Source organism: Triticum aestivum, chromosome 2B (assembly GCF_018294505.1).
Source record: "Triticum aestivum cultivar Chinese Spring chromosome 2B, IWGSC CS RefSeq v2.1, whole genome shotgun sequence".
Classification (NCBI taxonomy): domain Eukaryota; kingdom Viridiplantae; phylum Streptophyta; class Magnoliopsida; order Poales; family Poaceae; genus Triticum; species Triticum aestivum.
The window spans coordinates 628,257,726-628,328,636 of NC_057798.1; the positions used below are offsets into that span (position 1 = coordinate 628,257,726).

Sequence of the window (70,911 nt, forward strand, 5' to 3'; positions counted from 1 at the left end):
ATTTGTCGTTTCATGAAGTACCCTTCTTGCCCTTGCCCTTCTTGAAACTAGTGGTTTTACTAACCATCAACAATTGATGCTCCTACTTGATTTCTAATTTCACAGTGTCAAACACCGCGAATAGCTCAAGGATCATCATATCTATCCTTGATATGTTATAGTTCATCACAAAGCTCTAGTAACTTGGTGACAGTGACTTTGGAGAACCATCACTATCTCATCTAGAAGATTAACTCCCACTCGATTCAAGCGATTGTAGTACTCGGACAATCTGAGCACATGCTCAACGACTGAGCTTTTCTCCCTTAGTTTGCAGGCTAAGAAACTTGTCGGAGGTCTCACACCTCTTGACGTGGTCATGAGCCTGAAATCCCAATTTCAGCTCTTGGAACATCTCATATGTTCCGCGACGTTTCAAAAATGTCTTCGGCGCCTCAATTCTAAACCGTTTAACATTACGCACTGAACTATCACGTAGTCATCAAAACGTGTATGTCAGATGTTCGCAACATCCACAAACGACACTTGAGGTTCAGCACACCGAGCGGTGCATTAAGGACATAATCTTTCTGCGCAGCAATGAGGACAATCCTTAGTTTATGGACCCAGTCCGCATAATTGCTACTGTCAACTTTCAACTAAATTTTTCTCTAGGAACATATCTAAAACAGTAGAACTAAAGCGTAAGCTACGACATAATTTGCAAAGACCTTTTGACTATGTTCATGATAATTAAGTTCATCTAATCAAATTATTTAATGAACTCCCACTCAGATAGACATCCCTCTAGTCATCTAAGTGATACATGATCCGAATCGACTAGGCCGTGTCCGATCATCACGTGAGACGGACTAGTCATAAATGGTAACATCTCCATGTTGATCATATCTACCATACGACTCATGTTCGACCTTTCATTCTCTCGTGTTCCAAGGCCATGTTTGTACATGCTAGGCTCGTCAGGTCAACCTAAGTGTTTTGGATGTGTAAATCTGGCTTACACCCGTTGTATGCGAACGTTAGAATCTATCACACCCGATCATCACGTGGTGCTTTGAAACAACGAACCTTCGCAATGGTGCAGAGTTAGGGGGAACACTTTCTTAAAATTTTAGTGAGGGATCATCTTATTTATGCTACCATCGTTTAAGCAAATAAGATGTAAACATGACAAACATCACATGCAAATCATAAAGTGACATGATATGGCCAATATCATCTTGCGCCTTTGATCTTCATCTTCGAGGCGCAGCATGATCACCATCATCACCGGCATGACACCATGATCTCCATCATCGTGTCTTCATGAAGTTGTCTTGCCAACTATTACTTCTACTACTATGGCTAGCGGCTAGCAATAAAGTAAAGTAATTACATGGCGTTTTCATTGAAATGCAGGCCATACAATAAATTAAGACAACTCCTATGGATCCTGTCGGTTGTCATACTCATCGAGATGCAAGTCGTGATTCCTATTACTAGAACATGATCAATCTCATACATCACATACATCATTCATCACATCCTTTTGGCCATATCACATCACATAGCATACCCTGCAAAAACAAGTTAGACGTCCTCTAATTGTTGTTGCATGTTTTACGTGGCTGCTATGGGTTTTTAGCAAGAACGTTTCTTACCTACACAAAATCCACAAAGGTGATATGACAATTTCTATTTACCCTTCATAAGGACCCTTTTCATTGAATCCAATTAGACTAAAGTGGGAGAGATAGACACCCTCTAGCCATCTTATGCATCAAGTGCATGTCAGTCGGTGGAACCTGTCTCACGTAAGCGTACGTGTAAGGTCGGTCCGGGCCGTTTCATCCCACAATGCCGCCGAATCAAGATAAGACTAGTAACGGTAAGCAAATTGAACAAATCATCGCCCACAACTACTTGTGTTCTAGTCGTGCATAGAATCTACACATAGACCTAGCTCATGATGCCACTGTTGGGGAACATAGTAATAATTCAAAATTTTCCTATGTGTCACCAAGATCAATCTACGAGGTGCTAGCAATGAGAGAGAGTGAGGGAGTGCATCTTCATACCCTTGAAGATCGCTAAGCGGAAGCATTACAAGAACGCAGTTGATGGAGTCGTACTTGCGACGATTCAAATCGCGGAAGATCCGATCTAGCACCGAACGGACGGTGCCTCCGTGTTCAACACACGTACGGCCCGAGGACGTCTCCTCCTTCTTGATCCAGCAAGGGGAGAGGATAAGTTGAGGGAGAGCTCCGACAACACAACGGCCTGGTGGTGGAGCTAATTGTGGTTCTCCTGCAGGGCTTCGCCAAGCACTACGGAGGAGGAGGAGGTGTTGGAGGAGGGAGGGGCTGCGCCAGGGGAAGGGTGTGGCTGCCCTCCCACCCCCTCACTATATATAGGGGGAAGGGTAGAGGGGGTCGGCCCCTCTAGTTGGATCTAGAGGAGGGGGTGGCGGCCAGGGGAAACCCTAGATGGGTTTTGGCGCCCCCACCCCTAGGAAACTTGCCCCCAAGCCGGGAGGGGCGGCTGCCCTAGGGGTGGCGCCCCCGCCTCTTCAGGTTACGTGAGATGGGGTGGAAGGGGCGCACAACCCCTTAGTGGGCTGGTGTGCCCCCTCCCTTGGCCCATAAGGCCCCCCAACACTTGTCGGGGCCTCCGAAACTCCTTTCGGTCACACTAGTTGTCACCCCGTACCCCCGGAACAATTCCAGACTCCAATACCCTTCATCCAATATGTCGATCTTCACCTCCGTACTATTCCGGAGTTTCTCATCACGTCCGGGATCTCATCTGGGACTCCGAACAACCTTTGGTAACCACATACTATTCCCATTACAACTCTAGCATCACTGAACCTTAAGTGTGTAGACCCTACGAGTTCGGGAACCATGCAGACATGACTGAGACATCTCTCCGGCCAATAACCAACAATGGGATCTGGATACCCATGTTGGCTCCCACATGTTCCATGATGATCTCATCGGATGAACCACGATATCGGGGATTCAATCAATCCCGTCTACAATTCTGTTTGTCCATCGGTATGTAACTTGCCCGAGATTTGATCGTTGGTATCCCCATACCTCGTTCAATCTCGTTACCAGCAAGTCTCCTTACTCGTTTCGTAAAGCATGATCCCGTGACTAACTCCTTAGTCACACTGAGCTCATTATGATGATGCATTACCGAGTGGGCCCAGAGATACCTCTCCGTCATGCGGAGTGACAAATCCGAGTCTCGATTCGTGCCAACCCAATAGACACTTTCGGAAATACCTATAGTGCACCTTTATAGCCACCCAGTTATGTTGTGACGTTTGGTACACCCAAAGCATTCCTACGATATCCGGGAGTTGCACAATCTCATGGTCTAAGGAAAGATACTTGACATTAGAAAAGCTCTACCAAACGAACTACACGATCTTATGCTATGCTTAGGATTGGGTCTTGTCCATCACATCATTCTCCTAATGATGTGATCCCGTTATCAATGACATCCAATGTCCATGGTCAGGAAATCATAACCATCTATTGATCAACGAGCTAGTTAACTAGAGGCTCACTAGGGACATGTTGTGGTCTATGTATTCACACATGTATTACGGTTTCAAGTTAATATAATTATAGCATGAACAATAGACAATTATCATGAACAAGGAAATATAATAATAACCATTTTATTATTGCCTCTAGGGCATATTTCCAACACTGATAAGGTCGGATATTGCGTCGAACATTTGGTCAGACATTGGGTTGGACATTCCAACTAAATATCGGACCAATGCCAAGGAATCTTGTGCAAGTTAGACATTTGGTCGGAACATCCGAACTGATTTCTATAGCTTCTGTTTCTGACTTTTCTTTGGCTTCATAGGTTGCATACTACTTTGCATTGAGATGACCCAAAAAGTAAAAATTCTCATCTCGACAGAAGAAAATTTGTGGCACGTAGGTCTGGGGGGACACTGGTTTGCGGTCGTCCGACTGCCTCATGATTCGAAAACTGGTTTGGTCTTTGCATGAGCTTTAGCCTTTAATTATCTTAGATGGGGTCCATGCGTGCAACTTTTGGCACTTCCACCCATCCTACATTCCATTCTATTTATTTTGACATTCAAACTTGAATCTATTATATCCTTTAAATCAAATATCCAATTTATATTTCATTTGCCTATTCGTGTTTCTTGCGATGAGGGCTTTCAATTAAGATTCATTTTGGATAACTGATACTTTTGAAAAAAATGTTAAGTTTTAACTTCTAAAACTTAGTACGAGAGGCTGACAAATCACAACTTTAGTACCTACGCTGACGAAAAATTGCTTAAAGTTTTAGCTCCAAAACTTGATTCAAGTAACTAATGTCTGCTAGAATTATGTTGGTATTTCCCCGAAGAGGAAGGGGTGATGCAGCACAACGACGTAGGTATTTCCCTCAGTGATGAGACCAAGGTTATTGAACCAGTAGGAGAACCAGGCAAGACAATGTAAACAGCCCCTGCACACAAGTAACAAATACTCGCAACCTGACGTGTTGAAGTGGTTGTCAATCACTTTCGGGTAACGGTGCTAGAAATTGGCACGGAGACGGGATAAAGTTCTAATAGATTGGATAAATAGATCGCAAATAAAATAAAGTGCAGCAAGGTATTTTTGTATTTTTGGTTCAGTAAAACTGAAAATAAAATCAAATAAAAATAGATCACAAAGGCAAATATGATAAGAAGAGACCCGGGTGGCGTAGGTTTCACTAGTGGCTTCTCTCGAGAAAAATAGCAAATGGTGGGAAAAAATTACTGTTGGGCAATTGATAGAACTTCAAATAATCATGACGATATCTAGGAAATGATCATTATATAGGCATCATGTCCAAGATTAGTAGACCGACTCCTGCCTGCATCTACTACTATTACTCCACACATCGATCGCTATCCAGCATGCATCTAGTGTATTAAGTTCATGGAAAATTGAGTAATGCAATAAGAACGATGACATGATGTAGGCAAGATCTATTTATGTATAAATAGAACCCATCTTGTTATCCTTAATAGAAACAATACATACGTGTCGTTTCCCCTTCTGTCACTTTGATCAAGCACCGTAAGATCGAACCCATCACAAAGCACATCTTCCCATTGCAAGATAAATAGATCAACTTGGCCAAACAAAACCCAAATATCAGAGAAGAAGTACGAGGCTATAATCAATCATGCATATAAGAGATCAAAGAAGACTCAAATAACTTTCATGGATTAAAACATAGATCTGATCATAAACTGAAAGTTCATCGGATCCCAACAAACACACCGCAGAAAGACTTACATCATATGGATCTCTAAGAGACCATTGTATTGAGAATCAAGAGAGAGAGAGAGAGAGAGAGAGAGAGAGAGGAAGTCATCTAGATACTAACTATGGACCCGTAGGTCTACAAATAACTACTCACGCATCATCGGAGAGGCACCAATGGACATGATGAACCCCTCCGCGATGGTGTCTAGATTGGATCTGGTGTTTCTGGAACTTGCGGCGGCTGGAATTGATTTTCGTCGACTCCCCTAGGGTTTTTGGAATATTGGGGCATTTATAGAGCAAAGAGGCGGTGCAGGAGGCCACCGAGGTGGGCACAACCCACCTGGGCGCGCCTGGGGGGCCAGGCGCACCCTGGTGTCTTGTGCCCCCTCGGGCTCCCTCTCCGGTACTTCTTCGGCCCACTGGATGCCTTCTGGTCCAAAATCCACAAAATGTTTTGCTGCATTTGGACTCTGTTTGGTATTGATTTCCTGCGATGTAAAAAACTAGCAGAAAACAACAACTGACAATGGGCACTATGTCAGTAGGTTTGTACCAAAAAATGATGAACATCCAAGAATGATAATATAGCAGCATGGAACGATAAAAAACTATAGATTTGTTGGAGACGTATCAGCATACCCAAGCTTAATTCCTGCTTGTCCTCGAGTGGGTAAATGGTAAAAACAGAATATTTGATGTGGAATGTAGCCTAACATGTTCATCACATATTCTTTTTCTTTATAGCATGGACATTTGGACTTTTATATGGTTCAAAGCAATAGTCTAGTTTTGACATGAATACTTTAATACTCAAGCATACCAACAAGCAACCATGTCTTTCAAAATATCAACGTTAAAGCAAGTTATCCCTAGCCCATTATGGTCAACCACTGATCCATTCATGAAACACGCTCGAATATTAGCTACACCCAATGCTCAAATATGATCATAGTGCCCCTTAGTTGTTGCTTTATAAGAGAAGATGGAGACTCAAGTTCGAAAACAAAAATTGCATAAAGTAAAAGAAAGGCCCTTCGCAGAGGGAAGTGGGATTTGTAGAGGTGCTAGAGCTCAAAGCAAAAATTGAGAGATAAAAACATTTTGGGAGGCATACTTTTCCCACCAACGAAAAGGACTTAGAGCTCCCAACACTTTCCATGCTAGATATATCATAGGCGGTTCCCAAACAAAAAATAAAGTTTATTCCTTTTTCCACCATACTTTCACTTTCCATAGCTAACCGTATCCACGGGTGCCCTCCATACCAACACTTTCCAAGGAATTTATCATTTGACAACATAAAGCAAATTCATTTTTCATTTCGGGACAGGGTATCCCTAATACGTACCTTAGCCATACTCTCATGCAATGACAAGTGAATAAACACTCATCGTGAGAATAACACATCTAGCATGGAAAATATCGGCCACCCCTCACCGCCTCGCGAGCGGTACGAGCACACAAAAGATAAATTTATTTTGGAAATTAGAGATGGCACATACTAATTTGCATAGAACGGCACGGAAATACCGCATATAGGTAGGTATAGTGGAATCATATGGCAAAACTGGTTTAAAGGGTTTTGGATGCACAAGTAGTGATCATACTTAGTGCAAAATGAATGCTAGCAAAAAGATTGACAAGCATCCAACCAAGAAACAAAAAATCTCGCACCCAAGCATTAAGAATAAGTAACACTGAATAATGCACCATAAGTAGGATGTAATTTCATTGCATAACTATTGACTTTCATGCTTGCATAGGGAATCACAAACCTTAACACCAATATTCTTACTAAAGCATAATTACTCATCAACATGACTCACATATCATATAGTCATATCTCAAAGCCATTACTAAGAACCAAGTTTATTTTGTCCAATGATCTTCATGAAAGTTTTTATTATATCCTCCTTGGATATCTATCACTTTGGGACTAATTTCATATGTTGCTTTTAATAAGCTCAAACAAATATAAGTGAAGAACATGAGCATAATATTTCTTTCTCTCAAAATAATTTAAGTGAAGCAAGAGAGAATTTCTTAAAAAAATTACTAACTCCCAAATAAATCTAAGTGAAGCAAGAGAGAATTTCTTCAAAAATAACAAAGCACACCGTGCTCAAAAATATATAAGTGAAGCACTAGAGCAATTCCATGGCTCTAAAAGTTTAAGTGAAGCATAGGAGCAAGCATAGCATAAATTTTGGATCTCTCAAAAAGGTGTGTCCAGCAAGGATTCAAGACTTAAAACACAAAGCAAAACAAGCAAAGACTCATATCATACAAGACGCTCCAAGCAAAACTCATAATATGTGACGAATAAAAATATAGCTCCAAGTAAAATACCGATGGTTGTTAGAAGAAAGAGGGGATGCCATTCAGGGGCATCCCCAAGCTTAGTTGCTTGCTACTTCTTGAATATTATCTTGGGGTGCCTCGGGCATCCCTAATCTTAGCATTTTGCTAATCCTTATTCCTTCATCCATCATAATCGCACCCAAAACTTCAAAACTTCAATCACACAAAACTCAACAAAACCTTCGTGAGATCCATTAGTATAAGAAAGCAAACCACTACTATAAGTACTGTTGAAAACCCATTCGTATTTTTTTTTGCATTATATCTACTGTATTCCAACTTTTCTATGGCAAAAACTCTTCAAAGAAAACCATAGAATCATCAAAACAAGCACACAACGCAAAGAAAACAGAATCTGTCAAAAACAGAACAGCCTGTAACAATCTAACTACTTTGAATATTTCCGTAACTCCAAAAATTCTAAAAAATATGAAGATGTGAATAATTTGTTTATTAATATTCTGCAAAAATAATCAACTCAAAAGCACTCTTCTGTTAAAAACTAAAAATATTTTTGTGAGCGCAAAAGTTTCTATTTTTCAGCAACATCAAATCAACTCTCACCCAAATCATCCAAAGGCCTTGCTTGGCACAAACACTAAGTTAAACCACAAAAACACATATAATCAGAGGCATAATTGTTTATTTTATTGAAAACAGCAAAAAAACAAAAGGAAAAAGATACAAGTTGGGTTGCCTCCCAACGAGCGCTATCTTTTACGCCCCTAGCTAGGCATAACGCGAAGGATCTATGTGTTGTCATCTTTAGCTCTATATCCATACAATGCCCTCATGATTGATTCATATGGTGGCCTAATTCTTGTTCTAGGGAAGTGTTCCATACCCTTCCTTAGTGGAAATTGAAATTTAATATTGCCTTGTTTCATATCAATCACGGCACCAATAGTGCGTAAAAATGGTCTACCAAGAATAATTGGGCAAGACGGATTGCAATCAATATGAAGAACAAAAAAATCTATGGGCACATAATTCCTATTTGCAAGAATAAGAACATCATTAATTCTTTCCATAGGCTTTTTAATAGTAGAATCCGCCAAGTGCAAATTTAAAGAGCATTCTTCAATATCGGTAAGACCAAGCACATCACATAAAGATTTCAGAATTGTAGAAACACTAGCACCCAAGTCACATAAAGCAAATCACTCATAATTTTTAATATTGAATTTGATGGTAGGTTCCCATTCATCATGTAATTTTCTAAAAAATTAAACTTCTACTTCCAACTTTTCTTCAAAAGCTTTCATCATAGCATCAACAATATGTTCTGTAAAAGCTTTATTTTGTTCATAAGCATGGGGTGAATTTATCATGGATTACAACAAAGAAACACAATCAACCAAAGAGAAATTACCATTGTTAAAGTATTTTTAATCCAAAATAGTGGGCACATCATTAGTTAAAGTTTTGACCTCTTCAAACCCACTTTTATCAATTTTCTCAACAAGATTTTCACCATCCGAATTATTGGGACGCCTTCTAGCTAAAGTTGACTCTTCTCCAGTCCCTTTTTAATCAATCTTAATTTTACTAAACAAAGAATCAATAGAGGAAACAGCAATCATTTTAAGATCTTCATCACTTTTATGAAAGCAATCACTCGAATACGCCCTTTCTAAAAATTCTCTTTTACCTCTAAGCATAGCGGTTCTTTTCTTACTTTCATCCATAGAAACATAAAGAGCTTTAATTGATTCTTGAACTTTAGGCACAAAAATTTTCATCTTGAGAGTTTCTACATCATGAGAAATTCTATCAATACTTCTAGACATATCATCAACTTTATTCAGCTTTTCTTCTATCGTAGCATTGAAAAAAATTTGGGTATTGATAAATTATTTAATATTATTCTCAAGATGAAAGGTGTTCCTATTATTATTATAAGAAGGATTACCATAGGGATTACCATAATTATTAGAGGAATTACTAGGAAAAGGCCTAGGATTAAAAGTACCTCTATATGCATTGTTATTGAAATTGTTTCGCGAGATAAAATCACATCTATGGCATCACTATTTTTCTCAATCAAAGTGGACAAAGGCACATTATTAAAATCAATAGGAGCACTTTTATTAGCAACCAACTTCATAAGAGCATCAACTTTTTCACTGAAAGAATTATTGTTGGGGAACGTAGCAAAAATTCAAAATTTTCCTACGTGTCACCAAGATCAATCTATGGAGAAACCAGCAACGAGGGGAAGGAGAGTGCATCTACATACCCTTGTAGATGGCTAAGCGGAAGCGTTCAAGAGAACGGGGTTGAAGGAGTCGTACTCGTCGTGATCCAAATCATCGGAGATCCTAATGCCGAACGGACGGCACCTCCGCGTTCAACACACGTGCAGCCCGGTGACGTCTCCCATGCCTTGATCCAGCAAGGAGAGAGGGAGAGGTTCAGGAAGACTCCGTCCAGCAGCAGCACAACAGCGTGGTGGTGGTGGAGGAGCGTGGCAATCCTGTAGGGCTTCGCCAAGCACCGCGAGATATGAGGAGAAAGAGAGGTAGGGCTGCGCCAGGAAGAGGTGAAAACTCATGTGTTTGCAGCCCCAAATACCTCAAGTATATATAGGGGAGAGGGAGGGGGCTGTGCCTCCCCTAGGGTTCCCACCCCAAGGGGTGCGGCTGCCCCCAAAACCCATCTAGGGTGCGGCCAAAGGGGGGGAGGGGGGAAACTTGCCCCCCAAGTAAGGTGGAAGCACCCCCTCCCCAAACCCTAGGCGCCTTGGGCCCTTGTGGGGGGTCGCACCAGCCCACCTGGGGCTGGTCCCCTCCCGCACTTGGCCCATGCTGCCCTCTGGGGCCGGTGGCCCCACTTGGTGGACCCCTGGGACCCTCCCGGTGGTCCCGGTACGTTACCGATAACACCCGAAACTTTTCCGGTGACCAAAACAGGACTTCCCATATATAAATCTTTACATCCGGACAACTCCGGAACTTCTCATGACGTCCGGGATCTCATCCGGGACTCCTAACAACATTCGGTAACCACATACAAACTTCCTTTATAACCCTAGTGTCATCGAACCTTAAGTGTGTAGACCCTACGGGTTCGGGAACCATGCAGACATGACCGAGACGTTCTCCGGTCAATAGCCAACAGCGGGATCTGGATACCCATGTTGGATCCCACATGTTCCACGATGATCTCATCGGATGAACCACGATGTCGAGGATTTGATCAATCCCGTATACAATTCCCTTTGTCTAGTTGTATTGTACTTGCCTGAGATTCGATCATCGGTATGCCGATACCTTGTTCAATCTCCTTACCGGCAAGTCTCCTTACTCGTTCCGTAACACATCATCCCGTGATCAACCCCTTGGTCACATTGTGCACATTATGATGATGTCCTACCGAGTGGGCCTAGAGATACCTCTCCGTTCACATGGAGTGACAAATCCCAGTCTCGATTCGTGCCAACCCAACAGACACTTTCGGAGATACCCGTAGTGCACCTTTATAGCCACCCAATTACGTTGTGAAGTTTGGTACACCCAAAGCATTCCTACAGTATCCAGGAGTTGCACAATCTCATGGTCTAAGGAAAAGATACTTGACATTATAAAAGCTTTAGCATACGAACTACATGATCTTTGTGCTAGGCTTAGGGTTGGGTCTTGTCCAATGTCCATGGTCAGGAAACCGTAACCATCTATTGATCAACGAGCTAGTCAACTAGAGGCTTACTAGGGACATGGTGTTGTCTATGTACCCACACATGTATCTCAGTTTCCTATCAATACAATTATAGCATGGATAATAAACGATTATCATGAACAAGGAAATATAATAATAATAACCAATTTATTATTGCCTCTAGGGCATATTTCGAACAGTCTCCCACTTGCACTAGAGTCAATAATCTAGTTCACATCGCCATGTGATTAACACTGATAGGTCACATCGCCATGTGACCAACATCCAAAGAGTTTACTAGTGTCACTAAACTAGTTCACATCATCATGTGATTAAGACTCAATGAGTTCTGGGGTTTGATCATGTTTTGCTTGTGAGAGAGATTTTAGTCAATGGGTCTGCAACATTGAGATCCGTATGTACTTCGCAAATCTCTAGGTCATATTGTAAATGCTACTACCACGCTCCACTTGGAGCTATTCCAAATGGTTGCTCCACTATACGTATCCGGTTTGCTACTCAGAGTCATTCGGATAGGTGTTAAAGCTTGCATTGACGTAACCCTTTACGCCGAACTCTTTATCACCTCCATAATTGAGAAACATGTCCTTATTTACTCCAAGGACAACTTTGACCGCTGTCCAATGATCCCCATTCCTGGATCATTCTTGTACCCCCTTGCCAGACTCATGGCAAGGCACACTTCTGGTGTGGTACACAGCATAGCATATTATAGAGCCTACGTCCGAAGCATAGGGGACGACCTTCGTCCTTTCTCTCTCTTCTTCCGTGGTCGAGCTTTAACTCTTAACTTCATACCTTTACAACTCAGGCAAGAACTCCTTCTTTGACTGATCCATCTTGAACACCTTCAAGATCATGTCAAGGTATGTGCTCATTTGAAAGTACCATTTAGCGTTTTTGATCTATCCTCAGAGTTATTGATGCTCAATGTTCAAGCAGCTTAATTCAGGTTTTCTATTGAAAAACATTTTTCAAATAACCCTATATGCTTTCCAGAAATTCTACATTATTTCTGATCAACAATATGTCAACAACATATACTCATCAGAAATTCTATAGTGCTCCCACTCACTTCTTTGGAAATACAAGTTTCTCTTAAACTTTGCATAAACCCAAAAAAAATTATCATCTCATCAAAGCGTACATTCCAACTCCGAGATGCTTACTCCAGTCCTTAGAAGGATTGCTGGAGCTTTGCATACTTGTTAGTGTCTTTCAGGAATGACAAAACCTTCTGGTTGTATCACATACAACCTTTCCTCAAGGATATCGTCGAGGAAACAATGTTTTGACATCCTATCTGCAATATTTCATAAATCACGCATTAATTGCTAACATAATTCCAACAGACCCTTAGCATTGCTACGAGTGGGAAAGTCTCATCGTAGTCAACTCCTTGAACTTGTCGGAAAACATCTTAACGACAAGTCGAGCTTTCTTAATGGTAATACTTACCATCATTGTCTGTCTTTCTTTTAAAATCCATCTGTACCCAACAGCCTTACGACCATCAAGTAGTTCTTCCAAAGTCTACACTTTGTTTTCTTACATGGATCCTCTTCTCGTATTTTATGGCCTCAAGCCATTTGTCAGAATCCGGGCCCACCATCGCTTCTCCATAGCTCATAGGTTCATTGTTGTCTAGCAACATGACCTTCAAGACAGGGTCACCGTACTACTCTGAAGCAGTACCTATCCTTGTCGTCCTACGAGGTTTGGTAGTGACTTGATCTGAAGCATTATGATCACTATCATCAGCTTCCACTTCAATTGGTGTAGGTGCCACAGGAACAACTTCCTGTGCCCTGCTACACACTAGTTGAAGTGATGGTTCAACAACCTCATCAAGTCTCCACCATCCTCCCACTCAATTCTTTCGAGAGAAACTTTTCCTCGAGAAAGGACCCGTTTCTAGGAACAATCCTTTTGCTTCCGGATCTGAAATAGGAGGTATACCCAACTGTTGTTGGGTGTCCTATGAAGATGCATTTATCCACTTTGGGTTCGAGCTCATCAGGATGAAACTTTTTCATATAAGCATCGCTGCCCCAAACTTTCAAGAAATGACAGCTTAGGTTTCTCTAAACCATAGTTCATACGGTGTCATCTCAACGGAATTACGTGGTGCCCTATTAAAGTGAGTGTGGTTGTCTCTAATTCCTAACCCATGAACGATAGTGGTAATTCGATAAGAGACATCATGGTACGCACCATATCCAATAGGGTGCAACTATGATGTTCGGACACACCATCACACTATGGTGTTCCAGGCGGTATTAATTGTGAAACCATTTCCACAATGTCTTAATTGCGTGCCAAAGCTCGTAACTCAGATACTCATCTCTATGATCATATCATAGACATTTTATCCTCTTGTCACAATGATCTTTCAACTTCACTCTGAAATTACTTGAACCATTCAATAATTCAGATTTGTGTTTCATCAAGTAAATATACTCAACATCTACTCTAATCATCTGTGAAGTAAGAACATAATGATATTCACTGCATGCCTCGGCACTCATTGGACTGCACACATCAAAATGTGTTACTTCCAACAAGTTGCTATCTTGTTCCATCTTACTGAAAACGAGGCTTTTCAGTCATCTTGCCCATGTGGTATGATTTGCATATCTCAAGTGATTCAAAATCAAGTGAGTCCAAACGATCCATCTGCATGGAGTTTCTTCATGCGTATACACCAATAGACATGGTTCGCATGTCTCAAACTTTTCAAAAACGAGTGAGTCCAAAGATCCATCAACATGGAGCTTCTTCATGCGTTTTATACCAATATGACTTACATGGCAGTGCCACAAGTAAGTGGTACTATCATTACTATCTTATATCTTTTGGCATGAAAATGTGTATCACTACGATCGAGATTCAATAAACCATTCCTTTAGGTGCAAGACCATTGAAGGTATTATTCAAATAAATAGAGTAACCATTATTCTCCTTAAATGAATAACTGTATTGCGATAGACATAATCCAATCATGTCTATGCTCAACGCAAACACCAAATGACAATTATTCAGGTTTAATACTAATCTTGATGGTAGAGGGAGCGTGCGATGTTTGATCACATCAACCTTGGAAACACTTCCAACACACATCGTTATCTCACTTTTAGCTAGTCTACGTTTATTCCGTAGCCTTTTACTTTGAGTTACTAACACTTAGCAATCGAACCGGTATCTCAATACCCTGGTGCTACTAGGAGTACTAGTAAAGTACACATTTGATTCAATGTATATCCAATATACTTCTGTCGACCTTGCCTGCCTTCTTATCTAGTAAGTATCTAGGGTGGTTCTGCTTCAGTGTTTGTTCCTCTCATTACAGAAGCACTTAGTCTCGGGTTTGGGTTCAACCTTGGGTTTCTTCACTGGAGTAGCAACTGATTTGCCGTTTCATGAAGTACCCCTGCTTTCCCTCGCCTTTCTTGAAACTAGTGGTTTCACTAACCATCAACAATTGATGCTCCTTCTTGATTTCTACATTCGTGGTGTCAAACATCGCGAATAGCTCAAGGATCATCACATCTATCCCTGCTATGTTATAGTTCATCATGAAGCTCTAGTAGCTTGGTGGCAATGTCTTTGGAGAAACATCACTATCTTATCTGGAAAATTAACTCCCACTTGATTCAAGTGATTGTTGTACCCAGACAATCTGAGTACAAGCTCAACGATTGAGATCTTCTCCCTTAGTTTGTAGGCTAGAAAACTCGTCGGAGGTCTCATACCTCTTGATGTGGGAACGAGCCTGAAATCCCAATTTCATCTCTTGGAACATCTCATATGTTCTGCGACATTTCAAAAATGTCTTTGGTGCCTCAATTCTAAACCATTTAACATTACCGAACTATCATGTAGTCATCAAAACGTGTATGTCAGATGTTCGCAACATCCATAGACCACGTTCGAGGTCCAGCACACCGAGCGGTGCATTAAGGACATAAGCTTTCTACTGTCCGCATAATTACTACTGTCAACTTTTAACTATATTTTCTCTAGGAGCATATCTAAAACAGTAGAACTAAAGCGCGAGCTATGACATAATTTGCAAAGATCTTTTGACTATGTTCAGGATAATTAAGTTCATCTAATGAACTCCCACTGAGATAGACATCCCTCTTGTCATCTAAGTGATTACATGATCCAAGTCAACTAGGCCGTGTCCGATCATCACGTGAGACGGACTAGTCATCATCGATGAACATCTTCATGTTGATCGTATCCACCATACGACTCATGCTCGACCTTTCGGTCTCTTGTGTTCCGAGGCCATGTCTGTACATGCTAGGCTCGTCAAGTTAACCTAAGTGTTTCGCGTGTGTAAATCTGGCTTACACCCGTTGTATGTGAACGTTAGAATCTATCACACCCGATCATCACGTGGTGCTTCGAAACGACGAACTTTCGCAATGGTGCACAGTTAGGGGAACACTTTCTTGAAATTTTAATGAGGGATCGTCTTATTTACTACCATCGTTCTAAGAAAATAAGATGCATAAACATGATAAACATCACATGCAATCAAAAAGTGACATGATATGGCCAATATCATTTTGCTCCTTTTGATCTCCATCTTCGGGGCTCCATGATCATCATCGTCACCGGCATGACACCATGATCTCCATCATCGTGTCTCCATGAAGTTGTCTCGCCAACTTATTACTTCTACTACTATGGCTACCGGTTAGCAATAAAGTAAAGTAATTACATGGCGTTGTTCAATGACACGCAGGTCATACAATAAATAAAGACAACTCCTATGGCTCCTGCTGGTTGTCATACTCATCGACGTGCAACTCGTGATTCCTATTACAAGAACATGATCAATCTCATACATCACATATCATTCATCACATTCTTCTTGGCCATATCACATCACATAGCATACCCTGCAAAAACAAGTTAGACGTCCTCTAATTGTTGTTTGCATGTTTTACGTGGCTGCTATGGGTTTCTAGCAAGAACGTTCTTACCTACGCAAAAGCCACAACGTGATATGCCAATTGCTATTTACCCTTCATAAGGACCCTTTTCATCGAATCCGATCCGACTAAAGTCGGAGAGACTGGCACCCGCTAGCCACCTTATGCAACAAGTGCATGTCAGTCGGTGGAACCTGTCTCACGTAAGTGTACATGTAAGGTCGGCCCGGGCCGCTTCATCCCACAATACCGTCGAAACAAGATTGGACTAGTAATGGTAAGCATATTGAACAAAATCAACGCCCACAACTACTTTGTGTTCTACTCGTGCAAAGAATCTACGCAATAGACCTAGCTCATGATGCCACTGTTGGGGAACGTAGCAGAAATTCAAAATTTTCCTACGTGTCACCAAGATCTATCTATGGAGAAACCAACAACAAGGGGAAGGAGAGTGCATCTACATACCCTTGTAGATCGCTAAGCGGAAGCGTTCAAGAGAACGGGGTTGAAGGAGTCGTACTCGTCGTGATCCAAATCACCGGAGATCCTAGTGCCGAACGGACGGCACCTCCGCGTTCAACACACGTGCAGCCCGGTGACGTCTCCCATGCCTTGATCCATCAAGGAGAGAGGGAGAGGTTGAGGAAGACTCCGTCCAGCAGCAGCACAATGGCGTGGTGGTGGTGGAGGAGCGTGGCAATCCTGCAGGGCTTCGCCAAGCACCGCGAGATATGAGGAGAAAGAGAGGTAGGGCTGCGCCAGGGAGAGGTGAAAACTCATGTGTTTGCAGCCCCAAATACCTCAAGTATATATATGTCACGCCCAATATGCGATACTATCCTAAAGAGACTCGAAGGTCCCACCAAGGATAGAACCGCATATTGAAATGCTTTTGCAAGGTGGATATCATTACATCAACATTACATAATAGATGGGGATACATACAAGAGGCATACAATGCCATACGAGTACAACATCATCATACATAAGAGCATCATCCGACTACGGATGAAACACAAAAAGAAACTCAAATGACATCCACCCTGCTAGCCCAGGCTGCCGACCTGGAACCTATCCCCTGATCGAAGAAGAAGCAGAAGAAGAACTCCAAAACAAGCAACATCGCTCTCGCGTCAAGATCATCGCATAACCTGTACCTGCAACTGTTGTTGTAGTAATCAGTGAGCCATGAGGACTCAGCAATCCCATTACCATGGGTATCAAGACTAGAAAAGCTTAAAGGGAATGGAAGGGGTAAAGTGGTGAGGTTGCAGCAGCGACTAAGCATGATATGGTGGCTAACATACGCAAATAAGAGCGAGAATAGAGCAAACGGAACGGTCGTGAAGCTAGCAATGATCAAGAAGTGATCCTGAACTCCTACTTACGTCAAACATAACCCAAAAACCGTGTTCACTTCCCGGACTCCGCCGAGAAGAGACCATCACGGCTACACACGCGGTTGATGCGTTTTAATTCGTATCTGGTGTCAAGTTATCTACAACCGGACATTAACAAATTCCCATCTGCCACATAACCGCGGGCACGGCTTTCGAAAGTTTATACCCTGCAGGGGTGTCCCAACTTAGCCCATGATAAGCTCTGGCGATCAACGAAGGATATACCTTCTCCCAGGAAGACCCGATTAGACTCGGAATCCCGGTTTACAAGACATTTCGACAATGGTAAAACAAGACCAGTAAGACCGCCCGATGCGCCGACAATCCTGATAGGAGCTGCACATATCTCGTTCTCAGGGCAACACCGGATGAACACTACGTACAACTAAAACCATCCCTCAAGTTTCCCCGAGGTGGCGCTGCAAGTGGCTCTGGTACGGACCAACACTTAGAAAAGCATTGGCCCGGGGGGGCTATAATAAAGATGACCCTTGGGTTAATTACTCCCAAGGGAAATGTAGGTGGTGGTGAGGCAAATGGTAAAACCAAGGTTGGGCCTTGCTGGAGGAGTTTTATTCAAAGCGAACTGTCAAGGGGGTCCCATAAATCACCCAACCGCGTAAGGAACGCAAAATCCGGGAACATAACACCGGTATGACGGAAACTAGGGCGGCAAGAGTGGAACAAAACACCAGGCATAAGGCCGAGCCTTCCACCCTTTACCAAGTATATAGATGCATTAATTAAATAAGAGATATTGTGATATCCCAACATAAACCTGTCCACCATGGAGCAATCTTCAACTTCACCTGCAACTAGCAACGCTATAAGAGGGGCTGAGCAAAGCGGTAACATAGCCAAGCAATGGTTTGCTAGGAAGGGTGTCAAAGGTTAGAGGTTCATGGCAATTTGGGAGGCTTGATGAGCAAAATATAGGTAACGCAGCATAGCGATAGAACGAAGCAACTAGCATAGCAATGATAGTAGTGAGATCCAGGGTAGCGGTCATCTTGCCTGAAATCCCGCTAGGAAGAAGAACGAGTCCATGAGGGAGATGAAGCCACGAAGACGAACCAAGCGTAGACGAACGAATCCTCACGATCGCAACGAAATGGGAACTATCGAGAAGAAACACACAACATGGTAAACGCACCACACATAGACAAGACATGATGCACAACAAGCATGATGCATGACAAAGCTACATGAAGCTACTCATGGCAAGAGATGATGCAAACAAGAACAACACATCAAGGCAAGTTTAAATGAGGCCGGGAACAACATATAACAATTCCGGTAAGTCCTCATATGCAAATTTCGAAATTGGTCCAGATCTGAATAAACATTATGTTCAAGTTGTTAAATAGCAAGTTAAAATGCACCAAGATGATCTACGCGAGATTCTAGTCAAGTTACATATAAAGTTTATTTAATTCGGAGCTACGGCCTAGAAGATATGAGCAAAACAAGATAAACATGGCATTGATGCAAATTGCATACAAATATCAAGAAAACACCTCAAAACAAGGATGCAACATGATAATATGAAGCTACATGCAATTCTAAGCAAGTTTCATATAGAGCACACTCAAAACGGAGCAACGGTGCAACACATACACTCCAAACAAGACATAACAACAATCTGCCCAAAACAGCAACTAGGCATATTGCAAGCATCAAAACAATATGCTACAGCAGCTCAACATAATAACAAAAGACATGGACATGATGTACAGGTAATGCATAACAAAACATGAACACTGAGCTATCTCCAGAAATCACTAGAACATGCTCAAACACACATGGCAAGATTGCAAATGATAACAGTTTCAGACTTTACAGAAATAACATCAGGTTGCAATGTTTAGAGCTATCAAACAACATGCTACAGGAACTTATCATGGCAAACAAAGGCATGGCATGAATCTACTAAACTCATAGAACAAAAGTCCTTTACTGACCATGAGCCAAAAAGGATCAGAAGATATGATGGGACTCATGTAAACATGGCAAGTTATATGACAGATTCATACATGGCAGGAACAACAATAAGTAGGCATGTTGGTGAGCTTGTACCACTCACCACAGAGCAAAACATGGCATGGCAAGGCACCCAACAGTAAGAATACATATCTGTGAAGCTAAGCATGGCAAGAGCAAGTTCATAGGGTGCATGGATCACTAGCAAAGCTCATGGCAAAACTGAACTTAATGTTAAGAGGCTGACAGCAACATTATTTAGCAACTTTAGAGAAAGATAACAACATGCTACAGCAGGCTATAAATGTAACCAGGGGCACGGATGGATAGAGCATAACATGTATAACAAAATACCCTTAGTGAACATCTCCAGATTATGCATAGAATGACTTGTAGCAGCAGGTTTACATAGCATCACGAAATAACAGATTCAGCGTAGCAAAACAGTAACAGCAAGTACACTACTTAACAAGCTTGATTCACTCACCACAAATCATTGCATGACAATATAAGCATAGCATCAGCAAGAAGACATGTTTATGAAACAAACCAAGGCAAGAACAAGTTCATAGCATGCAAGGATCAACTACAACAACCTTGGCAAAATTGAATAACATGTAAACAATCTGCCAGGAAACATTTTATAGCAAAAGTAGAGCAAGAAACTGACATGCTAGACTACTCCATAATTGCAAACAGGGGCATTAATGGATATATTATAACCATATGTTCAAAACATCCTTACTGAAGTATCTCAAAATATGCATGGATCTCTCTGTAGCAACATGTTTACATGGCATCAAAATAACAGCAGAACAGGGACTAAAATCAGCAACATCACGAAGCCTAGTTTGCATGCTTGTTCTAGTCACCACATTGATCACAAAAATACATGGCATACACCCCTGTAAATATTTCATGATGTAGCACAAAACACGTGTAGACATCAACCTCATAGGATGCACACATCAAACATGGCAAAAATGACAAATAAACATGTTCTGTTAACAGACAGCAGACAACATCTTAAAGCACTCTTGCAACAATGATTCAGACATCAAAATGGACTCAAATGAACACGGTGCAATGGAATGAAATGAAGAGCATCTCGCAGCGAACATTTTGATATATTACACGCACGAATCGGAGCAGTATGCAACAAGTTATGGCACAATGAACAGGGCATGAAAAATGTCTAAATATTCAGGGACTTAGCCGTTTTTCTGAAGAAAAAAACAGTCGGGCGCCAGAAAGCTATATGACGCATAGGGCGCGGGATAGGGTCGGTGCTCACATTGGGCTCGGCCCAGGACAGCGAGGAAGAGGCCTGGCAGGCCGGGCCATGTAGGTGGGCCTTGGGGAGGCCAGCCCACGAGGCAGGGGAGGGGCCGGTCGTCGCCTTGCTCTCGTGCTCGCGCACGGGCAGGGTGCAGGGACAGTGGCGGCGAGCTTCAACGGGGACGGCAGGGGGGTCCGGCGAGGCCCCCGAGGTCGGGAACGGGCAGATCCGGCCTCGGGGATCCCGGATCCGGCATCGGCGGCGGTCGGAGGGTCGCGGGTCGGGGCGCAGAGGAGCTCGGCTCCCATGGCGGCGGCGAGATCCTGCGGGCAGAGGGAGGTTAGAGGAGGACGAAAGGAGAGGAAGGGAGAGTGGGGCGAGGCGGCACTAGCCTGGGTCGAGAGCGCGGCGGCTCCGGGGAGGGATCTCCGGCGAAGCTCCTCGCCGGTGACTACCGGAGACGGACGTGGCGTGGGGTTCCAGCGGGAGGAGGGGGACGAGTGCGCTCGGGCGCACGGCTGCTGGTTCGGCCCGGTTCGGCCTACGGCGGGCCGGATCTGGGCTCGGGCGGGCCTGGCGGCGGTTGCGCGGTGCGGGGAGAGAGGTGGGGCGACGTGGAGGCCTGCGACTGGCTGCGGGAGGCGGGGTAGGTGACGTGGCGGCGCCCGGTTGGCCGGGGCGACGCCTCAGGTGGCGGCGCGGCCTCTGGGCCGGCGACAAGTGGCAGCGGTGGAGCGGCTGCGCACGGATTCTGAGGAGGGAGGTGGGAGGCTAGAGGTAGGGGAAGCTAGGCTTCCAAATCTGGCAAGGGGAGGTGTTTAAATAGGAAAGGGGGGCTAGGGTTAGGGGATTAGCTCCGTTTCGGAGCCGTTCGATCTCGATCGGATGGTCCGGAGTGGAGGGGGGTTAGATAGGTGGGCTAGTGGGCTGTGTGAGAGAGAGGCTTGGGCTGAGAGGACAGAGAGGAGAAATGCAGCCCGGCACGGTTTCGGAGACCGAAACGTCCGACGAATAAACCGGCAACGGTGCCGCTATATATTTAACGGTTGGGCTATCAAACGAGTTCCGAATGCGACGAAACTTGACAGGCGCTCTATCTACACTATAATAAGACCACATGTCAAGGTTCAACCCATTCTGAGAACATTTTTATGCCACATAAAAATAATATTTCGGAGGTGCCGCGGGCGCGTGTGAGTGTCTGGCTCAGAACGGACAACAGAGAGAACCGGCAGAACCCGAACGGATGCACGTATTGAAAAACATGCAGATGAAATGCAGATGATGACATGGCAAAATGCAACATGCAAGCAAATGACATGGCAACGACGGCGAATAACTGACAGACACCTGGCGCATCGAATCCGGGGCGTTACAATATAGGGGAGAGGGAGGGGGCTGCGCCTCCCCTAGGGTTCCCACCCCAAGGGGTGCGGCTGCCCCCAAAACCCATCTAGAGTGCGGCCAAAGGGGGGGAGGGGGGAAACTTGCCCCCCAAGTAAGGTGGAAGCACCCCCTCCCCAAACCCTAGGCTCCTTGGGCCCTTGTGGGGGGCGCACCAGCCCACCTGGGGCTGGTCCCCTCCCACACTTGGCCCATCCTGCCCTCTGGGGACGGTGGCCCCACTTGGTGGACCCCCGGGACCCTCCCAGTGGTCCCGGTACGTTAGATACCGATGGTTGTTAGAAGAAAGAGGGGATGCCATTCGGGGGCATCCCCAAGCTTAGTTGCTTGCTACTTCTTGAATATTATCTTGGGGTGCCTCGGGCATCCCTAAGCTTAGCCTTTTGCTAATCCTTATTCCTTCATCCATCATAATCGCACCCAAAACTTCAAAACTTCAATCACATAAAACTCAACAAAACCTTCGTGAGATCAATTAGTATAAGAAAGCAAACCACTACTATAAGTATTGTTGAAAACCCATTCGTATTTTTTTTTGCATTATATCTACTGTATTCCAACTTTTCTATGGAAAAAACTCTTCAAAGAAAACCATAGAATCATCAAAACAAGCACACAACGCAAAGAAAACAGAATCTGTCAAAAACAGAACAGTCTGTAACAATCTAACTACTTTGAATACTTCCGTAACTCCAAAAATTCTAAAAAATAGGAAGATGTGAATAATTTGTTTATTAATATTCTGCAAAAATAATCAACTCAAAAGTACTCTTCTGTTAAAAACTAAAAATATTTTTGTGAGCGCAAAAGTTTCTATTTTTCAGCAACATCAAATCAACTCTCACCCAAATCATCCAAAGGCCTTGCTTGGCACAAACACTAAGTTAAACCACAAAAACACATATAATCAGAGGCATAATTGTTTATTTTATTGAAAACAGCAAAAAACAAAAGGAAAAAAGATACAAGTTGGGTTGCCTCCCAACGAGCGCTATCTTTTATGCCCCTAGCTAGGCATAACGCGAAGGATCTATGTGTTGTCATCTTTAGCTCTAGATCCATACAATGCCCTCATGATTGATTCATATGGTGGCCTAATTCTTGTTCTAGGGAAGTGTTCCATACCCTTCCTTAGTGGAAATTGAAATTTAATATTGCCTTCTTTCATATCAATCACGGCACCAATAGTGCGTAAAAATGGTCTACCAAGAATAATTGGGCAAGACGGATTGCAATCAATATCAAGAACAAAAAAATCTATGGGCACATAATTCCTATTTGCAAGAATAAGAGCATCATTAATTCTTTCCATAGGCTTTTTAATAGTAGAATCCGCCAAGTGCAAATTTAAAGAGCATTCTTCAACATTGGTAAGACCAAGCACATCACATAAAGATTTCAGAATTGTAGAAACACTAGCACCCAAGTCACATAAAGCAAAACACTCATAATTTTTAATCTTGACTTTGATGGTAGGTTCCCATTCATCATGTAATTTTCTAAAAAATTAAACTTCTACTTCCAACTTTTCTTCAAAAGCTTTCATCATAGCATCAACAATATGTTCTGTAAAAGCTTTATTTTGTTCATAAGCATGGGGTGAATTTATCATGGATTACAACAAAGAAACACAATCAACCAAAGAGAAATTACCATTGTTAAAGTCTTTTTAATCCAAAATAGTGGGCAAATCATTAGTTAAAGTTTTGACCTCTTCAAACCCACTTTTATCAATTTTCTCAACAAGATTTTCACCATCCGAATTATCGGGACGCCTTCTAGCTAAAGTTTACTCTTCTCCAGTCCCTTTTTAATCAATCTTATGTTTACTAAACAAAGAATCAATAGAGGAAACTGCAATCATTTTAAGATCTTCATCACTTTTATGAAAGCAATCACTAGAATACGCCCTTTCTAAAAATTCTATTTTACCTCTAAGCATAGCGGTTCTTTTCTTACTTTCATCCATAGAAACATAAAGAGCTTTAATTGATTCTTGAACTTTAGGCACAAAAATTTTCATCTTGAGAGTTTCTACATCATGAGAAATTCTATCAATACTTCTAGACATATCATCAACTTTATTCAGCTTTTCTTTTATCGTAGCATTGAAAACTTTTTGGGTACTGATAAATTCTTTAATATTATTATCAAGATGAAAGGTGTTCCTATTATTATTATAAGAAGGATTGCCATAGGGATTACCATAATTATTAGAGGAATTACTAGGAAAAGGCCTAGGATTAAAAGTACCTCTATATGCATTGTTATTGAAATTGTTTCGCGAGATAAAATTCACATCTATGGCATCACTATTTTTCTCAATCAAAGTGGACAAAGGCACATTATTAAAATCAATAGGAGCACTTTTATTAGCAACCAACTTCATAAGAGCATCAACTTTTTCACTCAAAGAATTATTGTTGGGGAACGTAGCAGAAATTCAAAATTTTCCTACGTGTCACCAAGATCTATCTATGGAGAAACCAGTAACGAGGGGAAGGAGAGTGCATCTATATACCCTTGTAGATCTCTAAGCGGAAGCTTCAAGAGAACGGGGTTGAAGGAGTCGTACTCGTCGTGATCCAAATCATCGGAGATCCTAGTGCCAAACGGACGGCACCTCCGTGTTCAACACACGTGCAGCCCGGTGACGTCTCCCATGCCTTGATCCAGCAAGGAGAGAGGGAGAGGTTGAGGAAGACTCCTTCCAGCAGCAGCACAACAGCGTGGTGGTGGTGGAGGAGCGTGGCAATCCTGCAGGGCTTCGCCAAGCACCGCGAGATATGAGGAGAAAGAGAGGTAGGCCTGCGCCAGGGAGAGGTGAAAACTCATGTGTTTGCAGCCCCAAATACCTCAAGTATATATAGGGGAGAGGGAGGGGGCTGCGCCTCCCCTAGGGTTCCCACCCCAAGGGGTGCGGCTGCCCCCAAAACCCATCTAGGGTGCGGTCAAATGGGGGGAGGGGGGAAACTTGCCCCCCAAGTAAGGTGGAAGCACACCCTCCCCAAACCCTAGGCGCCTTGGGCCCTTGTGGGGGGCGCACCAGCCCACCTGGGGCTGGTCCCCTCCCACACTTGGCCCATGCTGCTCTCTGGGGCCGGTGGCCCCACTTGGTGGACCCCCGGGACCCTCCCGGTGGTCCCGGTACGTTACCGATAACACCCAGAACTTTTCCGGTGACCAAAACAGGACTTCCCATATATAAATCTTTACCTTCGGACCACTCCGGAACTCCTTGTGACGTCCGGGATCTCATCCGGGACTCCAAACAACATTCGGTAACCACATACAAACTTCCTTTATAACCCTAGCGTCATCGAACCTTAAGTGTGTAGACCCTACGGGTTCGGGAACCATGCAGACATGACCGAGACGTTCTCCGGTCAATAGCCAACAGAGGGATCTGGATACCCATGTTGGCTCCCACATGTTCCACGATGATCTCATCGGATGAACCACGATATCGAGGATTCGATCAAATCCGTATACAATTCCGTTTGTCTAGCGGTATTGTACTTGCCCGAGATTCGATCGTCGGTATGCCGATACCTTGTTCAATCTCGTTACCGGCAAGTCTCTTTAATCGTTCCGTAACACATCATCCCGTGATCAACCCCTTGGTCACATTGTGCACATTATGATGATGTCCTACCGAGTGGGCCCAGAGATACCTCTCCATTCACACGAAGTGACAAATCCCAGTCTCGATTCGTGCCAACCCAACAGACATTTTCGGAGATACCCGTAGTGCACCTTTATAGCCACCCAGTTACGTTGTGACGTTTGGTACACCCAAAGCATTCGTACGGTATCTGGGAGTTGCACAATCTCATGGTCTAAGGAAAAGATACTTGACATTAGAAAAGCTTTAGCATACGAACTACATGATCTTTGTGCTAGGCTTAGGATTGGGTCTTGTCCATCACATCATTCTCCTAATGATGTGATCCCGTTATCAACAACATCCAATGTCCATGGTCAGGAAACTGTAACCATCTATTGATCAACGAGCTAGTCAACTAGAGGCTTACTAGGGACATGGTGTTGTCTATGTACCCACACATGTATCTGAGTTTCCTATGAATACAATTATAGCATGGATAATAAACATTATCATGAACAAGGAAATATAATAATAATAACCAATTTATTATTGCCTCTAGGGCATATTTCCAACAATTATTTCTTCTATTGAATTAACTTTTTTACTAGTAGGAGCTCTTTCGGTATGCCATTGTGAGTAATTTGCCATAATATTTTCTAGCAATTTAGTAGCTTCACCCAAAGTAATTTCCATAAAAGTACCCCCTACAGCTGAATCTAAAAGACGAGAAACAAAATTCAACCCCGCATAAAAAAATTGTACGATCATCCAAAGATTTAACCCATGAGTTGGGCAATTCCTTAGCATCAGTTTCATCCTTTCCCAAGATTGTGCAACATGCTCATGTTCAAGTTGCTTGAAATTCATAATCTGGCTTCTAAGGGAAATGATATTTGCGGGCGGAAAATACTTAGTAATAAAAGCATCCTTGCATTTGTTTCAAGAATCGATACTATTGCGAGACAAAGAAGAAAAGCAAATTTTTGCGCGATCTCGCAAAGAAAACTGAAATAATTTCAACTTCACAACATCATTGTCCACATTTTTTTTCTTTTGCATATCGCATAATTCCACGAATGTGTTAAGATGGGACGCGGCATCCTCATTAGGAGTACCGGAAAATTGATCTTTCATATCAAGATTCAGCAAAGCAGTATTAATATCACAAGACTCCGCTAGTGGCTGGAGGAGCAATTGGAGTGCTAATAGAATCATCGTTGGTATTTGAGAAATCACACAGCTTGGTGTTCTCTTGAGTAATGGTGACTTCGCAACAAGATTGCACTCAAAAACAGATTTGACGAGAAAACGGCGAACGAAAAAGAGGACGAATAAAATGAAAAAATTTGTGAAGCGGGGGAGTGGAAAACGAGAGGCAAATGGCAAATAATGTAAATTGCAAGGAGATGAGATTTATGATTAGGAACCTGGTTGATGTTGATGATCCTCCCCGTCAACGGGGCCAGAAATTCTTTTTGATGTCTGCAAGAACTACATCGTCATTTCCCCAAAGAGGAAGAAATGATGCAGCACAACGATGGTAGGTATTTCCCTTAGTGATGAGAACAAGGTTATCGAACCAGTAGGAGAACCACACAACACAACGTAAACAACCCCTGCACACAAATAACAAATACTCGCAACCCGGCGTGTTAAAGGGGTTGTCAATCCCTTTCGGGTAACGGCGGCAGAAATTAGCATGGAGATGGGATAAAGTTCTAATAGATTGGATAAATAGATCGTAAATAAAATAAAGTGCGGCAAGGTATTTTTGTATTTTTGCTTTAGTAAAACTGAAAATAAAAGCAAATAAAAATAGATCACAAAGCCAAATATGATAAGAAGAGACCCGGGGCCGTAGGTTTCACTAGTGGCTTCTTTCAAGAAAAATAGCAAACGGCGGGAAAACAATTACTATTGGGCAATTGATAGAACTTCAAATAATCATGGCGATATCCAAGCAATGATCATTATATAGGCATCACGTCCAAGATTAGTAGATTGAATTCTGCCTGCATCTACTACTATTACTCCACACATCGACCGCTATCCAGCATGCATCTAGTGTATTAAGTTCATGAAAAAACGGAGTAATGCAATAAAAACGATGACATGATGTAGACAAGATCTATTTATGTAGAAACAGACCCCGTCTTGTTATCCTTAATAGCAACGATACATACGTGTCGTTCCCCCTTCTGTCACTAGGATCAAGCACCGTAAGATCGAACCCATCACAAAGCACCTCTTCCCATTGCCAGATAAATAGATCAAGTTGGCCAAACAAAACCCAAATATCGAAGAAGAAATATGAGGCTATAATCAATCATGCATATAAGAAATCAAAGAAGACTCAAATAACTTTCATGGATAAAAACGTAGATCTGATCATAAACTCAAAGTTCATCGGATCCCAACAAATACACCGCAAAAAGACTTACATCATATGGATCTCCAAGAGACCATTGCATTGAGAATCAAGAGAGAGAGAGAGAGAGAGAGAGAAAGCCATCTAGCTACTAACTACGGACCAGTAGGTCTACAAAAAACTACTCACGCATCATCGGAGAGGCGCTAATGGACATGATGAACCCCTCCGCGATGGTGTCTAGATTGGATCTGGTATTTCTAGAACTTGCGGCGGCTGGAATTGACTTTCGTCGACTCCCCTATGATTTCTGGAATAATGAGGTATTTATAGATTAAAGAGGCGGTGGAGGAGGCCACCGAGGTGGGTACAACCCACCTGGGCGCGCCTAGGGCCCAGGCGCGCCCTGGTGTCTTGTGCCCCCCTCGGGCCCCTTCTCTGCTACTTCTTCGGCCCACTGGATGTCTTCTGGTCCAAAAAAATCCATAAAAAATTTCGCTGTGTTTGGACTTCGTTTGGTATTGATTTCCTGTGGTGTAGAAAACAAGCAGAAAACAACAACTGGCACTGGGCACTATGTCAATAGGTTAGTACCAAAAAATGATATAAAATGACTATAAAATGATTGTAAAACATACAAAAATGATAATATAACAGCATGGAACAATCAAAAATTATAGATAGAGACATATCTGTGACCCAGAAATTTGCAACTTTCAGATGCAAAAGTGTAAGCTTCAGTGATTAACTTAAAACTGAATCAAAAATTTATAGATAGAGACATATCTGTGACCCTGCACCTTGGTGCCCCTATGAATTTTTGCCATCTTGATGAGACCAAGAAGCTTCATGTTGAGCACTTTTTCATTTAAAGTCATCTTGAGGACGACTATGAGCAATCTAATACATGTTGTCAAATACATATTCCTTTGAATTTTTTGTAAGCTTCGCTTCCAGGCATTGTTTTGGACCATATTTATATCCATTTTGACCATCTCGGAGAGAGTTATCAAATGGCAAACATCAATCTTCAAATCGACATCATCTTGAGCTCAAGCCAATCTTCACGATCGTGCTGCTTTTGACCGTCAACAGTTCTTTCAAACTAAGTTGAAATATGGCAATGGACCTACAGAGTGCGGGTGCGACGCCCATTACATACCCGCGCGGTCACGGAGTCACTCGAAGCATCGACCACGCGTACGTATGTGCACTCAATTCGCCTGCGCCAGGGTTGATTAAAGCAAAATATGCTTTTCTACGGTGGTGGGCTCAACGGAAAAGTGGAACCGGACGCCGTGCCCCGCCCTCCTTACGAATTTGTCTGTTTCAGAGAGAGATGGAGCTCCGATGTGCTCCCCGTGACCTGTCAATTCATTCTCGCCGAGCTAGCATCCATGCCGCCCGACACCTTCAAACGTTTCAAAACCGTCACCTTTCCTCCCGGGGCTACACATTACACAAGTGGCCTCTCCACTACTGTACAAAAACGCGGGCAAGCGCGCGCGTCACAGGCCGCGTGTGACTCGCGGCGGTAGGCCACACACATGCCCGCTCCATCCCTGTCTCGCCTCGACCGCATGCATGCGCGCGACGACATCGCACGTCGCGTCGCCGCCATGCCGCCTCGAGCGCGCGCAAAAGTGACCGTTGCGCCTGGCCCGCCGCATTGCGCTGGCATGGTGGTGCACGGCGAAGGCGGGGCCACCCCAGCAAGTACGGCACAGGGAAATGGAGCGGCCTGGATGGTGCGTTCTCACTGTCTTCCAGACTTGCCTGCTCGGCATTGCTCTGTCAATCTGTCTGCTGCGTAGCATTCCTTTCTGAGATCAACCGGCCGGAGGATGCACGCATGAACGCACTGTGTAGTACATGCATCGGTATGGGTTTGCCGATCCAAGGCTACAGCTTTCAGTCACGTCTCTGAATTGCACTGTCACTGTGCAAAGGTAAAAGTGATCGATCGAGACGCATGGATCCCAACCCAAAAGTTTATTCTCAATAGCAAGGCGCGCGCGGTCCTGCTTTTTGACAGCACCATGCCATGTGGGCCTCGGTACCCAGCAGGCATAGGCAGTCCTCCCGTCGTACTCCTATAGAACTAGCACAGTATTGTAGTAATGACCAAGGAGGTTCTCATAGCCCAGAAGAGAACAAATGCCAACGATGAAAAGGTTTCAGTACACGATCTCTCATCGGCTGCTAATCACTCGACTCGAGACTCAAAGAGGATGGACGGATCGTGCAAAAGGGGCTCAGCTTTGCGGCTCGCGGCGGGGCACGCTCGGCCTGCCCTGCCGCGCGCGCGCGTCTCTCAAAGCGGGGAATTTGAGGATTTGCCCCACCTTTCCTTGCACTTTGAGGATTTGCCCTCATTTCTTTTGTAACTTAGGATTTGCCACTACTTTCCCAAAAACTTGATGATTTGCCCTTTATGTCCGGTTTGAGATTACACTACAAAACAGATGACCAATATACCCTCTCTCCAGAACCTACTCAAAGTTCATCTCGCAGCCCACTCGTCGTCCTGTTGTGCTGCTTTCCTCTCTCTTTATGCTCTGGTGCCGTCGTTGAAGCCATCCCTCCTCTCTCCACATGCTTTGCTGCCCACGGGAAGATGCTTCTGCTCCTCTCATCACCACCACCTCCATCCTCTACAACGGCATGTGCTCGAGGGGCAGCTCCGGCGTTCGTCCATGGCGAGATGCTCGGGCGAGGCGCACCACTTGTAGTTGTAGAGCCGTAAGCTCTCCGAGGAAGGTATCTCACATCCCTGCGTTAGTCTCCCATGACAGCGCGCACCCCATTGTCCTTCATGAGCGCCAACAACCGTGCGTGCATCTCCACAGCCGTGGTCACCGTGGCGCGGACACGACGTCTAAGTCGCCATTAGTGAGCAAGCGCAGAGCGGCGCTCAGGGGCCGTGGCGCGAACGCTATGCCGTGCAGCCTCCTTCTATTCATGTGCGCCGCGGTTGCTCGTGGTCGTGGCACCAGCCCTCGCAGCGACGTCCGACACGTACCCCATGTCAGCCATGCTGCTCGTCGTGGTTGTGTGCGTGGGCACCGCCAGCCTCGTGCGGGGTCGTCCAACGCGGTGGTACATGAGGGCCTGCCCGGCGCCTTAACAAGCGCCAGCCAGACAGGTTGTTGTAGGTCGAGCCCGGCCGCTATGGCCGCCATGCGGCCCATGCCGCCTCGCCGACCGTGGCCGATTGGCTGTAGGTCGATCTCGGCCACTGTGGTTGCCGCGCGCGTAGCACCGTCTGCAGACCGCGGTCGCTGACGCTGGCACTCGCCGCGTCGTCCGCCACAAAGCCTCCACATTGACGGCTGCAGGTCAAGCCGTTGTGGCCGCTGAGAGCGCAAACGCTGTCAGCCGGGCATCCGTCGCGCTGTCCTTGGCGGGGCTGGGCTAAGGTCATCTCAGTTGCAAGGGTATTTTAGACATTTTATAGTGGGCTCCCCTCATCAGGGGCATATCATCAAACTGCAGGCAAAGGTGTGGCAAATCGTAAGTTACAACGAAAACGAGGGCAAATCCTCAAAATGCAAGTAAAGGTGGGGCAAATCCTTAAATTCCCCCTCCCAAAGCGAGGCTTCCTTTAGCTCGGCGTGCGCGTGCATGGCGGCATGGGCGCGCCGGCGGCATGCATGCGCGTCGTACGCTCGTCCTCCGATCGTTCCTGCAGTTTTCCCGTTGAGTCATGCTGCCCGTAGCCCCGTACGACACCTCACGTCCGAATTTCGTAGTGGGACGCATCAAACGAATCGTTGGATCACATCAGTTTTCTTAGAAAAATGCTAGACTTACGTATAGATTTTTACGTACCGAGCTTACGTGCTGACTTGTCCTATTCTTACAGGTCTAATTAACCACCCACTCCTAATTAACCGCCCCCCCTGATTTCTGCAGTGTGCCCCGGCTGCAATTACGTAAAAGTTTTTGTACCTTCCCTCGTTTTCTTATCTATGCGGTTAATAATGGCATCGTTCTTCGTTCTTTAAATTTCTTGCATTTTTACAGCATTGGCACCCGCTTGCTAGGCAGCGGGATCGCGAACAGCTTGGATTGATGTTGGATGCGGGCGGTTAGGCCGGCAGTGACTGGGCGGATTGAAGGAAGAAGAAGACGACCGGAAGTTGAAGATGTGCATCTGGCCATCTATTCTTCATTGGACGGCTGAAAACCAATCAACTGACCCAAATTCAATTTTCAGTCGACTAGTTTCTAGCCAGTCCCAGCCTTGGCTGTAAGCCTGTAACGGATACTAGGAAGGAAGGAAGAAGATGTTTGTGTGCACTGTTCTATCCCGTGAGTTTGCGGTGGCATTTCCTGAGCCTCTACAGCGAGAAAATGGGCAGTAATCGGTGCATGCATGTTGCTGTTGGTGCTCCTGTCAATGCACGCTCTTGTCTACATCCAATCTACCGTTTCAGGGAGGCCCACGGCACATCAGAGTTCAGGACCATCCCTTCCCTTCCCTCCCGTCTTAGGGATCCGGAAAAGCTGATGTGCCACGCACGTCATAAACATACATGGGTTTTCTGTTTGGTGTACCATATACTGCTCGATCGATGTGAAAACTATAGCTAATGAGCAGTTTAGTGAGACGTACTGATGTGTGTGTAAAGAGGTCTACGTACTGATGTTGGATCAATTGTTCAGTGCAAAATATGCGTTGCAAACAGAAAGAGACATTACAAGGTTCACTAGAGAGTGTGACCTTATTACTTATAGCTGTGAAATGAACTGATGGGCAGTGGGACATGCTCCAACCCTGTTAGATTGCCGGCCGCTCATCAGGTCTGTAAAAACCTCCCTCCTCTTGAGCTTAAATATTAGTAGTAGTTACGTCCTAATACGCGTTGCTCATAGCTGAGGTAGCATGCGAATTAAGCAGGCGAGACCTTCGGCGGAAGCATGACCGTTGGGTGGCGTCCGACCAAAACACAACTTCCAAAACTACAGGCCGCTCCATGCAAGCTATAGCATTTGGACTTTGGTGCGCTCCAGAGTCCAGACTCTCTCCTCCATTATTCGCTCCTCGCCTCGTTCGTAGTCCAATCTCACGTCTATATATTTCAAGCCTCTCTGCCGTGGGAAAGAGCCTACTACCTAGCTAGCTTTGCTCTCAGGGTCTCACCATATACACTGCATATATGCATGTGAAGAAGGTGAGAGTTAGAGAGCACTGCGAGTGAAAGCTAGAGTGACAAGCTAGCTAGCTAGGAACACAGATAGAGAGTGCTCAAGAGCACTGTCACACAAACACGCACACGCACGAGATCGACGCTGAACCAGATGGCTCGCCCGCTCTTGGCGGCGCTGGTGCTGGCGGCGACGCTGGCGAGCCTCGTGCCGCCGTTGGCGAGCGAGGCGACGACATGCGAGAGCGCGAGGCGCGGGCACCACCAGTACAGGCAGCCGGTGGGCGTGCGGAGGATGGTGGTGGACGCGACGGGCGCCGGCGACTTCCTCTCCATCCAGCAGGCCGTGGACTCGGTGCCGGTGAACAACAGCGTGCGCGTCATCATGCAGATCAACGCCGGCACCTACATGTAAGCTCCTCTAGCTTTCGAGTAGCTACCTGGCTTTCTCATCATTCTTCGTGTGTGCGGGTGCCGAGCTTTTTTCTTCCTGAAACTAGACTGGTTTATGCATGCATGCGCAGAGAGAAGGTGGTGGTGCCGGCGTCGAAGCCGTACATCACGCTGGAGGGCGCCGGGCGCGACGTGACGGTGGTGGAGTGGCACGACAAGGCGAGCGACCGCGGCCCCGACGGGCAGCAGCTCCGCACCTACAACACCGCATCCGTAACCGTTCTCTCTAACTATTTCACCGCCAAAAACATCAGCTTCAAGGTGAGTCACCAGTGGTCCATGAACGTACGAAGCGTGACACGGGTCACAAGGCACAAGCAGATGCGGTTACGCGCCCCCTGTCCCTGTGCTGCATGCATCAATGCGTACCGTCTCGGCAGCGCACTGTGCTGTGCAGGGGGTGCAGACAAAGTGACAAAAGCTTCAGGGTCACAAGTCACACATCACACATCTCGCAAACGCGCGCCGCTGTCTCTGTGTATCCCTCCCTGTTCGTTTTGACATTTTGAAATTCGTAGTACATGCATGATGTGTTTTGAGTTTTGCTTGGAGCAGGCAAATCAGAAATCACCCGGGTTCGTCTGGCTACGGCCGGCGAGATGGACGATAGCTGGCTGGAGCCTGGGCCGAGCAAACACGAGGCCACCCTGCTCGTGACTCGTGAGGTTGGCATAACACCCGCAACTTGACTGACGTTGGGTTTCCTGTGTGGTTTCACTTTGACAGAACACGGCTCCAGCACCAATGCCAGGCATGCAAGGGGGTCAGGCGGTGGCGTTCCGCATCTCCGGCGACAAGGCCTTCTTCTTCGGGTGCGGGTTCTACGGCGCGCAGGACACGCTGTGCGACGACGCCGGCCGGCACTACTTCCGCGACTGCTACATCGAGGGCTCCATCGACTTCATCTTCGGCAACGGACGCTCCCTCTACAAGGTACGTACTGCACGCTGCGTGCACCACATATGCCGCCCACCGTGGCACACACATACATTACATATGTGTGTTGCGTTGAATATATGTATACGTGCTTAGCTCATGCTGAAAACACGTTTGAGCAGGACTGCGAGCTGCACTCGACGGCGCGGCGGTTCGGATCGGTGGCGGCGCACGGGCGGCAGGGGCCCTGCGAACGCACCGGCTTCGCGTTCGTCAACTGCCGGGTGACCGGCACGGGGATGCTCTACGCGGGGCGAGCCATGGGGCAGTACTCGCGCATCGTCTACGCCTACACCTACTTCGACAACGTCATAGCGCCCGGCGGATGGGACGACTGGGACCACAACAGCAACAAGAGCATGTAACTACTACACCACTAGTACTCTACTGCATACATATTCAGACACACACAGCATGAATAAAATAAATTGAGCAAAACTAACCTGCACTTGTTACCATAATACAGGACGGCGTTCTTCGGGATGTATAAGAACTGGGGGCCCGGTGCCGACGCCGTGCACGGCGTGCCGTGGGCGCGGGAGCTCGACTACTTCACCGCCCGCCCGTTCCTGGGCAAGAGCTTCGTTAACGGATTCCACTGGCTCACACCAGATGTCTGAACTACCAGACAGTTTCCAGCACCACAGATTCAGCAGACAAGAAACATTCGTACTATACATCACAAGCATACAAGAGTAGCACAGATATAAAGGAACTAGTACAGTATAGTTACTCGTTTTTCATCGATTTAAACTTCCCAGTGTAGTTACTAGTTAGTATTAGAAAGCACAGGCACAGCTGGCCTTGTACCAGACCAAATTGTTCATGTAATCTTCAAAACTAAACAGCAAGGATGAATTCGTTATACGCCTGCCTATATATGATGCTTTGCAGAGGACTGTAACTCTTTCGAGGGTGCATGTATATAGGTCGACGCTGCTTCATGTGGTAGAAGGACTGGTATCAACAGAGAACAATTTGTCATATTTCTGCAGCAGCTCGACCATCCCAGTAGACCTGCAAAGGTAGAGGAGATCCTATAAAGTCAAATCTACTGCAAAAGGTGCACTCAACTTGCAAACAACATACACCTATTATACGGAGTACTCCCTCCGTCCAGATATACTTGTCATCAAACTAGATAAAAGAGGATATATCTAGATGTATTTTAGTTTTAGATACATCTTTTTTTATCCATTTTGATGACAAGTATTTTCGGACGGAGGGAGTAGTTTGTAAAAAAAATATGTGGTTAATAAGGTACCAAGTTGTAAAACACTACATCTCAACTCAGCAAATAGAGCATTGATGCTTCATCCAGTTACATAACACTTAGCCTTGGAATTAAAATCTTATATCTGTTCTTCGTAAGCATGCATGTCGGTGTATTTCAGTATGTCAAGTTATATCGATCAGGGTGGGCTTTGCCCTGTGTGTTTGTGTCTATGGGAGTGGGCTTGGCCCTTGTTGTTCCGGTTTTTGCCCGGTTTTCCGTAATTAACTGGGCAATTCTCTTCTGCTTAATTAATAGATGAGGCAATCTTTGCCTCCGTTTCGAAAAGAAAAGTTATATATCAGGCACCGGCCGTTGACTTACTAACGACAGCCAATGAATTTTCTCTTTTGTTAACTCAGTTGCCTGATTCCCACTGTACATATCTTGAAGACTTCAATAGAAGGCTATATGTCCGTTTTTCTAACCATTTAAACAAGGCAATGATTTACCTACAAGACAGCCTTCAACACCATGCATGACATGAACCATCACTGTTAAGATCTATCTCTTGCATTACAGATTTGTTCAAGTGGATTCTGATGGACCTATGAGCTGTGTTAGGCTCCCCACCAAAGTCCCAGCAGGACATCGGAAGCATTATGATAAGTATTGTACAGATGTTAATGTTAGTTTAACGTTGTTGTGCTGTGGAATCTAGTTAGTTAGTTACTTGTTTACTAATTCCACTAGGGAGGATACACAGGATTGCTCCGCCATGTAGTCTGTCATTCCTCTTCTTTTCCAAATCACATCCAAAAGATGCTCTCAAGTTATTATTACATCCTGAATTAGAAATAAATATGTGGTTTCCAAAAGAAGTTGTAATACCAAACGGGATATCAGAAGAGAAATATGGTAGAAATTCTTATAAAATACATATACACTCAAATCAGTGGACCCTAATATCTCAAATTTGATACAAGTGCATTACACCCTGAATATGATGGACATTAATCATAAATTGACAATAATAAGTGGGCAATCGATGTCAAGTATGAAGTATCTCTATAATACGATAAAAACAGATAGTGTGTGGTTTTTAGGTCACAGAATAAAGCTGGTACAGCCAAATATTTCCAGAAAAAAAAACAGCCTCAGTTTGGTAGAGCCTTACTATAACCAAGGCACATCAGTTAAATGCAGTATTGCAAGTAAGATTGTTTGTAGTTGGGCTTTTTATCTACATACAAGGGCTTTATTTATAGATCCAGGTAAAAAGCCTTCATTCCAAATACTCCCTCCATTCCTAAATGTAAGTCTTTGTAGAGATTTCACTAGGTGGACTACACACGGAGCAAAATGAATGCATCCACACTTAAAATACATCTATATACATCCATATGTAGTTCATAGTGAAATCTCTACAAAGACTTATACTCCCTCCGTCCGGAAATACTTGTCATCAAAATGAATAAAATGGGATGTATTTTAGTTTTAGATACATCCCTTTTTGTCCATTTTGATGAAAAGTATTTTCGGACGGAGGGAGTATTTAGGAACAGAGGGAGTAGTAAGATTGGAGGCTGCTGACCAAAATTATATAGTTATTACTACCAAGAGGCTAAGTTTGGTGTGGACCAAGGTTTTGGTTACCGGTCGAAATTTCGAGATTTACCATGATTACCGCGTATTTCCGTGCCCCTCGGTAAATCCACGTACCAAGCAAAAAATACCAGTTATTTGAATTTTTTGAATTTAAACACTCAATTTATAGTAAAGTACATAGAATCTAATTAATACCATGAGAGTTGGTTTTGGCTTGTTGGTCGGAACCTAGTTCCTGTTTTGAGAGGTCTTTGGTTCAAATGTTCGTTCATTAACTTATTTGAATTCAAAATTCAACAATAAAATTCGTTCGAAATATTCTCGGTATTTTTCGGTATTTCTCGGTAACCGTGGTAACCGCGTTTTCCAGTCCCCCTCGGTAAAAATGCCTCATTCGGTAACCAAAACCTTGGTGTGGACCATATGAGCTCCAGAAAATATTATTTCCAATACTACCCTGAAAGACATTGATATTCGATGGGAACATCCTTTTTTCTGTACAGAAACACAATTGCTCAACTAAATTCAAGTAAACAATTACAAAAATAAAATCTAATTTAAATATATGGGATATCCCTCCTCGGATTAAGTCATAGTTAGAAACTTAGAATCAATCGAGAGAGTCACATATAATGACAATGAGAGTAAATAGCTAAGGACTTACACTTTCTGCATGGTACTCTCATAAACACGAGGAGATGCAGCATGAATGACACCACTGGGAGGTGGACCATATTCTCCGATCTTGTACATGAGTTTCATTATCATAGAGAAATTCTCAGGCTCGTCATCATAAACAGTAGTAAGGTTGACCATGGACTCAAACTGCTTCACATACTGTTCATAGTTTTCCTTATCTAACTTTTCCTTGTTATCTTCCAGCCACTTTGGGTATTGTCCAACATACTCCTTAAAGAGCTCATAAAGAATGTCCTTGGAATAAACTTTCGGTATCGATGTCTTGACAATGTCCTAAAAATTTTGCAGGATATGTCATTGCCCTGTCTGGGGTGTTTATTTACTCAGAGGCTAGTTCTGAAAAAATAGTACTTGATACAGAAGAAAAATAAAATGATGATAGAAATCCAAAACATGAGGCAGAGTAAGAACTAAACACAGAAATATTACTTACATGAGGGGTGGGGTAAATAAAGTTTTTCCTGTGCTCATAAGTGTGTTTTGATCCACAGCTATTGCACAAAGGAAACATACCAATGGATAGATAGGAAAGAGTAGTTATTGAGGGAGGGGGTGCATTATCTTGCAAAAGTGGGTTTACGTTTCAGTTTGGTAAAAAAAACTCTTGACGTTTTAGCATATGAACTGCCAAAAGAAGGGACCTATTTAGTCGAGATGCCAAGTCAATTATGCTGCTCCCAGATAAGTAGCAGTCCCACTGTACAGAATCACAAGACATATGTTACATCCTTCTTAAAATAGTGGAGAACTATTCTTTTCCTTAAAACAGTGGGGAATTATTCATGTAGCGGACAGTTAACAAACTGTTCTAGAACCTAACAAGGACATCATGAATTCGTCGTAGAAAGAACATGGCAAGGAAGTGCTTCTCAATATATCACTAAGACATTTTCCTGAAGAAGATCAAGTCGACTTCAGAAGTTGGTTTTCACCACAGTGCCTTATATACAATATAAACTCCGAAGAAAGAGCTGATCAGCGAGACAAAGCTGTACATAATCAAAACAATCTCCCAGTGTATTTCATATCGCCATGAAAAATACAGAAGAAAGCAACATACCTGCATGCCCTCCACATTCAGCAAATTGTCTATGGCGTCCTCATCAAGCCTCCGGTTCAGATTGCCTCCAGCTGCGGCACCAGAACCCACCTCTGGGTCCAGCAGCCGCATGAACTTCGTTGAGACTTGTCCGGCCAACCTCTGGGCAGAGCAGCCCTCATGGAGTCCCTCTGTCTGTGCTTTGATGACTTGCGGCACCTTATTGTGCAAAACGTCTACTGCTCCAGCAGCGGCGCTGACCAGAATTATATACACCAATAAATTCAAAGGAACAGATAATGCTAACGACAGATCAACACTTAATAAAATCAAATGTTGAGTTTTAGAATTCCACATAAATGCACATGCAATAAATACAGTTGAAAACTTAAACTAGCAAGCATCCTAGTTGTATAGAAAAAGATGAAAAAATGCTTGCAAGTAAGACTATACTTGGGTTTTTTATCTACAAGGCCTTATTTATAGATCCAGTACTACCGAAGAAAGGCATTCCTATTTGATGGGAACATCCATTTTTTCCCACAGAACATAATTATTCAACTAAATTCAAGTTAAGAATTACAAAAACAAAACCTAAATTAAACAGAGGATATCATTCCTAGCATTAAGCCATAGTTTAAGGACTTACAGTTGCTCCATGGTACTCTGATAAAGACGAGGAGATATAGCATGAATGACACCACTGGGAGGTGGACCATATTCTCCGACCTTGTACATGAGTTTCATTATCTTGGACAAATTCTCAGGCTCCTTATCATAAACCGAAGTAAGTTTCGCCATGGGTAGAAGCTGCTTCAGGCACTGCTTGTATTTTTCCTTATCTAACTTGTCTCTGTTATCCAACAGCCACTTTCGGTATTGTGCAACACACTCCACTATTAAGTCATAAAGAATCTCCTTGGAATAAGCTTTTGGTATCGATGTTTTGACAATGTCCTGCAAAGTTTGCAAGATATGTCATTGCCCCGTGTGGGGTGTTTATTTACTCAGATAGTTCAGAAGAAATAGGACTTGATAAAGAAAGTAAATAAAATGACGACAGAAATCCACAACATGAGGCAAAGAAAAAACTAAGCACAGAAATACTACTTACATGGGGGGTGGGGTAAAGAAAGTTTTTCTTTACTCACAAGTGTGTTTTGATCCACAGTTATTGTAGAAAAAGAAACATACCAATGGATAGATAAGCAAAAGTAATTATTAAGGGAGGGGGAGCTTTAAGCATGTAGTACATAGATCTCAGTTCGGCAAAACTTTGTTCATTCTAGAAACAAAGGGCATGGCATCCATTATGTTGCAAAAGTGGGTTTACATTTCATCAGTTTAGAGATAGAAAAACTCATTTCAGCAAATGAAATGCCAAAAGAAGGGAACTATCTGGTTGAGATGCCAAGTAAAGTATGCTGCTGCCAGATAAGTAGCAGCCCCTCTATACAGAATCAAAGACATATTTTACATCCTGCCAATGTAAATTTAGAGAACTATTCCTTCTTAAAACAGTGGAGAATTTCCCCTAAAATACAGTACGGAGAACTATTCTTATGGCCGTCGTTAGCAAAGTGATCTAGAATCTAACAAGGACATCATGAATTCGTCATATGCAAGAACATAGCAAGGAAGTGCTTCTCCTTATATCACAAAGACGTTTCTGATTTCCCTGAAGAAGGTTGAGTCGAGTTCAGAAGTTGAATTTCACCACAGTGCATATGCAATATAATCTGACTACCAAGAAAGAGCTCATCGGCGGGACAAAGCTGCATATCATCAAAACTCTTTCCCACCACATCACCATGAAACACACGCAAGAAAACAACATACCTCCATGCCCTCCCCATTCAGCAAATTGTCTATCGCCTCCTCATCCAGCCTCCCGTCCAGATCGCCCTCAGCTGCGGCGCTAGAACCCACCTGTGGGTCCAGCAGCCGCATGAACTCCGTTGAGACCTGTAGGGCAAACCACTGGGCGGAGCTGACCTCATGGAGCCCCTCTGGCTGTCCTTCGATGATTTGAAGCGCCTCGTCGTGCAAAACGTCTTCTCCAGCCGCGTCGCTGGAGCTGGGCTCCCGCGACCCCACGAGCGGCGTCAACTTGGAGTAGTCCACGCGGCGCACGCCCCTACGCGTACCAGGCTCAGGCATCATCTTCGTGAGCGCATCGCGTACTCTAGCCGCGGCGCCAATGCCGGCCGTGTCCAGGGGCGGCTCGTCCCGCTTATGGCGCATCACCCTCTTGCCCACGTCGCACTCGCGATACCCCCTCTCCTCCGCCACCGAGAGAGGCCGCTTCTTCCCGCGCCGCGCCTCCTCCTGCAGCCTCCGCCCCAGCTTCAGTATCGACTTAGTGCTACCAAGCACTGGTATCCCAAAGTAGAACGGCATCCCCGATGACGGGGGCGGCGGCGGCGGCGGCGGGGGCGGCGGGGGGAGCTTGCCCTCCCTGCAGAGAGAGCTAGCGTGAGGCCTACGGGAATTCGTGGCGGAATCGAGGGATCTGGACGTGGATAGATAGATTTTCTGACCTTCGGAGACGCCAGTCGCGCAACGACTTCTTGTGCTGCTCGCACGGGTCGCACCACCATGTTGCCGGGGGCGCCAGCGGGTCCTGAAGCTCCGTCCCCGGCCCCTGCACCGGCGCCGACGGCGACGACGATGGCACCCCGTCGTCACTGCGGAGGGATCTAACTAGGAGATCGAGGCCGCGCGCCGCCTCCCACTCCTTGCGGAGCATCTTCTTGCGCGCGCACGAGCTGCACGCCCGCTCCTCCAAGGCCCACAGCGGCAGCGGGTAGAAATCCTCCGTCGTCCCCGTCACCGACGCACCACCATCGCCCGACGACGTCACCGGGGAAGAGGGCGGCGGCGACGGGGAGCCGATATTCCTGCGGAGGAACCCGGGGTTAGGGCTACGCAGATTCGTATCGAAACCCGAGATGCTTGGGGTTGGGGGGAATGCGGGTGGGTAGGGCCCGACCTGTGGGGATCGGGGCCGGTGGGGCTGACCGGGGCGCTCTCCGCGGGCTTGTCGTCGCCGGCGTCGGCGGAGGGGGCGGACGAGGCCATGGGGGCGGCGATGGCTCGAGGGGGGCGTGGCGGTTAGGGGGTTTGGGGATTTGGAATGGCGCGTTCGGTTTTCGCGGCGGGAGAGCGGGGACGAGACCGAGGGAGGGGTGGAATTGACGGCTGGCGAAATTAAGGGCATGTACAGTGGTTGATAAGATAGTCTTATCTTAAGTCTTGCATGTGATTTAGAGAAGACAAAAAAATTATCTACAATGGGTCATCTTTTAGCCTTATCTTTAATAACTAGCAATTCCTAAATATGTGGTGAGACATATTGTGCTAAGAGATCACCTCTTGTCTTCTCTTAATTAAAAGAAGACAAGCCTTTTCTTATGAGTTCTCTCTCCTCCACCTCATCATCTATCCTACGTGGCACTCGTAAGATAGCACCATTGTACATGCCCTAATACGGGTCTGGTGGCCAGGCCAGGCCAAGTACCCGTCTCCGTCCGCGCCGCACCGGCCCACTCAGCAGACGGACTCCGCCACGATGTACGGCCAGATTTGGCGCCTCGTCCCCAACGCCTGCTCGCCGCTCCCGCCGATCCGCGCCGGGGCGGGAAGGGGCAGCTGGCCGGCCGGTCGCCCCGCGCCGCTCCGCCGGCCGGCGCTCGCCTCCGCCTCCGCCTCCACCCGAGGCCTATGCCGCCCCCTCGCCGTCTCCGCCCAGTCGGCCAGCCTCGACGCCGGTGTGAGGTTCGTTCTTTGCTGAATTTCGTGCAAGAGAGCATAGAAATTATCGCCCGTGCTCCGTGGCGAATCGGGTGCTTTCCCGCTGAGCATGCGGTACTTGCGCCTGCATATTCTTGTCTATCTAATTGATTGATGTGTGCACGGTGCTTCCATGTTTGTCATCTTTAGCTACAAACTATGTCTGTCAAGTAGCTTCAGACATCAGTGGTTTGTTGAAAGCAGGAAAGAGGTGTCGGTGATTTTACTAATTTTTTTACTAATGAACTACACGGTTTGGTACTAGTATCTTTGGATGATATACTGGAAAGTGAAAAGTATGCTCTGTTCATTCAGTTAAGTTTGGAATGCACATGGATGTGAGTGGCTCACACTGTCTCTGGTAATTCTGGTTTTTCAGAGTGGATAAGTTTTTCGAAGTTGAGATGAAGGTGCGCGACTATGAACTCGACCAGTATGGAGTTGTCAATAATGCTATCTATGCCAGCTACTGCCAGCATGGTGAGTTCAGACCAAATTCCAGCTGAATCTCTCATTGTTGTACACTTGGTCAGTGAGCATGATTCAGATGCCATCTTAAGAACTCGTACTTCATTCAAAAATGAAAAAAAATTGCAACCTGGTGCATGTAGCTCCCGCTTGCGCAGGGTCCAGGGAAGGGTCCGACCACTTTGGGTCTATAGTACGCAGCCTTTCCCAACATTTCTGTAAGAGGCTGTTTCCAGGACTTGAACCCATGACCTCATGGTCACAAGGCAACAGCTTTACCACTGCGCCAAGGCTCCCCTTCACTTCATTCAAAAATGAAATTTATATAAATTCATATCTCATTCAATGACATTCTACTTATATCGTAAGCATGATTGTAGTTTATATTGATATCTCTCATTGGGTTCTATGCCTTCAAGCTGAGTAGGCCGTCATGAGCTACTTGAGAGCGTAGGAATAAGCGCAGATGCAGTAGCTCGCAGCGGTGAGTCGCTGGCCCTCTCTGAGATGCACCTCAAGTACTTCGCGCCTTTGAGAGTAATGCCCTCCTTTCCTATGTTGAGCAAAAAAATAAAAGAAGTTAACATACTTGTCGCAGTACTGTGAAACCAGTAACATTACAAGTTCAGACTTCAATATACTGCCATAGGTTATCTGCAGATCTGAATTCCATTTTTGTATTTTCTTGCGCTGTCAGAGTGGTGATAAATTTGTCGTCAAGGTGAGGCTTGCAAGCATCAAAGGTATAAGGATGATATTCGAGCACTGCATTGAGAAGCTGCCTAACCACGAGGTATGCATACCAAAGAGTTACTATACATTCAGAACAGAACAATAAGATACAATGTACTCCCTCCGTTCCTAAATATTTGTCTTTCTAGAGATTTCAACTAGTGACTACATACGGAGCAAAATGAGTGAATCTATACTCTAAAATATGTCTATATACATCCGTATGTGGTAGTCCATTTGAAACTCTAAAAAGACAAATATTTAGGAACGGAGGGAGTATGTCTAAAGCATGTTTACAGTTGAAATAAGGCAGCAACGACATTCAGTAGCATTCTGGAGGGCATTGTGTCAAATATGTACAACTTGAGCAATTTGTATTCTGTTTCATGCATAAATTATTCCTACGCATTTCTGTGCCACCATTCTAAACAGCAAAATATTCATACATCATGATAAAAGATTTTTGAGATTGATGTATCCGTTTTTTGCGTATCTTATTTCTCTTGTCAGTTGATTGTGGAAGCAAAGGCAACAGCTGTTTGTCTTCACAAGGACTACCGCCCTACCCGTGTGCCTCCAGAGTTTCTGTCCAGGCTACAGCTGTTTTCATCCATGGACAATAGTGGTTAAGCGACTACGGTGATCGCAACAACAATCTTCTGGGACGATTCTGATAGCGGCCATGCGATTAAGAGCTACGTTCAGTTTCTGTGTTGCATCCATGTAACTTATGAATTACTCCCTCTGTCCCAAAATGCAGTCTCAAAAAACGTCTTGCATTATGAGGAGGGAGTAGTATTTAACTTGTACTCCCTCCGTTCGGAATTACTTGTCGTAGAAATGAATGTATCTAGATGTATTTTAGTTCTAGATACATCCATTTTCGAGACAAGTAATTTCGAACGGAGGGAGTAGACATTTGTAACCCATGATAGTAATACTTTGTCCAAAAATTGTTGAGTGGTACTTGGAGTAAATGTATACAACCTCTGTTTTTTTGGAATTTGCAAAACGCCTGAATTCTATTCGCCTACTAGGCTTTGCAGCCTATTGCAAGATAGGTTCTTCCCCATATAGGCGTACTCATCAGCGGCACCTTACGATATGCAAGCATTCTCAAAACACCTGTGCTTTCTGTAAATGAGAGAGTAATAGTTGTCTGCAAGAATCCTTCCTCGGCGTGAAGTAGGGATCATATTTCTTCCCAACATCCACTATGCACAAGACAAATGACTGCTCATCAGAAGTGACGCCCAAAAAACCTCATGGAATACTGGGCCGGGTTTGAAGTACTCAATGTAGGCATGTTTTAAAGTTGGGGGTTGGCCACCATGTTTGATTAGGCAACCCTGGTAATCTTTCTTTTGTGGATGTAAACATTGATCACAATTAATAAAAGGCCTCGCAGACTGTCTAAAAAAAAACTTATCCTATCTCAAGCAACAACTATCATGCCCTTTTATTGAACCCTTGAAATTAAGAACATGTTCCTCTTTCTTCTACATCTATTCCCGGCTGCTCATCACCACCATCACCTCAGCAGCTTCGTCTATCCGATGAACCCACCGTTTGTCTAAAAATGAGCAAAAGAATCAGCTCAAACGTTTCGTCGAACATGGCGGGGCCGCGCGGGGGGGGGGGGGGGGGGGTATGCTCCGGACGACGAGGACGGTCGGGTGGGGTTTTGAGGACCGTGATGGCGATGGCTTCAGATCAGGGACGCCGACGAATCTAGGGTGAGAATGGCGGCAGAGCTAGGCAATGGGTGGCGTGGACGAGGAAGAGGTTAGATCGGGCGAGCATTGGGGACAATTTGAAGGGGATATGGGTGGTTTCGGCCTATGAGGTCAGACAAGTTCGAACATGTCCGAGGGTCCCTAAATCCGCCCCACATACAAGCTATGTTTGAGTGTTGTTGGACAACTTGAACATTTGGGCTCAGTATGAGGGGTCCGATTGGGTAGCTTTTTTGCTCCGAGCTATGTCCGGGCTATTCGCCCGAACATAGTTGGGCTCCCCTAAGTTTGCCTCAAATTTCGAGAGAAATCGTCGGATGGGTCAACAAGCTCCCCTAATTTTGCCCCAAATCTCGAGAGAAATCGTCGGATGGGTCAACAAATGGACAAAATTTGGACAACTGGGAGATACTCTTGGATTGGTTTTTTTGTCCAAGCATGCATGGAGAAACAAGGGATGCCCTTGAAAAGCGAAAGTACCTTTCTACACCCAGGAGCAAATGCTCCTGGTGTGAACAGTACAATAAAAAAATTCAAAAACAATTTAAAAAATTCTGAATTTTTTTTGTCACTAGGAAATTGCAACGGGTGTGTAAATATTCTAGTAGTGATTCAACATTAACTGTGACAAACATATATATTTGGGAGGATGCATGTGCACGTGAGATGAATTATCTTAATGCAGCATCGCCGAGCCTTTTATACAACTAAATCACTCTTTGTCCCCAAATCTAAGCAAGTACTTTGAAACCAATAACTGAATTCTGATAAAGCGCCCTTTATAAAAAAAAGAATAAAATTTCATCCTATATAATTTAAACAAATTAATTCAGTGAGCAAGTCATTGCTAGGTGGTCTACGGATCTGGTTGTAATTTTTTATTTGTACTGTCTTGAAAGATGATGAATAGATCGGATGCTTATCCCGCAAGAAAAATATTCAGCGAACAAGTTAACAAAGAACAACATAGGTATCAAGTACACCCTACTTATACAGTTATACAACTGGATGTTATGTGTCCCGTACAATGTTACCAAGAATCAAATAGTGGTTAAGTTTGTGAGCTATGTGAAGGTCACATCTTGGATTTTGAGTTAACTTCTCCTGATCAGCACAATTCTCTCTGTTCTTTTTTCAACACCGAGCCCCTCCTTCCTACTGAATAGTTAACAAGGCAAAAATTAGTACAACATCATGGAATTTGAGTAACAAGGTAATTAATACAACAGAAACATTTTAGTACAAGAAGTCTGAGTATTTTGAAAAAATATAATTAGTCAAATTTCATTTCAAGGGGATATATCATATATATATACTAAGAGAATTAAAAAAATACACTAAGAGAAGTTTATGCATGAATATGAAACAAAAACAGTCTTTGGTAAAGAAAGCTAATGAAGCTGGTGTCTCAACAACCAATAGCTAAGAGTAGAGTTTCCGGGAAACAAAGTAATGCATCTGGTGGAATATATGGTCAAGGTTCTAAAATGAAGAAATAACACCGAAACCAAGGATATTGACTTTGCTGGTATTGTTTATACGTGCAAATGTCTAATTCACGAAATTGTTTGTCTCGTCATCTGAACAATCATATACGTGAAATTGCCGCCTGGATTTTTTTATGTGCAAGACTTAACGTGAAAGATCAATGTATCTTATGTAACAACAGTTAACGACCCTCAGGGTTCACGATCATCCCAGAGTGATTAATTGTCTCCGCTACGTCACTCTGAAATACAAAAATACTCCCTCCGTTCCTAAATATTTGTCTTTCTAGAGATTTCAATAAGTAACTACATACGGAGTAAAATGAGTGAATCTACATTCTAAAATATGTCTATATACATCCGTATGTGGTAGTCTATTTAAAATCCTAAAAAGACAAATATTTAGGAACGGAGGGAGTAGAAACTAAGCAAAATCTCATGAAGCAAGAAACCCACTTCTGGAATGCAAATACCAGCACAACGATGCGTACTTGAAGCAAACAAGAACGGAGATCAGACCACGAGGCGCTGCCAAACCAATTACATGCCAGCCTATCCAACTCACATATCACCTCAACGACCTGCACCGCCTTATCGAAATTCCCCAAGAAAAAATAAATAAGTGGGGAAACAGACAGGATGCACTCACCTTGGGGTTCAGGTTCTTTCCTGGCTGTAGGCTAGTCCTGAACGCATGATCAAAAGCAACAATTAAATCAAATGATGTTAGCTCAGATACAAGGTATAGCAAACCTCTCTCTCACTCGGTCACTCTCATCCGAGCAACACCTGATAAAATGTCCCATCTTTAATCTGACTCGGTAACATTAGGAAGATAAAATGTCCCATCTTGGCCACTATGTCTATGCGAGCAACATTAGGAAGATTAACAAAATTGCAAATCTCAGTTCTCACCTAGAGTAATAGTAAACCGTGATCGAGTGGTAAGAGTAAACGACTTAAAAATGTAGTATCCTTCCTAAGAGCAATGGGGACATACCTGGTCTTGGATTACTCCAGCTTCCTATCCCCGTGCAAGAGAACGCCAAAGCAACCCGTCACCATGCTCACTCCCCTCACTGCCTCCTCTTCCCTGATCAAAGTAATTTTTTTGCGAATACTGATCAAATAAATCATTTTTGCATTGGTACTTTTTTTCTCAGAAGGAAGCCCACTTCAGTGAAGGTCAAGATTTGATATTTCTGAAAGTCTATGAAACACCTGAGCTAGACTGGAATAACAAATTGAAACTGTAATCTTCAGGCCATTTTATCACAGGAAAACCTAATGGGCTCACTCTTTCTATGGTTGGTAACACACTGTTGCACAGAGTTATCTGAATTCGGTAGATTAGTTCTGCTTGATCTCTGTAGGAAATACTCCTAGATTAATATTTGTTCAGAGGTATAATAGAGAACGAGAATATAGGTACAATCAAAATCAACGAACCACAGCTTGGTCATTGAAAAATCAATAACAGTTCTTGCAAGATTGCAGGTTCAGTTAAGCCACTACTTAACTCGCCAAGTTGCAGCCACGATTCTACCTCATTGGCCGTCGCTGCAGTAGTAGCAGTACCTTCACATAAGAAGTAGCGCGGCGGCAGTACTTAACTGAAGTCAAACAGTGCAGGAAGCCAAGAGCCGAAACACATCACTGATGCTTTTATCTGTTGTCACCACCAAACCGCCACTTCTGAACATGGATATTGCGCGCTGCTGCCTATTGTGTGCCCTCATGTCCTGCTAATCCCCATAGGTTGTCGGCCGCTGTCATTGTCACCACCGCCTGGTGTCTCTGATCCGACGGCACCACCCCCTTCACTCATCGGCGTTGTGGCTATCTTCGGCCGACAGAAGGTGACGGGGATGGAGGAGGCGGTGTGACTCGTTGCGGCAAGCGATTGGGCAGGAGAGACAGACGGCGATGGTGCCCACGGCGCGGCGCGTGGGGAGAGTGGCGGAGGAACACGCGGCGGAGGGCGGCGGTGTTTGGGAACCCTAGGTTGGGAGGCAGGGAGAGATGGGTAGCGATCGACTGGGTGCGTGGGCTGCGTCCTAGGGGACCACGAGTGGGAGTCAGACGGAAATAAATCGGAGATGCACCCAAAAAAACCGGCGGGCGAAGGCTTGGTGCGGGACGTACGAGGTCGGACGAAACGACGACGGAACATTACATTTTTTTTAGATAGTAGAGATACTTACGTAGATGTTTATTGTGCATGCAAAATTTTATCACGAAATCATATTGGTGGAAGTCGTGCCAAAAAACAAAATCAAAGCTCCAAAATGCTTTTGCAAGTAACATTTTCAGAGCATTGATTTTGTTTTTTTTACCACGCTTTCCACCAATGTGATTTTGCGATGAAATTTTGCATGCACAACAAACATTTGTGAAAGTATGCCACAAAAAAATTCAGATTTTTTTGCATTGTTTTTTACTGTTCAAACCAGGAGCATTTGCTCCTTGGAAAGGCCTTTCTTGGTTGCGATCCGTAGTATGCATGACATGTCCAAACAGGATTGGAGCCCTCGAGAAGTTATTCGTTCCAGCCAGTGTCATACAGGCACTGTTCTACAGCCACGAACACGCATCCCCATGGCAACGGTGCTTTGGAACAAAGCGCATCTGGACTTGACAACCAAAACGGCATCAATTAATGTTCACGCTAACTAGCTAGGATTTGCATCAGGAACTGGCAGTAAACAATGTAAGGATACGAACTCGAAAACACTCAGCCAGTAAAAACCGGTTCCCAGCTGCCCAGCGTTTCTCTGACAGCGTCAACTACTCCACCACTAAAACATTAGAAAGAAAAATGGTACACTATGCTAATCTTCAGCTGGATACTAAACAAGCACTAGGTTCCTAGCATGACTACCAACAGAAGCGGCAACAATCCGCAAGCCAGCCACCGGAGATCTTGTTGATTCAAGCTCTGGTCCAAAAGAACACCTTACCACCGGAGCTTGCGCAAGCAAGATGCCCAACTTTATATGGATGCGCAGAAAACCTGCACGGAATGGCCGTCATGTGTTCACTCTCCAGGCTTGCGCTGTTCGAAGCTGAGAGGCTACTGTCATCGCCACCAACTGAGATAATATCTATTGCCCTTCTCATGTTTCCGATAAACAGGTCGGTGTCGTTCCAGCCCCAGATTGCCCTGCAATAATCGAATTAGTTTGTAAAGAGAGAACATACTTGCATGTAGAAATCCATCAAGCTACTCGTGAAGCTAACCACTAGGTGAAAAGAGAGATCATACTTGAATGTAGAAATCCATCTGCCTGTCTGGTTATTATGCTTGATAATGTGTGACCTATCAAAGTCATCCCCACAAAAGACTCGGACAGTATCATCGAGGCTGGACAGTGGACAGAAAAAGAATCAGGCCTTCTGTAACAACATAATTCTGCATAAACTACACCTCTGTAACTAAATATAAGAAAACGTTCTTATATTTAGTTACAGAGGTAGTATTAAATAAGTGCACTGTTTAAAACAGTGTACTGTCGCAGACCGGGGAGAACAGCAGCTGTTCTAAAGATCCTAATGGGTTAAGGACGGTATATACTATGGGGGATTATTTAATCTTCAGTAATGGTAGACTTAAAGGGAAATTCCTACAGACTGGATTTCGGACGTACGTGTTCTCTTCGACACATTCCTTCAGATTAATCCGACCCGCGCCTTCTTCTTACTAACGTGATCTCCAATTTGAACACACAAAGGCCAGTCAAGGGTGAAAAGGCACAGGTAACAACTGCGTGTGATGGTATGAAGATGATGATGTTTAGGAAAGGAAGAAGCTGGCAGGGGCAGGGCCAGGACTTGAGCATGAGGGGGCGAAGGACACAACGACCACGCAATAGAGAAGACAAGACTATTAAATCTTTAAAAATATGACACCGATATCAAATTCAGCAACATATATTTTGCAATTCAAAAGATAATGACATTTCTGTAGTTAAAATTAAATATAATCTTCGAAGCATAACACAAAACTGAAAAATAAATAAGTCTTTCTATTATACATTGCCTTATGGCTATTAACTAATCAATATATTATTAAAACAAGAGGCAAACAAGCCACACCATGTTCTTCCACATAGACTAAAAATCATGATCAGTTGATTATGTGGTGAGCCCAGATTATAAAGGTCTATATTTAATCTCACATAGCATTTTTAATATACGAGAATTGTACTCCCTCCGTTCCGATGGTTCAGGTGTACATTTTTTCTTAGTTTTTCCTGTTACTAAGGCGCGGGGTGGGATTCACAGCCCAATCTTGCCAAACTACCCCACCTTTCAACGCCCCATCTCCTTGATTCTAGCGTACGAATTAATTATAGACGCTCTCTTTTCCCTTCGTCATATGTGCGGAATTAATTCACGAACAGCGCTTGGTGGTAAAAATGGAGCCTGCACACGCGTCCTAGACTCATAGGCCATGGCAGTTGGGCAGGATGCACTAGGCAGCAAGGCCATGACCATATTAGACATGACCCATCAAGTTGATATCAATTCTTAAAAAAACTTGTAAGCATATTATTGAAGAAAAGATAGGCACCAATGAAGACAAGCATTGGAAAAAGACGTTGGAGATAATCATGTTTGCAAACGATTTTGCATGACCAAATGGGGACCTAAATGCCATAGATTGTCAGATACCAAAGTCTTTCAGACAAATTATACAATTAATCTAAAGATTTCTACAAAGGTCCAAATTATGAAGTCTAAGATGTATGTTTGTCTAATATTTATAATATTTAAATGATATACTCCCTCCGTTCCAAAATATAAGGTGTATTAGTTTTTTCAAAAGTCAAACGTGTGGATGTTTGACCAAGTTTCTAGAAAAATATATTAATATCTGCAATACCAAATTTGTAACATTCAATTCATCATGAAAAGTATTTTCATTTTTTATCTGTTAAGTATTGCAGATGTTGATATTTTATTCTATAATCTTGGTCAACATACAAATGTTAGACTTTCACGACAATCGATGCACCTTATATTCTGAAACGGAGGGAATATCTGCTAATCGATGCCGACTCCTAGCCCTTTAGGCAACCTCAAGAAATCAGGCTCTAGTACGTTCTCGACCAGAGAAGACGTGCAGATGAGGTCTCAGAGGCCCTGCAAATCAGAAAGGCATGGACTCGGATCCGGCGACACAGAAACCTGAATGAAAGGCAAAGGATTCGGCTTTATGTGAGGACACGTATGTTGGTAGGAGGATTGTCGGTGGATTAGGGCGCACGTGGGGCAGGAGGTCGGGGCGGTAGAACCAATTCTGCTGACACTTCTTGTTGGTGCCTAGGGCTTCAACTGGATGTCAGCTCCGCCGCAGACAGAGATTTTGGTGCAGCTTGTATGTGGCTGCACCGAACAACTTCCAAAGGCCAAAGTGGGGTCGGGTCCCCAAGAACACTAACAGAGCGTGATGAAGCACTCTATGTGAAGGACATCACCAGGATTCAGGTGATGAAGCTGAATCCTGTAGAAGAACAGCAGGAGGAAGGCCCCACTCGACGGATGGGGCAAGCAGAACCCGCTCATGAAGGTGGGACTGTGGGAGCAGGCTCGCTCTCCTTGACCGGCACCCTCCAGTCGGCACGCTCTCAAGGTCGCAGCACCCCCTCTCCAGCAAGGGTCTCCAATCACTTTTTCGGCACCACAGATGACAACCATTTGCCTGAATATGTTCTGGTAGCGGCGGCGGCGGTCCTCTTCCTACCTTCGCCGCGCATCCATGAGGCTGGCGGCCAAGTGCTTGGTGGCTAGAGATGGGAGAGATGAATCTAAGCAGGTAGTTCTCCTTGACAATGACCATAACATGAGGAAGAAGAAGGCAGGTGAACTGAATCCGGTCCCTTCCCCTCGCATCAGTTTTTATAGAGGGAAGGGAGCCGTATCAGAACCAAGGTACGCATGCACGTGGCCACGTTCGCCTGCGATGGTTGCCAACTACACACACGAGTCAAACGGGACTCAGGGCGCGATGATGGCGGTCCATCGCCCCACGTGCCCGCTGCACCATTTCCCACATTTAATGCGGGGGGCAATGGGGCAATACATTGAGGATAAGATGTGACCTCACCTAGACCCGTGACGCTTGGTGCTCCTACGAGCCGGCTTTTGACCAGGCCAGACCAAAGCAAGTGCTCCTTACTCAGTCCCGGGGCCAGGAAGGAGTTAGATTCTGTCAGCGGACACGTCACGACGTCAGGACCAGTCGGATTGCATCATACTTCGCATGTTTTGATCGGCTTTACCAGGAGGCGTCCGAACCAGGTGAAGTGTACTTGCTACGTTCGTCCAAAGGCAGACCAGCTCCGCTATGCTTGAGCGAAGGGCGGACTCAACGTCCCACGCGGCGCCAGTTGGACTCTGATTTCAATCAGAACCAAACGCTGAAGTCTAGGACTCAGTTTTGGACCTGAAAGTCAAGGGTATTCCCCCATGGGACACAGGCCGGCCCCAACGGACTCGGATGAGACCATATATTACCTTGATTTCAGTCAGAATTCATGATATGCCCCCCTATCAGGACACCAGCCGCTCTCCTCGACGGAGAACATTGGATATCACCAAGATCAACCCGTTATTATGTTTCGCCAGCGCAGCAGGTCGGTAATCAGATCAAGGTGGGAACAAATTCTAGTTCAGCAGGATGAGTTAGGTTCAGCAACCACAAGATTATTTCATGTTTTTTTTCTGCTTACCGTTCTTATGTTTTTTCAACACTCTAATCGTGTTTGGTTGGTCCTTGTTCTTTTGAACTTTGTATGGGGACCCCCACACCCCCCCCCCTCCCTCTCTCTCTCTCTTCTAATATATTCACATGCAGTCCTGCATGTTCCAAAAAAAATGATCAAAGCAAGGCTAAAGAAATAATAGCAATGTATTTTTTTATAAATGAGTAACAAAAGGTAAATAGTACTATGTAGTAGCCTGTGCAAACACACATATTGCATACTAGTAACATAAACTATTTAAATAAACATCATACATATGCTAAAAGACTTGTTGAGGTCCCAATTAGAATCAGCTATGTATTGACACAATCAGAGTTCATCACAAGGTGATGGTTGTTAAAGAAACACATTCTAAATCAAACAGGAAATCCTTTCTTTCAAAGAACAGAACAGACATTAACCACAGCAAGTGTAGGAAAAATGTTACCTTGTTGTTGCTAGCATGCTGCCACTAGGTGAGAAATAAGCTGACTGAACAGATCTATTATGTTTTAGAACCTTCAAGCTCTCTTCTTTCTTCCTTTTAAACCTTCTGAGATCCCATATGCGTGCTGTTCGGTCCGTTGAACTTGTGGCAAGCATATGTTTTTTCTCTGGATGAAAATCTATTGAGTTAATTGTATTGTCATGTGAATCCCATGTGCTTGATACCTTACCCATCCGCTCATCGAGGAGTTTCAGTTCACCATTTCCGTCACCAAAATATAGGCAGCTAGGACTGTCTGGTGCTTGACAAAGCGAATAAACAGGATAGTCGCACAACTGGATCATATTAAAGCTCTCCTTCTCAAGGTCCATAAGACAAATTTCACCCTCATAACTACAGCTGTAAATCTACAAGGCAAATATATGAAAGACAACAAAATTAGAATCATGATCGAGTGTGGAGATGTACAACAAAACATAAATCACTGTTAGAACATTGTCTTCTCATCCTATCATCAACTTTCTCAGAAGACACTTATGCTTGTCAACACTACACGTATCAGAAACGGGAGCATAGGCATACAACCTAGTTAATCTACCTTGAAACATGGTTAGCATATGTTGCTACCGGATGCTTCTGGGAAAAAAGGTCCTAGAATTAGCTGCTAGAGGATGATTGGCTGCTTAAGATTAATAAGGAAGAACACCAACAAAATCTAAAGCCCCTCTGTCTCCCTTAACAACTACTTGCCCCTGCCTTCTTCCATCCTCTCCCATGACCCATTTTGTACGGTCACCACACACCGATCAAAATGTTCCCCTATCCTCACATGACAATTAATCCAGAGTATCGACCAGCCAAACCTGCAGTCCCCATAACCTAATATACGATTCTCAGCTGTTAAGCAGCAGCAATAATTTTCTTCAATCAGTTCATTTCACAGATGTCATCCTAGAAATAATCCAATGACTGGTAAAGTGCTAAATATTAGCATCACTACAAACAATTGCCCATACAATAGAAACTTCTAGTGGCTTTACCTACATAGCTTCGAACTCATTGACATAGTGAGCTCGGTTAACAGGAGACTTGTGAGTTCTTTTAGTGAACTGCGAAGTTATGTGCGTAAAAGATTTATGCACAAGTTAGCAAAGAGAAGTGCAATTTACTCTTACCAAATCCTGTGTTCATACTATCCAGACACCCAATTGAAGCAAATACCATACAATTGACTTAAATTCCAAATGTTAAATCACTAATCAGAAAACCAGTAAAAGAGCAGAATAACAGGGAGCCATCACCTTCTGTGGCGCCGCAGGGTGCGCCACGATTGCTGGCACAGGGCCCCTGTGAGGCAAATACTCGAACAGCCCATCTGCACCGTCGTCATCCTCATCTTCCACCATGCCGTCCACAACCCAGAACCCAATATTCCCCAACTTGTTCCCCGCCGCAACCACGGTCCGGTCGACCAGCGGCAGGACCCGAACCCCAAGTATCCTGTCGGGCACCACCTTCCGAACGTTCGCAGGCGTCAGCACGAGCTCCTTCCCGGCATCGAAACCGTCCGCCCGAGCCTTGGCAGGTGGCGCAAGCGAGGCGGACTCGATGATGGAGGACGCGAGCAAGGAGGAGAAGCTGGTGCTGCGCGGCACCGGAGGGGGCCCGGGCGTGGGCTCGGCGTCTGGGGAGTAGGAGGGGGGGAGTTGGGAGAGTCGGAGGGAGCGGCGGAGCTCGCCGGGGCTTGTCTTGGCGGCGGGCTTCTTGCGGGGCTGATTACTGAGGCGTCCTCGTCCTCGTTTAGACGAGGACTTGATGGCGGCCGAGAGCTCGTCGGCCTTGCGGCGGAGGGTGGCGAGGATGGCCTCGTTGCGGCGGATGTTCTCCTCGCGGAGGCGTTCGTAGTCGGTGAGACCGGCGGCCTGCCGCGACGCCATTATTCACCCCTGGACAGTGGCAGACCCAGGAATCAAATTTAGCCGGGGCGAACATCTTATGTCTACAAAAAAATTGGTACGAACTTAGCCGGGGCCGGAGGTAGCAACGCTGCCGCCAAAGCTACGACCTTCTCAACGTCGGGCGGTGGCTCAGCAGGCAGCAGCGGCGCGGAGCAGCAGGAGGTGGCGCAGCAGGCAACAGCCAGCGGCGCGCAGCATACAGCAGCGGCGCGGAGCAGCAGGCGGTGGAGCCGCACGGAGCGGCGAGCGGCGGCGCAACAGTCGCTACTGGCTAGGGCTCGAGTCGGGGGGTTGGGGGAATGGGAGGGGATCGATTTGGCGAGATAGAAGCCGACCGATTCGATCAGTACTTTGTTTTTCCAATAGAAAATTTTAGGCTGGTGGCGGTGTGACTGCTTGTGGACTGGGAATTCCTGTGGACTGTGGTGTGATCTAAGTTGGGCCTGAAGTGCAACAGCCGAGTACTGCGTGTCCCTTAAGAAGTTGCCAATTTTTGGCAACTTTTAATATTGCCAATTTTTGGCTTGCCAAGTATTGGCAATGCCAAATATTGACATCAAACCAATCATGCTCTTAATCTTCACAAGTTCGGTCAATGCTTCGGATTGCTTAGAAGTTATATCAAACATCAAGAGTGGAGTCCTTCCAAAAAAAAATCAAGAATGGAGAAGATCAATTCTAGTAGGAGGAACTTTACTCATGTAGAATTTTGTTTTGGGCATAGGGAGAACAATTTTGAAGCCCACTCTTTAACAAAAGGAGTTGGGTCTCTTTCAGTGGGCCGCCATGTGTGGCTAGGGGTTTTAACGGATGTTGCTTGTATTCCGGATACTAGCAAAAGGGCCCGTGGGTTGCAACGGGGTAACAAAACTATGTATTGACCACAAAATACAATGAGTATTGCTAAAAAAACTCAATACAATGAGTGTTGAGTGCATGAAGATTTTCACCGTCTCGCGTCTAATTGATGTATGATTGTTAGATAATAATCTAACACTTTATGAGGTAAGTCGTCACTAATGATTATAATTCTAATGCACAGACTAATTCTGTTGGAAATATGCCCTAGAGGCAATAATAAAAGGATTATTATTATATTTCCTTGTTTATGATAATTGTCTTTTATTCATGCTATAATTGTATTATCCGGAAATCGTAATACACGTGTGAATACATAGACCACAACATGTCCCTAGTGAGCCTCTAGTTGACTAACTCGTTGATCAACAGATAGTCAAGATTTCCTGACTATGGACATTGGATGTCATTGATAACAAGATCACATCATTAGGAGAATGATGTGATGGACAAGACCCAATCCTAAGCATAGCACAAGATCGTGTAGTTCGTTTGCTAGAGCTTTTCCAATGTCAAGTATCTTTTCCTTAGACCATGAGATCGTGTAACTCCCGGACACCGTAGGAGTGCTTTGGGTGTACCAAACGTCACAACGTAACTGGGTGACTATAAAGGTATACTACGGGTATCTCCGAAAGTGTCTGTTGGGTTGACACGGATCGAGACTGGGATTTGTCACTCCATATGACGGAGAGGTATCTCTGGGCCCACTCGGTAATGCATCATCATAATGAGCTCAAAGTGACCAAGTGTCTGGTCACGGGATCATGCATTACGGTACGAGTAAAGTGACTTGCCGGTAACGAGATTGAACGAGGTATTGGGATACCGACGATCGAATATCGGGCAAGTAACATACCGATTGACAAAGGGAATTGTATACGGGGTTGCTTGAATCCTCGACATCGTGGTTCATCCGATGAGATCATCGAGGAGCATGTGGGAGCCAACATGGGTATCCAGACCCCGCTGTTGGTTATTGGCCGGAGAGCCATCTCGGTCATGTCTACGTGTCTCCCGAACCCGTAGGGTCTACACACTTAAGGTTCGGTGACGCTAGGGTTGTAGAGATATTAGTATGCAGCAAACCGAAAATTGTTCGGAGTCCCGTATGAGATCCCGGACGTCACGAGGAGTTCCGGAATGGTCCGAAGGTAAAGAATTACATATGGGAAGTCGAGTTTCGGCCATCGGGAAAGTTTCGGGGGTCACCGGTATTGTACCGGGACCACCGGAAGGGTCCCGGGGGTCCACCGGGTGGGGTCACCTATCCCGAAGGGCCCCATGGGCTGAAGTGGGAGGGGAACCAGCCCCTGGTGGGTTGGTGCGCCCCCCCCCCCTTGCCCCCCCTGCGCCTAGGGGAGGGGGCGCCTCCACTTGCCTTAGGGGGCAAGGCACCCCCTTGGCCCCCCCCCCTAGGAGATCCCATCTCCTAGGGCCGGCGCCCCCCCTGGGGACCCTATATATAGAGGGGGGAGGGTGGGCAGCCGCACCCTTGCACTTGGCGCCTCCCTTCCCCCTTGCTACACCTCTCCCTCCCGTAGACGCTTGGCGACGCCCTGCTGGGATCCCTGCTGCATCCACCACCACGTCGTCGTGCTGCTGGATCTTCATCAACCTCTCCTTCCCCCTTGCTGGATCAAGAAGGAGGAGACGTCACGCTGACCGTACATGTGTTGAATGCGGAGGTGCCATCCGTTCGGCGCTAGGATCTCCGGTGATTTGGATCACGACGAGTACGACTCCCTCAACCCCGTTCTCTTGAACGCTTTCGCTCGATCTACAAGGGTATGTAGATGCACTCCTCTCTCTCGTTGCTAGATGAACTCATAGATTGATCTTGGTGAAACCGTAGGAGAATTTTTGTTTTCTGCAACGTTCCCCAACAATGGCATCATGAGGTAGGTCTATGCGTAGTTCTCTTTGCACGAGTAGAACACAAATCTGTTGTGGGCGTAGATGTTATCAACTTTCTTGCCACTACTAGTCTTATTTTGCTTCAGTGGTATTGTGGGATGAAGCGGCCCGGACCGACCTTACACGTACGCTTACATGAGACAGGTTCCACCGACTGACATGCACTAGTTGCATAAGGTGGCTAGCGGGTGTCTGTCTCTCCCACTTTAGTTGGAGCGGATTCGATGAAAAGGGTCCTTATGAAGGGTAAATAGAAGTTGACAAATCACGTTGTGGCTTTTTCGTAGGTAAGAAAACGTTCTTGCTAGAACCCTATTGCAGCCACGTAAAAGATGCAACAACAATTAGAGGACGTCTAACTTGTTTTTGCAGCAATTGCTTTGTGATGTGATATGGCCAAAAGTTGTGATGAATGATGAATGATATATTGTGATGTATGAGATCATGTTCTTGTAATAGGAATCACGACTTGCATGTCGATGAGTATGACAACCGGCAGGAGCCATAGGAGTTGTCTTAATTATTGTATGACCTGCGTGTCAATGATTTAACGCCATGTAATTACTTTACTTTATTGCTAAACCGTTAGCTATAGTAGTAGAAGTAATAGTTGGCGAGCAACTTCATGGAGACACGATGATGGAGATCATGGTGTCATGCCGGTGACGAAGATGATCATGGAGCCCCGAAGATGGAGATCAAAGGAGCTATATGATATTGGCCATATCATGTCACTACTATTTGATTGCATGTGATGTTTATCATGTTTTTGCATCTTGTTTACTTAGAACGACGGTAGTAAATAAGATGATCCCTCATAATAATTTCAAGAAAGTGTTCCCCCTAACTGTGCGCCGTTGCGACAGTTCGTTGTTTCGAAGCACCACGTGATGATCGGGTGTGATAGATTCTAACGTTCACATACAACGGGTGTAAGACAGATTTACACATGCAAAACACTTAGGTTAACTTGACGAGCCTAGCATGTACAGACATGGCCTCGGAACACAGAGACCGAAAGGTCGAACATGAGTCGTATGGAAGATACGATCAACATGGAGATGTTCACCGATGATGACTAGTCCGTCTCACGTGATGATCGGACACGGCCTAGTCGACTCGGATCATGTAACACTTAGATGACTAGAGGGATGTCTAATCTGAGTGGGAGTTCATTAAATAATTTGATTAGATGAACTTAATTATCATGAACTTAGTCTAAAATCTTTGCAAAAATGTCTTGTAGATCAAATGGCCAACGCTCATGTCAACATGAACTTCAACGCGTTCCTAGAGAAAACCAAGCTGAAAGATGATGGCAGCAACTATACGGACTGGGTCCGGAACCTGAGGATCATCCTCATAGCTGCCAAGAAAGCATATGTCCTAGAAGGACCGCTAGGTGAAGCACCCATCCCAGAGAACCAAGACGTTATGAACGCTTGGCAGTCACGTGCTGATGATTACTCCCTCGTTCAGTGCGGCATGCTTTACAGCTTAGAACCGGGGCTCCAAAAGCGTTTTGAGCAACACGGAGCATATGAGATGTTCGAGGAGCTGAAAATGGTTTTCCAAGCTCACGCCCGGGTCGAGAGATATGAAGTCTCCGACAAGTTCTATAGTTGTAAGATGGAGGAAAATAGTTCTGTCAGTGAGCACATACTCAAAATGTCTGGGTTGCACAACCGCCTGTCCCAGCTGGACATTAACCTCCCGGACGAGGCGGTCATTGACAGAATCCTTCAGTCGCTCCCACCGAGCTACAAGAGCTTTGTGATGAACTACAATATGCAGGGGATGGTGAAAACTATTCCTGAAGTATTTTCAATGCTGAAGTCAGCAGAGGTAGAAATCAAAAAGGAACATCAAGTGTTGATGGTCAATAAAACCACCAAGTTCAAGAAAGGCAAGGGTAAGAAGAACTTCAAGAAGGACGGCAAGGATGTTGCCGCGCCCGGTAAGCCAGTTGCCGGGAAGAAGTCAAAGAATGGACCCAAGCCTGAGACTGAGTGCTTTTATTGCAAAGGGAAGGGTCACTGGAAGCGGAACTGCCCCAAATACTTAGCGGACAAGAAGGCCGGCAACACTAAAGGTATATGTGATATACATGTAATTGATGTGTACCTTACCAGTGCTCGTAGTAGCTCCTGGGTATTTGATACCGGTGCCGTTGCTCATATTTGTAACTCAAAGCAGGAGCTGCGGAATAAGCGGAGACTGGCGAAGGACGAGGTGACGATGCGCGTCGGGAATGGTTCCAAGGTCGATGTGATCGCCGTCGGCACGCTACCTCTACATTTACCTACGGGATTAGTTTTAAACCTCAATAATTGTTATTTAGTGCCAAGTTTGAGCATGAACATTGTATCTGGATCTCGTTTAATACGAGATGGCTACTCATTTAAATCCGAGAATAATGGTTGTTCTATTTATATGAGAGATATGTTTTATGGTCATGCCCCGATGGTCAATGGTTTATTCTTAATGAATCTCGAACGTGATGTTACACATATTCATAGTGTGAATACCAAAAGATGTAAAGTTGATAACGATAGTCCCACATACTTGTGGCACTGCCGCCTTGGTCACATTGGTGTCAAGCGCATGAAGAAGCTCCATGCTGATGGACTTTTAGAGTCTCTCGATTATGAATCATTTGACACATGCGAACCATGCCTCATGGGCAAAATGACCAAGACTCCGTTCTCCGGAACAATGGAGCGAGCAACCAACTTATTGGAAATCATACATACTGATGTGTGCGGTCCAATGAGCGTTGAGGCTCGCGGAGGATATCGTTATGTTCTCACTCTCACTGATGACTTGAGTAGATATGGGTATGTCTACTTGATGAAACACAAGTCTGAGACCTTTGAAAAGTTCAAGGAATTTCAGAATGAGGTAGAGAATCAACGTGACCGAAAAATAAAGTTCTTACGATCAGATCGTGGAGGAGAATATTTAAGTCACGAATTTGGTACGCACTTAAGGAAATGTGGAATCGTTTCACAACTCACGCCGCCTGGAACACCTCAGCGTAACGGTGTGTCCGAACGTCGTAATCGCACTCTATTGGATATGGTGCGATCTATGATGTCTCTTACCGATTTACCGCTATCATTTTGGGGATACGCTCTAGAGACAGCTACATTCACTTTAAATAGGGCTCCGTCTAAATCCGTTGAGACGACACCGTATGAATTATGGTTTGGGAAGAAACCTAAGCTGTCGTTTCTAAAAGTTTGGGGATGCGATGCTTATGTCAAGAAACTTCAACCTGAAAAGCTCGAACCCAAGTCGGAAAAATGCGTCTTCATAGGATACCCTAAGGAAACCATTGGGTATACCTTCTACCTTAAGATCCGAAGGCAAGATCTTTGTTGCCAAGAACGGATCCTTTCTGGAAAAAGAGTTTCTCTCGAAAGGAGTAAGTGGGAGGAAAGTAGAACTCGATGAAGTACTACCTCTTGAACCGGAAAGTAGTGCAGCTCAGGAAAATGTTCCTGTGGTGCCTACACCGACTGGAGAGGAAATTAATGATGATGATCAAGGTACTTCGGATCAAGTTGCTACTGAACTTCGTAGGTCCACAAGGACACGTTCCACACCAGAGTGGTATGGCAACCCTGTCCTGGAAATCATGTTGTTAGACAACGGTGAACCTTCGAACTATGAAGAAGCGATGGCGGGCCCAGATTCCAACAAATGGCTTGAAGCCATGCAATCCGAGATAGAATCCATGTATGAAAACAAAGTATGGACTTTGACAGACTTGCCCGATGATCGGCGAGCGATAGAAAACAAATGGATCTTTAAGAAGAAGACAGACGCGGATGGTAATGTTACCATCTATAAAGCTCGACTTGTCGCTAAGGGTTATCGGCAAGTTCAAGGGGTTGACTACGATGAGACTTTCTCTCCCGTAGCGAAGCTGAAGTCCGTCCGAATCATGTTAGCAATTGCCGCATACTATGATTATGAGATATGGCAGATGGACGTCAAAACGGCATTCCTTAACGGCTATCTTAAGGAAGAATTGTATATGATGCAGCCGGAAGGTTTTGTCGATCCTAAGAATGCTAACAAGGTGTGCAAGCTCCAGCGATCCATTTATGGGCTGGTGCAAGCATCTCGGAGTTGGAACATTCGCTTTGATGAGATGATCAAAGCGTTTGGGTTTATGCAGACTTATGGAGAAGCCTGCGTTTACAAGAAAGTGAGTGGGAGCTCTGTAGCATTTCTCATATTATATGTAGATGACACACTTTTGATGGGAAATGATATAGAACTTTTGGACAGCATTAAGGCCTACTTGAATAAGTGTTTTTCAATGAAGGACCTTGGAGAAGCTGCTTACATATTAGGCATCAAGATCTATAGGGAATCAAGACGCCTCATAGGTCTTTCACAAAGCACATACCTTGATAAGATATTGAAGAAGTTCAATATGGATCAGTCCAAGAAAGGGTTCTTGCCTGTATTGCAAGGTGTGAGATTGAGCTCGGCTCAATGCCCGACCACGGCAGAAGATATAGAAGAGATGAGTGTCATCCCCTATACCTCAGCCATAGGATCTATTATGTATGCCATGCTATGTACCAGACCTGATGTAAGCCTTGCCGTAAATTTGGTAGGGAAGTACCAAAGTAATCCCGGCAAGGAACACTGGACAGCGGTCAAGAATATCCTGAAGTGTCTGAAAAGGACAAAGGACATGTTTCTCGTTTATGGAGGTGACGAAGAGCTCGTCGTAAAGGTTACGTCGATGCTAGCTTCGACATAGATTTCGATGACTCTAAGTCACAAACCGGATACATGTATATGTTGAATCGTGGAGCAGTAAGCTGGTGCAGTTGCAAGCAGAGCGTCGTGGCGGGATCTACATGTGAAGCGGAGTACATGGCAGCCTCGGAGGCAGCACATGAAGCAATATGGATGAAGGAGTTCATCACCGACCTAGGAGTCATACCCAATGCGTCGGGGCCGATCACTCTCTTCTGTGACAACACTGGAGCTATTGCCCTTGCCAAGGAGCCCAGGTTTCACAAGAAGACCAGGCACATCAAGCGTCGTTTCAACTCCATCCGTGAAAATGTTCAAGATGGAGACATAGATATTTGCAAAGTACATACGGATCTGAATGTCGCAGATCCGTTGACTAAACCTCTTCCGCGAGCAAAACATGATCCACACCAGAACTCTATGGGTGTTCGATTCATCACAATGTAACTAGATTATTGACTCTAGTGCAAGTGGGAGACTGTTGGAAATATGCCCTAGAGGCAATAATAAAAGGATTATTATTATATTTCCTTGTTCATGATAATTGTCTTTTATTCATGCTATAATTGTATTATCCGGAAATCGTAATACACGTGTGAATACGTAGACCACAACATGTCCCTAGTGAGCCTCTAGCTGACTAGCTCGTTCATCAATAGATAGTCAAGGTTTCCTGACTATGGACATTGGATGTCATTGATAACGAGATCACATCATTAGGAGAATGATGTGATGGACAAGACCCAATCCTAAGCATAGCACAAGATCGTGTAGTTCGTTTGCTAGAGCTTTTCCAATGTCAAGTATATTTTCCTTAGACCATGAGATCGTGTAACTCCCGGACACCGTAGGAGTGCTTTGGGTGTACCAAACGTCACAAGTAACTGGGTGACTATAAAGGTATACTATGGGTATCTCCGAAAGTGTCTGTTGGGTTGACACGGATCGAGACTGGGATTTGTCACTCCATATGACGGAGAGGTATCTTTGGGCCCACTCGGTAATGCATCATCATAATGAGATCAAAGTGACCAAGTGTCTGGTCACGGGATCATGCATTACGGTACGAGTAAAGTGACTTGCCGGTAACGAGATTGAACGAGGTATTGGGATACCGATGATCGAATCTTGGGCAAGTAACATACCGATTGACAAAGGGAATTGTATACGGGGTTGCTTGAATCCTCGACATCGTGGTTCATCCGATGAGATCATCGAGGAGCATGTGGGAGCCAACATGGGTATCTAGATCCCGCTATTGGTTATTGGCCGGAGCGCCGTCTCGGTCATGTCTACGTGTCTCCCGAACCCGTAGGGTCTACACACTTAAGGTTCGGTGACGCTAGGGTTGTAGAGATATTAGTATGCAGCAAACCGAAAGTTGTTCGGAGTCCCGGATGAGATCCCGGACGTCCCGATGAGTTCCGGAATGGTCCGAAGGTAAAGAATTATATATGGGAAGTCGAGTTTCGGCCATCGGGAAAGTTTCGGAGGTCACCGGTATTGTACCGGGACCACCGGAAGGGTCCCGGGGGTCCACCGGGTGGGGCCACCTATCCCGAAGGGCCCCATGGGCTGAAGTGGGAGGGGAACCAGCCCCTGGTGGGCTGGTGCGCCCCCCTGCGCCCCCCCCTGCGCCTAGGGTTGGGAACCCTAGGGGAGGGGGCGCCTCCACTTGCCTTGGGGGGCAAGGCACCCCCTTGGCCGCCGCCCCCCCTAGGAGATCCCATCTCCTAGGGCCGGCGCCCCCCTGGGGACCCTATATATAGAGGGGGGAGGGAGGGCAGCCGCACCCTTGCACTTGGCGCCTCCCTTCCCCCTTGCTACACCTCTCCCTCCCGTAGACGCTTGGCGAAGCCCTGTCGGGATCCCTGCTGTATCCACCACCATGCCATCGTGCTGCTGGATCTTCATCAACCTCTCCTTCCCCCTTGCTAGATCAAGAAGAAGGAGACGTCACGCTGACCGTATGTGTGTTGAACGCGGAGGTGCCGTCCGTTCGGCGCTAGGATCTCCGGTGATTTGGATCACGACGAGTACGACTCCCTCAACCCCGTTCTCTTGAACGCTTCCGCTCAATCTACAAGGGTATGTAGATGCACTCCTCTCTCTCGTTGCTAGATGAACTCATAGATTGATCTTGGTGAAACTGTAGGAAATTTTTTGTTTTCTGCAACGTTCCCCAATAAATTCTAGCATTGTACATGCTGCTAGCTCTAGTTATCAATGGAGTGGCACTGTCCATCATTTTTATTTCATTCTGATAAACATGAAGATATTTGTTTGACCTTGATTGTCATGAAGAAGAAATAAAAACATTATTATGCTTCTCAATAGCTAGTCATCATCTATATTTTTCTAGCCGTTATTGCTGGTGTTGAGTTGATCTAACCTTGTAATAAGAGGGTTGTGCTTATTTAGCCAGCACTCGGTAGAAAGAGAAAAAATATGGAGGCATTGGTTCCTGAAACTTGACTGTGTGTCCTCCTTTGTTCTAACCGAACACCACTGCTCTGTCTTCTCGCAGGGAGATGAGGAAGGGAAGGTCAGCAGAGAGCAGGCACCAGTGAGCTCACAGTCGATCTTGACGCAGAGGAGAGGAAAGAGGGAGCGTGGCGGTTGGGGCTTGCCGGACCCTAAGCTGGAAGGGAGGGCGTAGTGGAGACAATCAGTCGCATGGGAGGAGGGGAGTAGTTGCCGGCCTGGATCTGCCGCCGGGAGGCCTACTGGGGCGGTTGTCGGCTTGGATCCATCGCGTGCGACACTTTGGGGCGGTGGGATATTGAGGGAAGCCCAACCAAGGGCAATGAGGGTGGCGGCCGCCAGATATAGCTCATGGCGAGAGCTCTGGAGGTGGGAGGGAGTAGCCAGGGGATATGAGGTGTGGTTCGGCGGGAGTTTTGTGGAGCAGTGGCGCCATGCGGTGAGGAGGAGGTCGGCGGCGCGGGGGGAGCGCTACGAGGCAGAGCGTGGTTGTGTTGTTTTGCCCCTCGTACCAGTTCGATTTGGACTGCGGATTGAATATAAAAAAACGTAGGGGCTTTTTCGCAAAAGATCCGCGACGATGAACCCGACAGACTCAATCCGTGCTTTATTATATTTCGGATATTTTTGAACTTTGAATAAAGTCCTTGGTTACCCTAAAAAACGGTTAAGACCAATGTTTTTTTATTTGTTTTGGGTTAAGACCAATGTTGACACAGCTATGTCCAGAAATGATGGCTTTCCATGGAGCTGTTGGAGTAGTGTGCCCTGACCACAACAACGTCTAAGAGCATTACTAGTAGAACCCTCAAACCCTCAAATCCTTAAAGCAGTTTTAAGGGTTGAGAAGTGCCACTTTTTGACACTTTTAAGGGTTGAAAAACAGGGGCAAATACTAGAACCCTCAAACCCAACCCTTAAACTGCTTTAAGGATTGGATTTGAGGGTTCTAGTCTTTGCCTCAACCCCAACCTTTAAATCTATCATATGACATCTCACAATTTATGACAACAAGAACACAATCAACTTCCAAACAAACTACCAAATGACAATCACTGATGCATGGTTTAATAGTTTACATCACAAAATCATCATCTTCCTCCTCTCATCGGCACCATCACCAAAAAGTTGCACCTCGGCGCCATCTCCTAGACCACATGCGGGCTCCATCAAGCATCTCCATGGGCATCGGTGGAGTCGTACACACCGCCATCGCCACAACTACTCATCGGAGTGTCACCTCGAAAAGTAGAGGACGCGACATGGAACATCCTCTTCCTCTTCGCGATGTCCTCCTTGTAGTCCTTCCACCATTGCAATTGGTCTTGATCCATGTCCTTCTTGGACATCATCATGTGCTCTTTCTCTTCCACCATGAGTTCTTTCCATACCTTTGCCTCTTTGAGCTTGATCATCCTCTCCTCCAACTCGGCCTTGCGCTTTGCTTCTTCACGCTTTGCTTCAACTTATGCAAGCTTGACCTCTTTCTTCTTCTCGGTGATAAGAAGCTTCGTCTCCAATGTCTTCGTTGTCAATTCCTCTCTTGCCTTCATCATGTGGTCCATCTTCTCCCTTAGGCTTGACGCCTCTTCTTCCATCTTCACCCTTAGCTTGCCCTTCTTGGTTCCCTCGGGCTTGCCCAAGTTCCTTTCCTCCTCATCTTCACTATCATCCATCCTAAGCATTGCCGACTTCTTGGGTGCGGTCTCTTGATCCCTCAACTTACACTTGTCAAAGGTTTGAAGAATTGTCCAAGCATGCTTAAATGGGAATGGCTTGCCCTTGGAAGCAGCCATCTCCTTGTACCTCATGCCGGCAATTGTCTCCTATCAACCACACATAAATCACATAAGAACCCACCAATAGCATAGTACACACACATAATCAAAATAGTGAAGAAATATGTACTCACATAGTCACTCTCCACGGTTCCACTAGGTGGTGCATCCCTCACTTGGTCCATGGCCGCACTCCAACAAGCACAAGCGGGCTTGATCAACTCCCACCGGCCTTGAAGCGACCAGTAAGTGCGAGAGATGAACCCACTATTCTTTGGCTTGATCCTACAATAGGTGTCCTCGATCCTTTGCCAATACCGTTTACCGGTTTGATCGGTGCCGGTGGTTGCATCCATTCCCATAGCTGCCCAAGCACGAACCAAGAGGATATCTTCCGCCTCGGTGTAGTTTGTCGACCGCGCGTGTGGGCGGGAAGCGGCGGTGAATGCCTCCTCCCCTATCTCGGCCACATCCTCCTCGTCATCACCTTCATCCTCCTCATCTTCCTCTAAGTCATCACCAACCCTAAAGGGTTCGAGAGGCGGAGCCCCGAGGTCCACCTCCGCGTTTTGGAGGAGGTCCATGAACGAGGATGGGGTTGCCATTTTCTCGAACACCTCGTGCGCGGCGGGAGGAGGTTCGGGCACGGCGATGAAAGGAGGTTCGGCGACGGTGGCGGGCGGGGGTGCGGCCTTCTTCCGCACCGCGCGCTTCTTCCGCTGCATCTTCACGGCCGGGGCGACCTTGGATGGCGCCTTCGGCCGACTCTTCTTGGTGGCCGGGGCGGGAGCCGGGGAGGCGGCGGGGGCGGGCGCCAGGGCGGTGATGGTGGCCGGGGCGGGAGCCGGGGAGGCGGCAGGAGGAGGTGCGAGGCCCGCCCGCCGCCGCTTGGCCCCGACGTGGGTCGCCGCCACCACGTCGGCCACGGTCGGGTGGGCGGGGCGGGCGTCAGGGCGGACGGGGTGGGCGCGGCGGCGGCGGGGCCCTCCATGGCCGACGCGGCAAGAGGCGGCGGGAGGCGGCGGGAGGAGGAGGCCGGGAGGAGGAGGAAGTTTCCTCCCGCGCGAGAGAGGAGGAGGAGTACGGGTTGGGGGAAGATTTTCCTCTCAACCCCTACTTCTACAGGCTGCAAACTGGTTTGAGGGTTGGACCTCTAAATTGTTTTAGAGAGAATCCCTTATTTGGCCCTTTCTTAAAATTTGCTTCCCTTTTTGACCCAAAAAACTTGTTTCTTTCCTTTTTGACACTTAAACTACATTTTGTTCCTTACGTGACACTTCCATCCATTTTTCCATCCAACGGTGTTAACTGACATGTACAAAGACTGTTTTGCCCTTGATGGTAGTATGTTAGCAAAAAATGGAAGAAAAATGGCATGAACATGAATGGACGAAAGTGTTGCAGCTCCATCCGGGAGAGCCTGGTGTAGCGTGTATCCAGGAGGGCCTCGCCAGCGCCCAGCAGCAGCCGGCAGCGCGTAGCGTGTATCCAGGAGGGCCACGCCAGCGCCCAGCAGCAGCCGGCAGCGCGCGCGCACACACAAACACACACGAGTACTCCTACACAACAAGGATGCACACATACCCAGCAAGCACACACAGGCATCGCATCACAGACGCAGCACGGCACCAAGTACTGGGCTTCCCGTGTCGCTGTGTCGGCGCCGTCCCGGCGGCCATATCGCCATTTTTCTTTATCCTTAAATCGAAAAAATGATACTGCACAGATATTGCATCGGACGTGTCCGACGTGTCCGACGTATTATATTGCACAGATTTTGCATGTTGGAACAGTGCACGCTAGTCTAGCCGGCACCTCACGGGCGTACGCCATCGGAGTAGCTGGATCAATTCAATCTCGGCAGGTAGTGACTCATTGATTCGTGTGTGTGTGGGTAGTTTAGATGATTATTTAGACTTGATGGAGACATTTTTTGAAACGACTCCTGTAGAATCAGAAGCTTGTGCTCTTGGCTTCTTGCAAATTGTAGCCAGTCAATCTGTAACAAAATGGCATGAGCGTGTGCCACAATCGAGGTGCGAACACAGCTAAGGGATATCACTTGTTGACATACCGCGGTCTAATTTATCACCCGTAACATTAACCTGTACAAATTTATACGCTACAGTAGAGGCTGAATGGGTCGTCATTGTTCTGCTCGTAATGTAGTAATTATGATTAGTCCCATGCAACATTTTTTTGTATTTAGACATCTGGTACTATTTTTTGTTTGTTATTCATGACAAAATATATATCATGTTACCTTTGTGTTTGCATGTAAATAATCTGGTCACATACTACACAAGGGGTAAA

General features: G+C 45.4%; 4 protein-coding genes and 1 long non-coding RNA gene across 8 annotated transcripts; 2 read left to right on the top strand and 3 right to left on the bottom strand.

Annotated features, from left to right (window-relative positions):
- Nucleotides 1–33,357: 33,357 nt before the first annotated feature.
- LOC123046389 (probable pectinesterase 68) lies at nt 33,358–35,732 on the top strand. The gene is made up of 5 exons (XM_044469748.1): nt 33,358–33,875; nt 33,989–34,178; nt 34,644–34,850; nt 34,976–35,214; nt 35,320–35,732. Exons 1-5 carry the CDS (start codon nt 33,619–33,621, stop codon nt 35,471–35,473), a joined length of 1,047 nt encoding a protein of 348 aa, XP_044325683.1. The 5' UTR covers nt 33,358–33,618; the 3' UTR covers nt 35,474–35,732.
- A 4-nt stretch (nt 35,733–35,736) lies between these two features.
- LOC123046388 (uncharacterized) lies at nt 35,737–42,541 on the bottom strand. Its single transcript, XM_044469747.1, has 7 exons — nt 42,405–42,541; nt 41,953–42,312; nt 41,252–41,870; nt 40,062–40,369; nt 39,434–39,668; nt 38,339–38,646; nt 35,737–35,870 (listed from the first exon to the last, which is right to left on the bottom strand). The coding sequence occupies exons 1-7, from the start codon at nt 42,491–42,493 to the stop codon at nt 35,795–35,797; spliced, it is 1,995 nt and encodes a 664-aa protein (XP_044325682.1). The 5' UTR covers nt 42,494–42,541; the 3' UTR covers nt 35,737–35,794.
- On the top strand, nt 42,493–45,431 carry LOC123046390 (acyl-acyl carrier protein thioesterase TE3, chloroplastic). 2 transcript variants are annotated; one of them, XR_006422274.1, is made up of 7 exons: nt 42,493–42,623; nt 42,898–43,189; nt 43,584–43,684; nt 44,100–44,209; nt 44,370–44,465; nt 44,915–45,193; nt 45,313–45,431. XR_006422274.1 is itself a non-coding variant. In XM_044469750.1 (6 exons), the coding sequence occupies exons 2-6, from the start codon at nt 42,984–42,986 to the stop codon at nt 45,032–45,034; spliced, it is 633 nt and encodes a 210-aa protein (XP_044325685.1). In that variant the 5' UTR covers nt 42,493–42,623; nt 42,898–42,983; the 3' UTR covers nt 45,035–45,431. The 2 variants fall into 2 exon arrangements, 1 of the variants encoding a protein (XP_044325685.1); XM_044469750.1 differs by having other exon boundaries at nt 44,915–45,431.
- A 1,425-nt stretch (nt 45,432–46,856) lies between these two features.
- LOC123046392 (uncharacterized) lies at nt 46,857–49,791 on the bottom strand. Its single transcript, XR_006422276.1, has 3 exons — nt 48,628–49,791; nt 48,119–48,313; nt 46,857–47,298 (listed from the first exon to the last, which is right to left on the bottom strand). It is a non-coding gene; the product is annotated as an uncharacterized lncRNA (long non-coding RNA).
- A 465-nt stretch (nt 49,792–50,256) lies between these two features.
- Nucleotides 50,257–57,138, bottom strand: LOC123046391 (DNA damage-binding protein CMR1). Of its 3 annotated transcripts, XR_006422275.1 has the most exons (6): nt 56,843–57,138; nt 56,123–56,767; nt 54,822–55,228; nt 54,362–54,488; nt 50,893–50,991; nt 50,613–50,790 (listed from the first exon to the last, which is right to left on the bottom strand). XR_006422275.1 is itself a non-coding variant. In XM_044469751.1 (5 exons), the coding sequence occupies exons 2-5, from the start codon at nt 56,756–56,758 to the stop codon at nt 50,559–50,561; spliced, it is 1,374 nt and encodes a 457-aa protein (XP_044325686.1). In that variant the 5' UTR covers nt 56,759–56,767; nt 56,843–57,138; the 3' UTR covers nt 50,257–50,558. The 3 variants fall into 3 exon arrangements, 2 of the variants coding, with proteins under 2 accessions (XP_044325686.1, XP_044325687.1); XM_044469751.1 differs by lacking the exon at nt 54,362–54,488 and having other exon boundaries at nt 50,257–50,790; XM_044469752.1 differs by lacking the exon at nt 54,362–54,488 and having other exon boundaries at nt 50,257–50,790; nt 56,887–57,117.
- Nucleotides 57,139–70,911: the final 13,773 nt, after the last annotated feature.

What these genes read in the sequence shown, in the direction of transcription:
- LOC123046391 (XM_044469751.1), bottom strand. Translation starts at nt 56,758, where the DNA reads ATGGCGTCGCGGCAGGCCGCCGGTCTCACCGACTACGAACGCCTCCGC. An exon ending in AGCATGCTAGCAACAACAAG is followed by an intron (nt 50,992 to 54,821) that starts GTAACATTTTTC and finishes TCCACTGTCCAG; the next exon opens with CCTCGATGATACTGTCCGAG. An exon ending in AGATGGATTTCTACATTCAA is followed by an intron (nt 50,791 to 50,892) that starts GTATGATCTCTC and finishes CGATTATTGCAG; the next exon opens with GGCAATCTGGGGCTGGAACG.
- LOC123046388 (XM_044469747.1), bottom strand. Translation starts at nt 42,493, where the DNA reads ATGGCCTCGTCCGCCCCCTCCGCCGACGCCGGCGACGACAAGCCCGCG. An exon ending in TGAATGGGGAGGGCATGGAG is followed by an intron (nt 40,370 to 41,251) that starts GTATGTTGTTTT and finishes CAAACTTTGCAG; the next exon opens with GACATTGTCAAAACATCGAT. An exon ending in TGAATGTGGAGGGCATGCAG is followed by an intron (nt 38,647 to 39,433) that starts GTATGTTGCTTT and finishes CAAAATTTTTAG; the next exon opens with GACATTGTCAAGACATCGAT.
- LOC123046389 (XM_044469748.1), top strand. Translation starts at nt 33,619, where the DNA reads ATGGCTCGCCCGCTCTTGGCGGCGCTGGTGCTGGCGGCGACGCTGGCG. An exon ending in ATCAACGCCGGCACCTACAT is followed by an intron (nt 33,876 to 33,988) that starts GTAAGCTCCTCT and finishes ATGCATGCGCAG; the next exon opens with AGAGAAGGTGGTGGTGCCGG. An exon ending in CCAAAAACATCAGCTTCAAG is followed by an intron (nt 34,179 to 34,643) that starts GTGAGTCACCAG and finishes TCACTTTGACAG; the next exon opens with AACACGGCTCCAGCACCAAT.
- LOC123046390 (XM_044469750.1), top strand. Translation starts at nt 42,984, where the DNA reads ATGTACGGCCAGATTTGGCGCCTCGTCCCCAACGCCTGCTCGCCGCTC. An exon ending in TGCCAGCTACTGCCAGCATG is followed by an intron (nt 43,685 to 44,099) that starts GTGAGTTCAGAC and finishes CAAGCTGAGTAG; the next exon opens with GCCGTCATGAGCTACTTGAG. An exon ending in AGAAGCTGCCTAACCACGAG is followed by an intron (nt 44,466 to 44,914) that starts GTATGCATACCA and finishes TTCTCTTGTCAG; the next exon opens with TTGATTGTGGAAGCAAAGGC.